Below are 72,089 nucleotides of genomic sequence, written 5' to 3' on the forward strand. Positions count from 1 at the left end.
ACATGAAGAGCCCAACTTGTGTCAGAGAGGTACAACAACTCAACGGGAGATTGGCAACCGTATCCAGATTCTTAGTGGGATCAGCGATAAGATCTCTCCCCTTCTATGCCACTTTAAGGAAAGGAAAGAAGTTCGAATGGACAATAGAATGCGAGCAAGCCTTCCAGGATTTCAAAAATTTCCTGGGACGACCACCTATCCTAACTCGACCACGTGAGGAAGAACCACTCGTATTGTACCTTACGGTAGGAAGTCAGGCAGTAGTCTCAGTACTGGTTCGAGAGGACGACAAAGGGAAACAACCTGTATACTTCATTAGTAAAGTGCTGCAGGGATCCGAGTTGAACTACCAAAAAATAGAAAAGTTCGCCTATACTCTCATACTGACATCTCGATGACTTTGCCCGTACTTCTAGGCTCACACCATTAAGGTTCGGACCGACCAGCCCATAAAAGGGATACTGCAGAAAACAGATCTAGCAGGCAGAATTTTACAATGGGTAGTCGAGTTATCCGAGTTTGACCTCCAATATGAAGCTCGGATAGCCATCAAATCAAAATACTTGGCCGACTTTATTGCAGAATTCACAAATACCCTAGAAACTCCCATAGAATGGAATCTCTACGTGGACGGGTCTTCGAATAAGACTGGAAGCGGCGTAGGTGTGATAATAGAAAGCAACCAAGGAACCCAAGTTGAGCTTTCCCTCAAATTTGGGTTCCCGGCCTCAAACAACCAGGCAGAATATGAAGCGTTACTAGCTGATTTGAAGCTGGCTAAGGAGGTTGGAGCTAAAAAACTCAACATCTTCAGCGATTTACAAGTAGTCACCTCACAAATAACAGGGAGCTACCAAGCCAAAGATCCCACCATGAAAAAGTATTTGGATAAAACCAAGAAACAGCTCGGACAACTCGGGGAATATAAGATCTGCCACATACCCCGCGAACAAAATGCCCGAGCTGATGCACTCTCAAAACTAGCCAGCACCAAACCAGGGGGCAACAATAGAAGCCTCATCCAGGAAATGCTGCAGAACCCGTCAATCTCGGAAGAGAAAAAAGTCCTAGCCATAACAAGTCAGGATCAAGGATGGATGACCCCCATAATTAATTACCTCAAAACAGAAACACTCCCCACAAATGAGGAGGCAAAGAGGTTAAAACGGGAGGTTCAGTACTACACTATCATAAACAACACCCTATATAAAAGAGAGATTTCAATACCACTATTAAAATGTGTGCCGACCTACAACATAAGGGAAGTTTTAGAGGAAGTACACAGTGGCATTTGTGGTAATCATCTTGGAGCACAAGCTCTCACCAAAAAAGTACTCCGGGCGGGATTTTATTGGCCAACTCTACAAAAGGAAGCTTGATAAACCATTATTTCATGGTTTATCTCATGCTCATTTGGGTGGTTTTTATCAGCTTTTCACCCACTTATTCATATGATTTGCATGGTTTTACACTTGCCTTCCTAATTATGTGCTTTGATTGAAAACATGCTTCTTTGGCCTTAAGTTCCCTATGTTTAAATCCTCTCTTATTACTATTAGATGCCTTGATATGTATGTTAAGTGATTTCAGAGATTACAGGACAGGAATGACTCAGAGGATAGAAAGGAAGCATGCAAAAGTGGAAGGAATACAAGAAGTTGGAGAAATTGCTAAGCTGTCCAGCCTAACCTCTTCTCACTCAAACGGCTATAACTTTAGCTACAGAGGTCCAAACGATGCGCTTCCAGTTGCGTTGGAAATCTAACGTCCGGGGCTTCGATTTGATATATAATATGCCATAGTTGCCCTGACACTAGGTGACGCGACCGCGTGCTCCATGCGGCCGCGTCGCAGTGACGGAAATCAGCGTGTTTGAGTTCTTCTCCAGCGATTTCTGGGCTGTTTTCGACCCAGTTTGCAGCCCAGAAAACACAGATTAGAGGCTATAAAGTGGGGAATCCATTCATTCATAAACAGGCTCTCATAATTCACAATTTTAGGAGTAGATATAGTTTTTAGAGAGAGAGGTTCTCTCCTCTCTCTTAGGATTAGGATTTAGGACTTCTCTTAGTTTTAGGAGTAACTCTCAATCCCAGGTTCTTTATTTTTATTTATTTTCCCAATTTAGTTTATGAACTCTTCCATGTTACATATAATTTTCTTAATTAATGTTATTTGAGGTATTTCAGTTTATGATTGCTTTCTTTTATTTACATGATTATTGCTTCCAATCTGAAGGCATTTTTATTCCAGTAGATTTACTTTTCCCCTTTTGGTTTTGGTTAAGAAATCAGTAACTCAGGAGTTATCCAATTCAACAACATAATTGATAATTGCTATCTTGCCAATTGAGTTGAACTTCAATAATCCCAATCTTTTTCTTAGGAAATAAATAGGATTCGAAGATCAAACCAATTTGTCCCTTGACTTTCCTTTGCTTTAGTAAAGGTCAACTAAGTGGAATTAAGATTCAACTTTCATTATTATTGATAAGGATAACTAAGTCTGGACTTCCAATTTCTTATACCTTGCCAAGAGATTTTATTATTATTATTTTATTTTACTTGTCATATAACATATTCTCTCCTTACTTCCAAAACCCCCAATTTACAATCTTCATAACCAATAATAAGAACATACTTCCCTGCAATTCCTTGAGAAGACGACCCGAGCTTTGAATACTCGGTTATCAATTTCAAAGGGGTTTTTTACTTGTGACAACCAAAACATTTGTACGAAGGGATTTCTGTCAGTTTAGAGACTATATCTACAACGCGACTGTTTTTATGAAATTCTTTACTGGCAAAAATCCTAACGTCAAAGCTACAGAGTTTGTAAGGACATGCCCACCATGCCAGAAACATGCCAACTTTCACATCGCCCCACCAGAAGAGCTCATCAGTGTAACCTCGCCTTGGCCATTTGCAAAATGGGGACTCGATCTTCTCGGACCCTTTCCCCAGGGATCAGGACAAGTTAAATTCCTCATAGTCGAGGTAGACTACCTCACAAAGTGGATCGAGGCAGAGCCCCTAGCCAACACCACTGCTCAAAAGAGCCAGAAATTCCTATATAGGAATATTGTCACAAGGTTTGGGGTTCCATACTCCATCACTACAGACAATGGCACCCAATTCACAGACGCGGGCTTCAGAAAGTTAGTAGCCGACTTAAACATAAAACACCAGTTCACCTCCGTTGAACATCCCCAAGCCAATGGACAAGCCGAAATGGCCAACAAAGTCATATTGGCTGGGCTGAAATGGAGACTGCAAGATGCAAAGGGAGCCTGGACCGAAGAACTTCCACAAGTCCTATGGGCATATCGAACAACGCCACATTCCACCACAAATGAATCACCATTTCGACTAGCATACAGAGTGGAGGCAATGATCCCAGTAGAGGTCGAGGAAAGTTCGCCTAGAGTGGTTCATTACAATGAGGAAGCCAACTCCCAACTTCAAAGGGAAGAGCTCGACCTACTTCCTGAAACCTAAGAAAAAGCTCGGATCAGGGAAGAAGCAGTAAAACGTCGAATGGCTTCCAGATATAATCAAAAGGTAGTGCCGAGAGGTTTCCCTGAGAATGATCTCATCCTAATCTGAAATGATATTGGAACAACTCGACCCAGAGAAGGAAAGCTGGCAGCAAAGTGGAAAGGACCATACTGAGTCATAGAAGTACTTGGGAAGGGCTACTACAAACTGTCCGAACTCGAGGGACGAGAGCTTCCCAGATCATGGCATGCCTGCAACCTAAGAAGGTACTATAGCTAGGAAAAGTAAAAGATCTCATCATAGGATGCACTCTTTTTCCTGAAAAAGGTTTTTTAATGAGGCACCAAGTTGATATTCAAAAATTAGCCGACTTAAAGGGATAAAAAACTCCCACATGTATATAGTTGCATTTTCTTTTAAAAAAAGCATATTTTAAATATGCTACAAATTCTCAAGACGCATTAATCTGAAGTATTCATCGTCTGATTATAAAGCAACAGATCGGCAGAAAAGTGAAAAACAGATTCACTGCACGATCACGATAAAGACCAATAGAGATGAAAAGGCGATTCATCTAAAGGTCGGCCAAACAAAGATAGAAACCACCTTCTACAAATCGGCAAAGATGAACACAGAATAATGCAGGAAGTTATCGAAAGTGATCCGGAAAAAGAACCTGACGAGGTCTTATGGATTGCTAAATAATAACTTAAAGACTGGCCGACATTAAAAAGTCAGACCAACTCAACCCAAGTTATCAGCAAATCCCTGGAAAGAGGTCTGGCCAACCCTATAAAAGTGGAATTGCTATAACTTAGAAGAGATCGACATGACGAAGTTGGTCTCCTACGAAAAACAAGTTATAAAAGTAATCCCTGAAAGAGACATGACAAAGGTCTAAGAAAGAGAATTACAAAATAACTTAGAAGAGATCGACATAAAGAAGTCGGTATCCTATAACGGACAAGTTATAAAAGTAATCCCTGAAAGAGACATGACAAAGGTCCAAGAAAGAGGATTACAAAAATAACTTAGAAGAGATTGACATAAAGAAGTCGGTCTCCTACAAACGAACAAGTTATAAAAGTAATCCCTGAAAGAGACCTGACAAAGGTCCAAGAAAGAGGATTACAAAAATAACTTAGAAGAGATTGACATAAAGAAGTCGGTCTCCTACAAACGAACAAGTTATAAAAGTAATCCCTGAAAGAGACCTGACAAAGGTCCAAGAAAGAGGATTACAAAAATAACTTAGAAGAGATCGACATAAAGAAGTCGGTCTCCTACAAACGAACAAGTTATAAAAGTAATCCCTGAAAGAGACCTGACAAAGGTCCAAGAAAGAGGATTACAAAATAACTTATAAGAAATTGACATAAAAAGTTCGGTCTCCTGCAACAAACAAGTTATAAAAGTAGTCCCTGAAAGAGACCTGACAAAGGTCCAAAAAAGAGGACTACAAAAATAACTGGAAAGAGGACCAACATAAAGAAATCGGTTATAGATGGCCAGAAATAAATACAAGTAAGAGCCGGAAAACTGAAATACAAGTTAGATCCACACATCCACAACCTCAAAGGATCCAAGCTACAAGCAATAGGTACAAAGCAATCCAAAGAGGCCGAGCAGCAAGGCTTCAGCATTCTCAAAACCCAAAAAGGTGCCAAGACAAGTGCAAACAAGCATCATATGAAATACAATATTATAAACAAGCTTCAAGATCAGGCCCAAAGCTTGAAAGCTACTTGTTGTTTCTTCAAAACGAAAATTTGCTAAACAAGCAACCAGAAGGAGTATCAACAGTCAGCAAAATATTCAAATTACAAAATAAAGAGTTTAAAAGCCCACAAGTCGGGCCATCTACACAAACATCCAAGAAAAATCATTTAATATCGGGAGCCTTCTCGGCAGCATCAGTACGGGGAGAAGGAGGGCGAGTCTGAATAGGCACCGCATCCACGGTACTATCATCCCGGTTCAAGATCTGACAGTCCGGATCAGAAACGAAATGACCGACCTCACCTGGAGGAACAACAGAAGTTGACACTTTGACAGAAGGCACAGGGGGAGGCTCGATATCGTCATCATCCTGGTGATTAGGGACAATCTTACCATCCCTCACAACATTATCCAGGCTAAAAAGAGTAAAGTCAGCCTCGGGAGCAATAATTCGAACCTGCTCCTTTAGGTTCTCGTAAGCAGCATTCACGCTGCCAACAAGATGACCCTGAAGCTCAGAATAATCAGCTCGGGCGTTCTCTAACTCCCGCTTCAAATGCATTCCCTCCCGATAGGACGTAACGTAGTTGTCTTTATGCCTTAACGTTGTGTCCTCGGCCATCCGCACAGAAGGTGCCAGAGCATGGGAACTCGCCTTCTCATTCTCCAGATCCTTCTCCAGTTTGGCCACCTTCCCCTCAAGCTCCTCTTTCAAGCCCTTCATCTGATCGAATTCCTGGTTTGCCTCCTCCATGAAGGCTTTGGTGGCATGAAGAGGAAGATTTTGAGCTATTCGGTACACGGCAGCTCCCATATGTGCCATTTTTACACTACTCCGAGTTATAAAGTCCAAATGACAAAGGAGTGATACATCATCCATAGGGAGGACACCGTATGGACCGATCTGCTGATCTACTCCGAGTTACTCAATTGTTTTTTGTTTCTTGTTGGGAGGAGCACCAGAAGTAGCAACGGAAGACTGCGGAGGCTCGGCCAGGCGAACCCTAGGAGTGGGAATTACCTTCCTCGGGCCAGGAGAACTCGGCACGGGCGGCTTCACCGGAACTTGAGAAGATCCCTCTACCGTCACCATGGCTGAGATATTTTGAGCAGCTGCAGCCTTCTTTGCTTTCTTGTAGGCCTTCATGGAATCCAGGGCTTTCCAGCAATATATAATAGTCCATACTTTGATCAAGGATAAACGACGTAAACTGGCGTTCAACGCCAGTTCCATGTTGCATTCTGGCGTTAAATGCCAGAAACAGGTTGCAAGTTGGAGTTAAACGCCAGAAACAGGTTACAACCTGGCGTTTAACTCTAGAAATAGTCTAGGCACGTGTAAAGCTCAAGTCTCAGCCCCAACACACACCAAGTGGGCCCCAGATGTGGATTTCTGCACTATCTATCTTAGTTTACTCATTTTCTGTAAACCTAGGTTACTAGTTTAGTATTTAAACAACTTTTAGAAATTTATTCTAGACCGAATGACATTTTTAGATCTGAACTTTGTACTCTTTGACGGCATGAGTCTCTAAACTCCATTGTTGGGGGTGAGGAGCTCTGCTGTGTCTCGATGAATTAATGCAATTATTTCTGTTTTCTATTCAAACACGCTTGTTTCTATCTAAGATGTTCATTCGCACTTCAATATGATGAATGTGATGATCCGTGACACTCATCACCATTCTCAATCTATGAACGCGTACCTGACAACCACTCCCGTTCTACCTTCGATTGAATGAGTATCTCTTGGATTCCTTAATCAGAATCTTCGTGGTATAAGCTAGAATCCATTGGCAGCATTCTTGAGAATCCGGAAAGTCTAAACCTTGTCTGTGGTATTCCGAGTAGGATTCAGGGATTGAATGATTGTGACGAGCTTCAAAGTCACAAGGGACAGACGCAAAAGAATCAATGGATCCTATTCCAGCATGAGTAAGAACCGACAGATGATTAGCCATGCGGTGACAGCGCACCTGGACCATTTTCACTGAGAGGACGGATGGTAGCCATTGACAACGGTGATCCACCAACACACAGCTTGCCATAGGAGGAACCTTGCGTGCGTGAAGAAGAAGACAGGGGGAAAGCAGAGATTCAGAAGACAAAGCATCTCCAAAACTCCAACATATTCTCCATTACTGCATAACAAGTATTTATTTCATGCTCTTTTATTTTTCGCAATTCAAACTGATAATCATAATTAATCTCCTGACTAAGATTTACAAGGAAACCATAGATTGCTTCAAGCCAACAATCTCTATGGGATCGACCCTTACTCACGTAAGGTATTACTTGGACGACCAAGTGCACTTGCTGGTTAGTTGTGCGGAGTTGTGAAAAGTGTGAATCATAATTTCTGCGCACCAAGTTTTTGGCGCCGTTGCCGGGGATTGTTTGAGTTTGGACAACTGACGGTTTATTTTGTTGGTTTATGGTCTTCTATCATTGTTTTTGGTTGAATTTTTTTTAATTCTTATTTTCTCTTTTTAATTTTTTTTTCGAAAACTTTTTACAAACTAATAATTGAGTTTTCCTGTTTGAGTTTAGTTTCATATTTTAAGTTTGGTGTCAATTGCATGTTTTTATTTTCTTTTAAATTGTCAAATTTATATTCATTGTTCTTTCTTAATCTTCAGGTTGTTCATGTTTATTTTCCTTGTTTGATCTTTAGTTTTTCTTGTTTTGTGATTTTTCTTATTTTTCTTGTGCTTTTTCAAAATATCAGTTTTCAAAAAAAAATTTATACATTAAATACCTTATTAAAACACTTTAAATTTATAACTCAATTGGCTAGAGCGTTGTGTTTATGTTCTTAGTAATTAGGAATTTTTCTTTTAAAACTTTTTCAAAAATAATTTTTCTTTGATTAAATCTGGTGCCAAACTTTTAAGTTTGGTGTTCTCTTTTTATTTTTCTTTAATTTTCGAAAAGTTATTCTTAGTTTCCTAAAAGTTTTAAGTTTGGTGTTCCCTTTTATGTTCTTGAATCTTTGAATCTTGTTCTTGTTGTTCTTGTGAGTCTTCAAGATGTTCTTGAGTCTTCTTTGTATTTTGATCTTAAAATTTTTAAGTTTGGTGTTCCTTGGTGTTTTTCCTCCAAAATTTTCGAAAATAAGGAGCATTGGATCTAAAAATTTTAAGTTTTGTGTCTTTTTATTGTTTTTCTCTTTCCTCATTGAATTAAAAAATATCTTTTCCCTTTATTTTAACTGATTTTTCGAAAATTACCTTTAAAAATTCAGATTTTTATTTTAAAAATCAAATCTTTTCAAAATTCAAAATCTTATTCAAAAATCATATTCAAAAATTTTCAAATCTTTTCAATTAATTAGTCAATTCAACATTCAAATTTCTTTTTATTTTCTTTTTTCTTTTAATTTTCGAAATCTATATTTTATTTTCTAATTATTTTACTTCATTTTTTTCGGTTATTTTTAATTAAATAAAACAAAAAAAATTAAAAATATATTTTACTTGCAATTCACTTCATCTCCCTTTCTCCGTCATGGATCTAAGTGGAAATGAACAGTCCAGAAAGACTCTGGGGTCATATGCTAACCCCACTACTGCTGCATATGAGAGTAGTATCTGTATACCCTCCATCAAAGCAGGTAGTTTTGAGCTAAATCCTCAGCTTATTGTCATAGTGCAGCAAAACTGCCACTATTCCGGTCTTTCACAGGAAGAACCTACTGATTTTCTGGCACAATTCTTGCAAATTGCTGACACAGTACGTGACAAAGAGGTAGATCAAGATGTATACAGACTGTTACTATTTCCGTTTGCTGTAAAAGATCAAGCTAAAAGGTGGTTAAATAACTAACCCACAGCAAGCATAAGGACATGGAAACAGTTATCAGACAAATTCCTGAATCAATATTTCCCTCCAAAAAGGATGACACAGCTAAGGCTGGATATCCAAGGCTTTAAACAAGAGGATGATGAATCCCTTTATAATTCCTGGGAAAGGTACAGAGGGATGCTAAGGAAATGTCCCTCTGAAATATTTTCAGAGTGGGTGCAGTTAGACATCTTCTACTATGGGCTTACAGAAAGAGCTCAGATGTCCCTAGACCACTCAGCTGGTGGATCTATACACATGAGGAAAACTATTGAAAAGGCTCAAGATCTTATTGATATAGTTGCCAGAAACCAGCATCTGTACATAAGTAATGGGTCCTCCATAAAAGAAGAAGCCAAAGCAGTATCTACTGAACTTGGTCCACCAGAACAAGTTGCTGAACTCAATCAACAATTGTGCTTTCTAACAAAACAGCTAGCAGAATTCAAGGAGATGCTACAAGACACTAAAAATGCTAATAAAAATATGGAGGCACAATTGAATCAAACAAAACAGCAGTTATCAAAGCAAATAACAGAAGAGTGCCAGGCAGTTCAATTAAGAAGTGGGAAAACATTAAATACCTTGCTTCAGAGCAGCAGAAAGCCAAGGAAAGAACAACTGACAGAAGATGAGCAAAATATCATCCAAAATCCCTCTGAGGATAGTAAGAGCCCAGAGAAGAATGATTCTGGCGCTCAAATGCCACAAACAAGTAAGGAGTTGGCATTAAACGCCCAAAGGAAGCTCAGTTCTGGCTTTCAAACGCCAGGAACAGGTAAGGAGTTGGCGTCCAACACCAATCCAGCTTCCACCCCTGGCATTCAAACGCCATTGAGGGATCAGACACACACAAGTGCTGATAACAACCCCTCTAAAAAGGCTTCTCCAACCACCTCTGTAGGAAATAAACCTACAGCAACCAAGGTTGAAAAATACAAAGCCAAAATACCTTATCCTGAAAAACTCTGCCAAGAGGAGCAGGATAGGCAATTTGCTCGCTTTGCAGACTATCTCAGGACTCTTGAAATAAAGATTCCGTTTGCAGAGGCACTTGAGCAGATACCTTCTTATGCCAAGTTCATGAAAGAGATCTTGAGTCATAAGAAGGATTGGAGAGAAACTGAAAGAGTTCTTCTCACTGAAGAATGCAGTGCAATCATTCTGAAAAGCTTCCCAGAAAAGCTTAAAGATCCCAGGAGCTTCATGATACCATGCACATTAGAGGGTAATTGCACCAACACAGCTTTATGTGATCTTGGGGGCAAGTATCAATCTAATACGTGCATCCACTATCAGAAAACTTGGTTTAACTGAAGAAGTCAAACCAACCCGGATATGTCTCCAACTTGTTGATGGCTCCATTAAATACCCATCAAGCGTGATTGAGAGACATGATTGTCAGGGTTGGGCCATTCGCCTTCCCCACTGACTTTGTAGTGCTAGAAATGGAGGAGCACAAGAGTGCTACTCTCATTCTAGGAAGACCTTTCCTAGCAACTGGACGAACTCTCATTGATGTCCAAAAGCGGGAAGTAACCCTGAGAGTCAATGAGGATGAGTTTAAGTTCAATGCTGTCAAAGCCATGCAGCATCCAGACACACCAAAAGACTGCATGAAAGTTGATCTTATTGACTCTTTAGTAGAGGAGATTAACATGGCTGAGAGTCTCGAATCAGAGCTGGAAGACATCTTTAAAGATGTTCATCCTGATCTGTAGGATTCAGAGGAACTGAAAGAGCCCCTGAAACTTCCTCAGGAAGAGGAAAAACCTCCTAAACCAGAGCTCAAACCATTACCACCATCCCTGAAATATGCATTTCTGGGAGAAGGTGACACTTTTCCAGTGATCATAAGCTCTGCTTTGAATCCACAGGAAGAGGAAGCACTACTTCAAGTGCTAAGGATACACAAGACAGCTCTTGGGTGGTCCATAAGTGACCTTAAGGGCATAAGCCCAGCTAGATGCATGCACAAGATCCTATTGGAGGATGATGCTAAGCCAGTAGTTCAACCACAGAGGCGGCTAAATCCAATCATGAAGGAAGTGGTGCAGAAAGAGGTCACCAAGTTACTGGAGGCTGGGATTATTTATCCTATTTCTGATAGCCCCTGGGTGAGCCCTGTCCAAGTTGTCCCCAAAAAGGGAGGCATGACAGTGGTTCATAATGAAAAAAAATGAACTGGTTCCTACAAGAACAGTTACAGGGTGGCACATGTGTATTGACTATAGAAGGCTCAATACAGCCACCAGAAAGGGTCATTTTCCTTTACCATTCATAGACCAGATGCTAGAGAGACTAGCAGGTCATGATTATTACTGCTTTTTGAATGGCTATTCAGGGTACAACCAAATTGCAGTAGATCCCCTGGATCAAGAGAAAACTGTATTTACATGTCCATCTGGAGTATTTGCCTATAGAAGGATGCCATTTGGGCTGTGTAATGCACCTGCAACCTTTCAGAGATGCATGCTCTCTATTTTCTCTGATATGGTGGAAAAATTTCTGGAAGTCTTCATGGATGACTTCTCAGTATATGGAGACTCATTTAGCTCCTGTCTTGACCACCTGACACTAGTTCTGAAAAGATGCCAAGAGACTAACCTGGTTTTAAACTGGGAAAAATGTCACTTTATGGTGACTGAAGGGATTGTCCTTAGGCATAAAATTTCAAACAAGGGGATAGAGGTGGATCAAGCTAAAGTGGAAGTAATTGAAAAATTACCACCACTTGCCAATGTTAAGACAATCAGAAGCTTTTTGGGGCATGCAGGATTCTACAGGAGGTTTATAAAGGATTTTTCAAAAATTACAAAACCTCTGAGCAATCTGCTAGCTGCTGACACACCATTTGTGTTTGACACAGAATGTCTGCAGGCGTTTAAAACTCTGAAAGCTAAGCTGGTCACAGCACCAGTTATTTCTGTACCAGACTAGACATTGCCATTCGAATTGATGTGTGATGCCGGTGATCATGCCATTGGTGCAGTATTGGGGCAGAAGCATGACAAGCTTCTGCATGTCATTTATTATGCTAGCCATGTTTTAAATGACGCCCAGAAAAATTACACAACCATAGAAAAAGAATTGCTTGCAGTGGTTTATGCCATTGACAAGTTTAGATCATACTTAGTAGGATCAAAAGTGATTGTGTACACTGACCATGCTGCTCTTAAATATCTACTTACAAAGCAGGATTCAAAACCCAGGCTCATAAGATGGGTGTTGCTTCTGCAAGAGTTTGATATAGAAATAAGAGACAGAAAAGGGACGAAAAACCAAGTGGCTGATCACCTATCCCGAATAGAACCAGTAGAAGGGGCGTTCTTCCCCTTTATTGAGATCTCTGAAACCTTTCCGGATGAGCATTTGTTTGCCATTCAGGAAACACCATGGTTTGCAGACATTGCAAACTATAAAGCTGCAAGGTTCATACCCAAGGAGTACAGCAGGCAACAAAAGAAAAAATTAATTACTGATGCAAAGTACTACTTGTGGGATGAACCCTATCTCTTTAAGAGATGTGAAGACGGAATAATCAGAAGGTGTGTGCCTAGAGAAGAAGCACAGAAGATCTTATGGCATTGCCATGGGTCACAATATGGTGGACATTTCGGAGGTGAGCAAACAGCCACCAAGGTCCTCCAATGTGGCTTCTACTGGCCTACCCTCTATAGAGATTCCCAAGAGTTTGTACGTAACTGTGATAGTTGCCAGAGAGCTGGTAATCTACCTCATGGTTATGCCATGCCTCAACAAGGAATCTTGGAGATAGAGTTGTTTGATGTATGGGGTATTGACTTCATGGGGCCTTTCTCACCATTATACTCAAACACTTATATTCTGGTTGCAGTCGACTATGTATCTAAATGGGTAGAGGCCATTGCCACACCCACTAATGATACTAAGACAGTGCTGAAGTTCCTCCAGAAACATATCTTCAGCAGGTTTGGTGTCCCTAGAGTACTAATCAGTGATGGGGGCATTCACTTCTGCAACAAACAGCTTTACTCTGCCATGGTCCGGTATAGAATTAGCCACAAAGTGGCAACTCCATATCATCCACAGACAAATAGGCAAGCTGAAGTCTCTAACAGAGAACTAAAAAGAATCCTGGAACAGACTGTAAGTACCCGTAGAAAGTATTGGGCAAGAAGCTTGGATGATGCTCTGTGGGCTTACAGAACAGCATTCAAGACTCTTATAGGGACCTCTCCATACCAGCTTGTGTATGGTAAGGCCTGTTATCTGCCCGTGGAACTGGAATACAAAGCCTACTGTGCAACCAGATTCCTGAACTTTGATGCCAAATTAGCTGGAGAAAAAAGATTGCTCCAGCTGAATGAGCTAGAGGAATTCAGACTCACTACTTTCGAAAATGCCAAGCTTTACAAAGAGAAAGCAAAAAGATGGCATGACAGAAAGCTGTCATCTAGAGTCTTTGAACCAGGACAGAAGGTTCTGCTGTTTAACTCTATGCTCAGGCTATTCCCCGGGAAACTGAAATCCCGATGGAGGGGACCATATGTGATTACAAGTGTGTCACCATATGGCTATGTGGAGCTTCAAGACATTGATTCTAACAAGAAGTTCATTGTTAATGGACAGAGAATCAAACATTATCTTGAAGGCAATGTTGAGCAAGAATGCTCAAGGCTGAGGCTAGATTAAAAAGCTTAGCAAGGTCCAGCTAAAGACAATAAAGAAGCGCTTGCTGGAAGGCAACCCAGCCATTAGCAAACCTCTTTTTGTTATTTTATTTTATTCTATTCTTCATTTTATTTATTTTGAAAGCATATAAGTTCAATATTAATAAGGTAAAGAATCAATTGCATAAATTCACAGGGTTACAGAAGGATTCAGAGCACAAAACAGGAAAAAGGAGCTCATTGGCAAGAAAACGCCAGTAAGAGGTACAATTGGGCGTTAAACGCCCAAAAGGAGCATCTACTGGGCGTTAAACGCCAGAAAGAAACAGCTTCTGGGCGTTTAACGCCAGATTTACAGCATCCTGGGCGTTCAGAAAAAGCCCAGTGACAAAGGAGTTTCTGGCGTTTAACGCCAGTTGGAAGCAACAGCTGGGCGTTAAATGCCCAGACCAAGCATCAGTTGGGCGTTAAACGCCCAAAACATGCAGCAGTTGGGTGTTTAACGCCAGGATTGTGGGGAGTAGGTTATTTCGTTTTCAATTCAAATTTTTTCCATTTTTCATGTTTCAATTCATGATTTCTTGCATAAACATGTTACAAATCCTAATTTTTCAAATCCTTTTTCAAAAGATATCAAATGTATCTTAATTCATAAACCCTTTTCTTTTAATCCTCTTCAAATTATTTTCAAATCCTTTTTAAAACAAATCTATTTCTTTTCCTTCTAAAATCTTTTCAACTCATCAATATCTTTTTCAAATCTTCACAACAACTTTTTCGAAACAAAGCTATCTTTTTCAAATATCTTTCATATCTTTTCAATTTTAAATTACAACTTTTCCTATCATACTTATCTTTTTCAAATCACTTTTTCTATCATATTTTTTTCAAACAATTTTCGAAACCCACCCCCCTTCCCTTTAAATGTTGGTTCGGCCTCTCCCCCTCTCCTCCACAATTCGAACTTGGGTCTCCCTATATCCCTCTCCTTTCTTTTCTTTTGCTTGAGGACAAGCAAACCTCTAAGTTTGGTGTGTTTATCCATGATCACTAAGCCAATACCTACTAAGATCATGGCTCCTAAGGGAAAACAAACCAACTCAAGAGGCAAGAAAGAGAATATTCCAAAACCACTATGGAATCAAGGGAAGTTCTTAACCAAAGAACATTCAGACCATTACTACAAAATAATGGGTCTAAGGTTAGTGATCCCGGAAGTTAAATTCGATCTGAAAGAAGATGAATATCCGGAGATCCAAGAGCAAATTTGAAACAGGAGCTGTGAAGTCCTAGCTAATCCTGAAACAAAGGTGGGAAAAAACATAGTTCAGGAATTCTACACAAATCTGTGGCAGACGGACAGGCAGAGAATAGCGGAAACCGCATTCTATGACTATAGAACTCTGGTCAGAGGGAAGATTGTTCACACCCACCCTGACAAAATAAGGGAGATCTTCAAGCTGCCTCAACTGCAAGATGACCCAGACTCCTTTAATAGGAGAATGATGAGATCAAACCTGAGCTTGGACAAAATCCTAGAGGACATATGTCTCCCTGGAGCCAAATGGACAACCAACACAAAGGGTGCCCCAAACCAACTCAAAAGAGGAGATCTCAAACCAGTCGCCAGAGGTTGGCTGGACTTCATTGGGCGCTCTATACTGCCCACTAGCAACTGCTCTGAGGTCACCATCACAAGAGCAGTAATAATTCATTGCATTATGCTGGAAAAAGAAGTGGAAGTTCATCAGCTGATTGCTTGTGAGCTTTACAAAATTGCAAACAAGAACTCCAAAGATGCCAGATTGGCTTACCCAAGCTTGGTCTCTCTGTTATGTACAGATGCTGGGATAAAAATGGGAGTAGATTAGTACATCCCGGTTGAGCTACCAATCACCAAAAAATCTATGGAAGAACAACAAGTGCAGGACGACCCCATCAAGAGGAGAGCACAGGAGTTCCTCTCGGAAATCCCACAAATTGAATACTGCGAGAACCTAGAAGCATCTGTCACCAAGTTGCAAGAAGCTGTGGAACAACTGAAGGAAGAACAGCAAAATCAAAACAGCATGCTCTGCAAACTGCTTAGAGAACAAGAAGAGCAAGGGTGTGAACTGAAGGAACTGAAGCGCCAAAAGCTATCTCTTGAAGGGCCAAGCACTCCACAGACTAAAGAGGCATCCACTCCCAAATTCAAGGTTGTTGAGTTCTAATCTTAGCCTTAACTCTGTGATGATTGTTCTTCTTAGAAATTTACCTTAGAAGTTATATATGAGTAGTAGTAATTAGTGTCTCTATTTTGATTTTTTTTGCCAATTAAGCTATAATTTATTTTTCTCATCATCATCAAACATGAATAAAATAGCAAATTTTTAGAATAAGGAGGCAATATTTTTTCGAGTTCTTAATAAGAAAAATTCTAATTATTTATATGTGGTGGCAATGCCTTTTGTCTTCTGAATGAATGCCTGAACAGTGCATGTTTTTGATATTGAATTTTATGAATGTTAAAAAAATTGTTGGCTCCTGAAAGAATGATAAGAAAGAGAAATGTTATTGATGATATGAAAAATCATGAAATTGATTCTTGAAGCAAGAAAAAGCAGCAAAAAAAAAAGAGAGAGAGAGAGAGAAGGAGCAGTAGAAAAAGCCAATAGCCCTTAAAACCAAAAGGCAAGGGTAAAGGATCCAAGGCTTTGAGTATCAGTGGATAGGAGGGCCTAAAAGGAATAAAATCCTAGCCTAAGCGGCTAAACTAAGCTATCCCTAACCATGTGCTTGTGGCGTGAAGGTGTGCTTAAGAACTCTGGACACTTCTAATTGGGGACTTCAGCAAAGCTAAGTCACAACCTAAAAAGGTTCACCCAGTTATGTGCCTGTGGCATTTATGTATCCGGTGGTAATACTGGAAAACAAAGTGCTTAGGGCTATGGCCAAGACTCATAAAATAACTGTGTTCAAGAATTAACATACTAAACTAGGAGAATCAATAATACTATATGAATTCTGAGTTCCTATGGATGCCAATTATTCTGAATTTCAAAGGATAAAGTGAGATGCCAAAACTGTTCGGAAGCAAAAAGCTACTAGTCCCGCTCATCTGATTAGAATCTGAGCTTCACTTAAAACTCTGAGACATTATTACTTCTTGATTTCTTTTCATCCTATTTTATTTGTCTAGTTGCTTGGGGACAAGTAACAGTTTAAGTTTGGTGTTGTGATGAGCGGATATTTTATACGCTTTTTTAGGGTAATTTCATGTAGTTTTTAGTATGTTTTAGTTAGTTTTTAGTATATTTTTATTAGTTTCTAGGCAAAATTCATATTTCTGGACTTTACTATGAATTTGTTTATTTTTCTGTGATTTCAGGTATTTTTTGGCTAAAATTGAGGGAGCTAAGCAAAAATCTGATTCAGGCTGAAAAAGAACTGCAGATGCTGTTGGATTCTGACCTCCCTGCACTCGAAATGGATTTTCTGGAGCTACAGGAGTCCAAATAGCGCGCTCTCAATTGTGTTGGAAAGTAGACATCTAGGGCTTTCCAGCAATATATAATAGTCTATACTTTGCACAAGGATAAACGATGTAAACTGGCGTTCAATGCCATTTCCATGTTGCATTCTGGCGTTAAACGCCAGAAACAGGTTACAACTTGGCGTTTAACTCTGGAAACAGCCTAGGCACGTGTAAAGCTAAAGTCTCAGCCCCAGCACACACCAAGTGGGCCCCAGAAGTGGATTTCAGTACTATCTATCTTAGTTTACTCATTTTCTGTAAACCTAGGTTACTAGTTTAGTATTTAAACAACTTTTAGAAATTTATTCTAGACCAGATGACATTTTTAGATCTGAACTTTGTACTCTTTGACGGTATGAGTCTCTAAACTCCATTGTTGGGGGTGAGGAGCTCTGCTGTGTCTCGATGAATTAATGCAATTATTTCTGTTTTCTATTCAAATACGCTTGTTTCTATCTAAGATGTTCATTCGCACTTCAATATGATGAATGTGATGATCCGTGACACTCATCACCATTCTCAATCTATGAACACATGCCTGACAACCACTCCCAATCTACCTTCGATTGAATGAGTACCTCTTGGATTCCTTAATCAGAATCTTCGTGGTATAAGCTAGAATCCATTGGCAGCATTCTTGAGAATCCAGAAAGTCTAAACCTTGTCTGTGGTATTCCGAGTAGGATTCAGGGATTGAATGACTGTGATGAGCTTCAAACTCACAAGGGTTGGGCATAATGACAAATGCAAAAGGATCAATGGATCCTATTCCAGCATGAGTGAGAACCGACATATGATTAGCCGTACGGTGACAGCACACCTAGACCATTTTCACTAAGAGGACGGATGGTAACCATTGACAACGGTGATCCACCAACACACAGCTTGCCATAGGAGGAACCTTGCGTGCGTGAAGAAGAAGACAGGGGGAAAGCAGAGATTCAGAAGACAAAGCATCTCCAAAACTCCAACATATTCTCCATTACTGCATAACAAGTATTTATTTCATGCTCTTTTATTTTTCGCAATTCAAACTGATAATCATAATTAATCTCCTGACTAAGATTTACAAGGTAACTATAGATTGCTTCAAGCCAACAATCTCCGTGGGATCGACCCTTACTCACGGAAGGTATTACTTGGACGACCAAGTGCACTTGCTGTTAGTTGTGCGGAGTTGTGAAAAGTGTGAATCATAATTTCTGCGCACCAGGCACCTAAGGCCGGAGAAACCTCTAGAAAGAGAAAAGGAAAGGCAATTGCTTCCACCTTCGAGTCATGGGAGCTAGAGAGATTCATCTCAAAGGTCCATCAAGACCACTTCTATGAAGTTGTGGCCAAGACTCCTCATTGAAGAGGACAAGCCCATCACTAAGAAAACGATGGAGCAAACAAGAGAGCCCACTCATGGACCTCAATAAGAGCATGAGGAAAATCCTCATCATGAAATCCCTGAGATGCCTCAAGGGATGCATTTTCCTCCACAAAACTATTGGGAGCAAATCAACACCTCCCTAGGAGAATTAAGTTCCAACATGAGACAACTAAGGGTGGAGCACCAAGAGCATTCTATCCTCCTCCATGAAATTATAGAAGACCAAAAAGTCATGAGGAAGGAGCAACAAAGGCAAGGAAGAGACATTGAGGAGCTCAAGCACTCCATAAGATCTTCAAGAGGAAGAACAAGCCGCCATCACTAAGGTGGACCCGTTCTTTAATCTCCTTGCTCTTATTTTTCTGTTTTTTGAAAATTATGCTTTATGTTTATCTATGTTTGTATCTTTATTGCATGATCATTAGTGTCTTAGTGTCTATGAATCCATCACCTTTCTTAAAAGAAAAAGGTTTTAATCACAAAATAACAAGAAGTACATGATTTCGAATTCATCCTTGAAACTAGTTTAATTATTTTGATGTGGTGACAATACTTTTTTTCCTGAATGAATGCTTGAAGAGTGCATATTTTTTTTTGAATTTGTTGTTTATGAATGTCAAAATTGTTGGCTCTTGAAAGAATAATGAAAAAGGAGAAATGTTATTGATAATCTGAAAAATCATAAAAATGATTCTTGAAGCAAGAAAAAGCAGTAAAAAAATGGCGAAAAAAAAGAAAAGAAAAAGAAAGAAAAAGAAAAAGCAAGCAGAAAAAGCCAACAGCCCTTTAAACCAAAAGGCAAGGGTAAAATAAAAAGGATCCAAGGCTTTGAGCATCAGTGGATAGGAGGGCCCACAGGAATAAAATCCTGGCCTAAGCGGCTAAACCAAGCTGTCGCTAACCATGTGCTTGTGGCGTGAAGGTGTCAAGTGAAGAGCTTGAGACTGAGCGGTTAAAGTCGTGGTCCAAAGCAAAAAGAGTGTGCTTAAGAGCTCTGAAAACCTCTAATTGGGGACTCTAACAAAGCTGAATCACAATCTAAAAAGGTTCACCCAGTTATGTGTCTGTGGCATTTATGTATTCTGTGGTAATACTGGAAAACAAAATGCTTAGGGTCACGGCCAAGACTCATAAAGTAACTGTGTTCAAGAATCAACAATACTGAACTAGGAGAATAAATAACACTATCTGAATTTTGAGTTCCTATAGATGCCAATCATTCTGAACTTCAAAGGATAAAGTGAGATGCCAAAACTGTTCAGAGGCAAAAAGCTACTAGTCCCGCTCATCTAATTGGAGCTAAGTTTCATTGATATTTTGGAATTTATAGTATATTCTCTTCTTTTTATCCTATTTGATTTTCAGTTGCTTGGGGACAAGCAACAATTTAAGTTTGGTGTTGTGATGAGCAGATAATTTATACGCTTTTTGCCATTGTTTTTAGTATGTTTTTAGTATGTTTTAGTTAGTTTTTATTATATTTTTATTAGTTTTTAAATAAAAATTACATTTCTGGACTTTACTATGAGTTTGTATATTTTTCTGTGATTTCAGATATTTTCTGGCTGAAATTGAGGGACCTGAGCAAAAATTTGATTCAGAGGCTGAAAAAGGACTGCAGATGCTGTTGGATTCTGACCTCTGTGCACTCGAAGTAGATTTTCTGGAGTTACAGAAGCCCAATTGGCACGCTCTTAATTGCGTTGGAAAGTAGACATCCTGGGCTTTCCAGAAATATATAATAGTTCAACTTTTCTCGAGATTTGATGGCCCAAACCGGCGTTCCAAGTCAGCATAGAAACTCTAGCGTCAAAACGCCAGAACTGGCATGAAAGCTGGAGTTAAACGCCCAAACTGGCACAAAAGCTGGCGTTTAACTCCAAGAAAAGTCTCTACATGCGAAAGCTTTAATGCTCATCGCAAGCACACACCAAGTGGGCCCGGAAGAAGATTTCTGCATTAATTACTTATTTCTGTAACCCTAGGCTACTAGTTCTCTATAAATAGGACCTTTTGCTATTGTATTTTCATCCATCTTTGGATCATTTTTAGATCTTTGGAACATTTTTCCTTAGACGTTTAGGGGGCTGGCCATTCGGCCATGCCTGGACCTTGTTCTTATGTATTTTCAACCGTAGAATTTCTACACACCATAGATTAAGGTGTGGAGCTCTTCTGTTCCTCATGAATTAATGCAAAGTACTATTGTTTTTCTATTCAATTCAAGCCTATTTCTTCTCTAAGATATTCATTTACACACAAGAACATGATGAATGTGATGATTATGTGACGTTCATCACCATTCTTACTTATGAACGCGTGCCTGACAAACACTTCTGTTCTACATGAAAGCAAGCTTGAATGCATATCTCTTAACCTCCTGATTTACGATCAGAGTCTTCGTGGTATAGGCTAGAATTATTGGCAGCCATTCTTGAGATCCAGAAGTCTAAACCTTGTCTGTGGTATTCCGAGTAGGATCTGGGAAGGGATGGCTGTGATGAGCTTCAAACTCGCGAGTACTGGGCGTAGTGACAGATGCAAAAGTATTACTGAATCCTATTCCAGTATGATCGAGAACCGACAGATGATTAGCCGTGCGGTGACAGTGCATTTTGGACCATTTTCACTGAGAGGACGGGATGTAGCCATTGACAAAAGTGATGCCCAATACACAGCTTGCCATGGAAAGGAGTATGAAGGATTGGATGGAAAGGAGTATGAAGGATTGGATGAAGGTAGTAGAAAAACAGAGATTCAGAAGGAACTAAGCATCTCCATACGCTTATCTGAAATTCTCACCAATGAATTACATAAGTATCTCTATCCTATCTTACATTTTATTTATATTTTAATTATTAAAACTCTATAACCATTTGAATCCGCATGACTGAGATTTACAAAGTGACCATAGCTTGCTTCAAGCCGACAATCTCCGTGGGATCGACCTTTACTCACGTAAGGTTTATTACTTGGACGACCCAGTGCACTTGCTGGTTAGTTGTGTGAAGTTGTGAAGAAGAACTAAGATTATGAACGTGCGTATTAAGTTTTCAGCGCCGTTACCAAGGAATGAGCAATCACGATTTCTTGCACCAGAAGGCTTTACACCGAACGGCTTCTGAGGCGTCAGTGAGGTACATTCTGCTTCTGAAATTGCTGAGATGATGGCTTGGATCCGAGGTACCGTCGTATGAATTCATGTCGAGGGCTTTAAAATCTTTTGGGACTTTAGCTTTCATGATCTCTTTGGTGAAGGGATCTTGGTCTTTGTGGGAGTTATCTTCATGGTTGGGATGAGCAGTTCTGGGCTTAAGATCTGCTTTGAGTTTTGCGAGCTTGTCCTCTAGCTCTCGGCGACGTCTAGCTTCTCTTCGGATGTTTCTTTCAGCCTCCCGCTAATGTTCAGCCTCCTGCTCGAGCTGTTTAAGACGATCCTGTTATTCTTGGATAGTTTTCAAAATTTATGTGTTGGAGGGTTGTTTATCCCCCTTGTTTTGAGGTGTATCTTTTGACGTGACCTCCGTATTTTTAAGCGAAGTTCTTTTTTCCAAACCGGAGATGTGATCGTTGTCAAGGTTGTCCGCTATAAGGATGGGATGACTTCCAGGTCCCCGGCAACGGCACCAATGTTTTGAGGGTTACTTGAAACTGTAGGTCGATCTCGGTCGAGATCTGCGGTGGTGGCCGGAGCTGACGTGTCTGGCTTGTTGGACTTTGGTGGTGCTGCTGATCCTTCGTCACCGAAGGGTGGTGGTACCTGCAAGAGACTCCGATGCTTAAGTTAGCATGGGCTTTAAGCAAGTTTATGTGTAGAATCAAAGTATGAGTTACACCTGGGTGCTCCAGTGTATTTATAGTAGTGTGGGCTTGACTTTCTTGGATAAGATAAGTTAGTTATCTTTATCTTATCTTTAAGTGAAGTCATCTTATCTTTAAGGGGGACTGTCTTTTATCTTTCTAGGCTTTAGCTGCCTTTAGATTGGGCTATGTCCCTTTTTCTGGGCCTGCTTGGGCTTCTTGTGGTGATTTGGCCGAACTCTTTAAAGAAGAGGTCGGCGGACCTGACCTGAAGAGGTCGGTCACTTTGTCTTCAATCATCCTGAGTCGGATAGCTCGACCCAGGGTGTGAACAGGTATCAATTTGACCAACAAGGGTTCTCAAAGCACCAATTCAATTAGACCCAATGACTCAAGGTCACCCAATTCCCTTAGCATAGGCCAAGAGTATAGAGAACTACTCCATAATCAAAGGAAACATTTCATCAAACACATGGTATGCACTAAATAAAAACATATTTAAATTGCAAAACTAATTGGAAATTACAAGTACCCACTAACAATTATCAATAGAGAACAACTAAAATAACACAATCAATTATAGACAAGATCAATGCACTAATAGAAATTCAAAATCCACAAAGATCATAAGATGAGAAGAAAAGGGGAAAAATGACAAGAAAACACAAATTCAACACAAGATCTAAACAAAATTATAACTAGAGAACTCAAATTAAGTAATTGAAACTAGAATTAACAAGATCCAATTCAGAAATTCAACAAAGGAAGATCAAAACAAACTAAATCTAGAGAGAAGTAAGAGTTTTCCTCTCTAGAAAAACAAGAACCCAAAATTAGCTAAAATTATGTGTTTTGTGTGAATGATTGGTTCCCCCCTTTTCTCCTTAGTTCCTTGGGTCTTTTCCATGCAGAATTCAGCTCAGATTGGGCCTAGAGCCTCTCAGAAATCCCTAGCCACATTTTCCATTAATGAGGTCACGTGCTGGACCAATCATGTCTTAAGGAAGAAATTCGAAGCAGAGAATTCCAATGCGAAACATACCAAATCACATGACCTAAATAAAGATTACACTATAAAACAGAATTAACTCGTGAAACATAACCTCTAATGTTCCTCAAACCACGTGATATGTGCTACCTATTACTTCTATTTCGCCTATGATAACCCGTTAACTTTCCCGTACACATAAACCATCAACATTAAGTTGGCCAGACTTAACATCAGCAGTTATGTAACGGTAAGCTAACAGTGTTAATCAATAGACAGTCATGTGCATAAAGCTCTAATCCTTGTCATCTGGATAAGACATATAACATGACAGACACTCAGTGTATGCAATGAAGCATAGTCAGTCTATTTCCAAGGCTCTAATCAGGATAAACTACTCTGATACCATAATGTAACGACCCAACTTCCAGTACGTCATGATCATACCAAAAGTAAGGCGTTACTAACCTGCTTTCCTTATTAACTATTTATTATTGAGCCTTTAGTTCGATATCGCATTTTAATCTTTAATAAAATGCCAGAAAATTTTGTTTAAAAACATACTTTGTAAAGTCGTAAAGAAATTCCTTTAGTTTATAAATCAGTAAGGTGAAAAGTTTAAAGAGATGAAAAAGACAAAAGACGTGCCAAAGAACTTTCTACCCACTAACTTACTTCGCTCATTCCTATCCAACTAATATATAAATTAGAATAATAAGGCAATACTTAGTCCATCCTACCTCAACCTCCATCACCACAGATCAGAAACCCTCCTCATCATGCCTCCACCACAGAGGGTCTCTCAGATAAACATACACATACACATAAAAATCAAACAAAGAAATCACAGATAGGATACAGATACAGCAAGTAGAGCAAGTAGCAAATAGACACGGTTAATCATTTAGGCAAACCAAGATAATACACACTCAAGTAAAACATACAAATGTATATGATGCATGCCTGTCCTATGACTGTTGAGTCTCATCTATCGGTTATACAGCCAACCCGACATGTCCTGGTAGCTAACCATTGGACAATCCCACTGTACGCGCATCCCCAAGCTCAAAAATAATATCCATGGAGTCAAACTCCAAGCTCAATAATATTTCAAGGAGTCAAACTCCAAGCTCAATAAAATAATATTTCATATATTTACGCATGCCCATGGGGGAACTTGGGGAGTTAAAGTGCCCGGTCATATCTTACGATAGAGGATCAATAGAGTATCGAGTCTCAACCTGGAGCAAGTGGTGGCAAGCCACTGCGTCTACCCAAGGAAACTCGTATCTCAGATAATTCAAATAAATAAGTCATATGAATATTTCAATCATAATTCATCAGTATCCACATCATTCTCAATCATGTCTCATTCATCACAAATCTTGTCATCGATAACTTAACCATTATCATCAATTATAGTCATCACCCTACATCACTATAATTAATCAGAATATCTCTATACCTCAATCATACTTAATCATTATCCTCTCGCAACCTCGAAATCATTATCAGACCTTAACCAAAAATAGTTATCACTAAATCACATCTCAATTTCAAGTATAACCTTCAAATAACTCACTAAACTTACCTCTAAATCAACACCACACTTTTCTCACCATACTCCTTGAAATAACTTTCTTCCTCTTAACTCTTATGTTCAATTTCATTAAAAACCTTAAACTCACTTTCCTATTCCCAAACCCTTGAATCTATTCTCAATTTACTATTTAAAAGCCTTTAGCTAGTTAATCAAATCTCTTCTCATTATTAGAAACTAAATGAGTTTAAAACCACAAGTTAACAAAATCATAAAAATTCGATTTTCTTTAATAATCTTTAAAAGCATTCAAAACATACGTCTTTTGTTAAAGTTACTCAAATCAAATTCAATTTTGAATTCACAACTCCTCCCCTAAAAATTGGAGTTTGCCACCTATCACGGGTCTCCTCTTTACAATCTCAACTCAACAAAACTAACATTTCAAATTAACATTTCCAAATCCATCATTCAGAATCAATAAGAACCAATTTTAATGAAAAGTTCAAAATCAACTGGTGCACGAATCCCCACACTTCGTATAGCTATACCAGCAAGTGCACTGGGTCGTCCAAGTAATACTTGAGTAAGTCAAGTTCGATCCCACGAGGATTGTAGTTTGAAGCAAGCTATGGTTATCTTACAGGTCTTAGTCAAGCAGATAGAAGAGTTGGCTATTCGTAATTTGTATTTGTGAATTGGAATCAGTAATAGGACTATGGTTAAGGATTGGAGTTGCTTTGTCTTTCTGAATTAACTCTGGTAATACTGTCCTCTTTGCTTGTGAATGACTTCTTCTATGGCAGGCTGTAAGTGATCAATGCCATGGGCCGTGGTCGTCAATCTCCTCTGCTCCAGATCAAACGTCATTGGCCGTGGTCATCCAATCTGACGGAGGGTAAAGCTCTAGCAGTTCATTCTCCTGGCGATCCTACTCAAAATGCCACAGACAATGTCGAATCTTCCAGATCAAAGAATGCTGCTTCTTTTTGTTCTAGCCTCTACCACAGAGACCCTAATCTCCCCAGAAATCGACTGAACTGGTGTCTTGAAAAGTCCCCAACGAAGTCGTGGATTAGCCGTTTGAGAGATGTATAATCAAGCTGGTGGTTCGCACTTTCCAGTCACGTATTCACACGAACCCAAGTAGACACAGGTGCTTGTCAGGCACATGGTCCTAGAATGATGAACAGAGCTGATTGTCACTGGTCATCCTATTCACCATGTTGAAGAATGAGTATACATCTTTGAAATAAATCAAACACGGATCGAAGAGAAACAGTAATACTTTTATTAATTCATAGGGCTCAGCAATGCTCCTCCCCTCAACCTAGGAGGTTTAGAAACTCATACTAAAAGGAAAATACAATGGTAAAAGTGACGATATTCATAAAAAACTCCTGAATAACATAAATCTAATCCCTTAAATACTAAACAAATGACTAATAAGGGTAAAATAGTCTTTTTAGTGCTAAAATCCACTTCTGGGACCCACTTGGTGAGTGTTTGGACTGAGATTTGATGAGATCCACATGCTATGAGGTCTCTAGGGTGTTGAACACTGGCTAGGGGGTCCTCTCGGGGCATTTGGATGCTGGTCTCTACTCTGTGGGCGCTGGACACTTGGAAGGGGGCAGGAGGCTGGCGTTGGATGCCCGTTTTGGACCTTCTAATCTGAAGCAAAGTATGAACTATTATACATTGATGGAAAGCTCCAGAAGTTAGCTTTCCATAGCCATTAAGAAGGCTCCATTTGGACTTCTGTAGCTCCAGAGAAGCTCTTTCGAATGCAAGGAAGTCAGATCCAGACAGCATCTGCAGTGCTTTCTCTATCTTTAAATCAGACTTTTGCTCCAGCTCCTCAATTTCAGCCAGAAAATACCTAAAATTATACAAAACTCAAAGTAGAATCCAAAAATATGAATTTATCACTAAAACCTATAAAAACTTAATAAAAACTTAACAAAACATACTAAAAACTATATGAAAATGATGCCAAAAAGCGTATAAAATATCCGCTCATCACAACACCAAAGTTAAATTGTTGCTTGTCCCGAAGCAACTAAAAACACAGTAGGATAAAAGAAAATTAAGACACGATAAATTTTTAATTTTCCAATGAAGCTCTGTTGCAATTAGATGAGCAGGACTTATTAGCTTTTTGCTTCTGAATAGTTTTGGCATCTCACTATCCATTGAAACTTAGAATGGTTGGCATCTTTAGGAACTTAGAATCCAGATAATATTATTGACTCTCCTAGTTCAATTCTTTTTTATTCTTGAACACAGCTTTCAGAGTCTTGGCCATGACCCTAAGCACTTTGTTTTCCAGTATTACCACCAGATACATAAATGCTACAGACACTTTACCTGGGTGAACCTTTTCAGATTGTGATTCAGCTTTGCTAGAATCTCCAGATAGAGGTGTCCAGAGTTCTTAAGCACACTCTTTTTGCTTTGGATCATGACTTTAACCGCTCAGTCTCAAGCTTTTCACTTAACACCTTCACGCCACAAGCACATGGTTAGGGACAACTTGTTTAAGCTGCTTAGCCCAGGATTTTTTTTCCTTTAGGCCCTCTTATCCACTGATGCTCAAAGCCTTTGATCCTTTTTACCCTTGCCTTTTGGTTTAAAGGTTTATTGGCTTTCTGCTCTAGCCTTTTGGTTTAAAGAGTTATTGGCTTTTTCTGCTTGCTTTTTTCTCTTTTTTTTCTATTTATTTTTTTGCCACTTTTTTTTTTTGCATGCAAGCTTTTTCTTTTTCTTTTTGCTGCTTTTTCTTGCTTCAAGAATTAATTTATTTAGATTTTTCAGATAACCAATAATACTTTTCCTTTTTCCTTATTCTTTCAGGAGCCAACATTCTAAAATTCTAACTTCAAATATGCACTGTTCATTCATACATTCAAAAAACAAAAGCAATGCCACCACATCAACATAATTAAACTATTCTTATTATAAACTTAAAATTCATGTATCTCTCAATTCTTTTCAATTAAAATTTTCTTTTAAGCAAGGCGAGAGATATATGAAATATTTTACATCTTTAAGGCATAAATGCAAATGACCATGCAACAAGAACAAGAGAACAGATAAAACATAACAGAAAACAAAAATAATAAAAGGAAAGGAAGTAAAAGAGAACGAATCCACCTTTAATGGTGGCGACTAGTACTCCTCCTTGAGGATCCAATGTGATGCTTGATCTCTTCAATGTCATTCCTTTGCCTTTGTTGTTCTTCCATCATAGCCCTTTGGTCTTCCTTTATGGCTCTTTGATCTTCTCTTATTTCATTGAGGGTGGTGGAATGCTCTTGATGCTCCACCCTCAATTGCTCCATGTTAGTGCTTAGTTCTCCAAGAGAAGTCTGCCATTGATCCCAATAGCTTTGGGGAGGAAAATACATCCCTTGAGGCATCTCAGGGATCTCATGCTGAGGCGGTTGCACAGGCTCTTGTGCATACTTTCTAGTTTGCTCCATCCTCTTCTTAGTGATGGGCTTGTCCTCCCCAATGGAGATATCTCCTTTTATGATAATTCTAACTAAATTTCATAGATGATAGATGAGGTGTGAGAATGCCAACCTTGCATTGGTGGAAGGCTTCTCAGCTATCTTGTACAGTTCTTGAGGAATCACATCATGTACTTCCACCTCACTTCCAATCATGATGCAATGGATTATGATGGCTCTGTCCATAGTCACTTCTGACCGGTTGCTAGTGAGGATGATAGAACATTGGATGAATTCCAACCATCCTCTAGCTATGGGCTTTAGGTCAAGCCTTCTTAGTTGTAGGGGCTTGCCTTGGGAATCCCTTTTCCACTATGCTCCTTCCACACAGATGTCTGAGAGCACTTGATCCAATCTCTAATCAAAGTTGACTCTCCTAGTGTAAGAATGTGGGTCTCCTTGCATCAGAGGCAAGTTGAATGCCAATCTCACACTTTCTGGGCTGCAATCTAAGATTCTCCCTCGGACCATGGTGATCCAATTACTTGGATTGGGGTTCACATTAGAGTCATGGTTTTTAGTAACCCATGCATTAGCATAGAACTCTTGCACCATTAGAATCCCAACATCTTGAATGGGATTGGTTAGGACTTCCTAACCTCTTCTCCGGATCTCCGGATACTCATTCTTCTTGAGCTTGAAAGAGACCTCAGGGATCACTTTCTTTTCTGCCACTACTTCATAGAAGTGGTCTTGATGATCTTTGGTGATGAATCTCTCCATCTTCCAAGATTCAGAGGAGGTGGCTACTGCCTTTCCTTTCCTCTTTCTAGAGGGTTCTCCAACCTTGGGTGCCATGAATGGTAATAGAAAGAAAAAAGCTATACTTTTCCAACACTAAACTTAAAACTTTGCTCGTCCTCGAGCAAAAATAAAGAAAAGAGAAGAATGAAGTAGAGGAAGAAGAAAATAGAAGAAGTTAGAGGGAGAGAGAAGGCTCGGCCTTGTGGGTTGTATGAGTGTATGAGAGGTGTGTGTATGAAGGGTTATGAAGAGGGGTATTTATAGGAGTGGGGAAGAGTTAGGTTCGGCCATGGATGGGGTTTTGGGTGGAAAATTTGATTTTAAAGTGGGTGGGGGTTGGTTGGAATTATGATGGTTTTGCAAAAGTGATATGGATGTGATTGGGCTAGGGTTTGTAGGGAAGTATGTATGGGAAAGTGTGAAAGTAAGTAGGGTAGGTGAAGATACTGTGGGACCTACTGGTCCTAAGAGGCTTAGGGAATTCAGATTCCCTGCTCTCTGCACTGGCGTTTGAATGCCCACGGTCTGCCCCCTAGTTAGCGTTCAACGCCAGCAATGCTGTTGATGAGCGGATATTTTATACGCTTTTGGGTGTTAGTTTCATATAGTTTTTACCATGTTTTATTTAGTTTTTATTAAGTTTTTATAGGTTTTAGTGATAAATTTATATTTTTGGATTCCACTTTGATTTTGTATGTTTTTGTACAATTTCAGGTATTTTCTGGCCGAAATTGAGGAGCTGGAGCAAAAGTCTGATTCAGAGACAGAAAAAGCACTGCAAATGCTGTCTAGATCTGATCTCCTTGCACTTGGAAGAGATTTTATGGAGCTACAGAAGTCTAAATAGAGTGCTCTCAATGGCTATGGAAAGTTGACTTCTAGAACTTTCAAGTAATGTATAATAGTCTATACTTTGTATCGGACTAGAAGGCCAAAAACTGGAGTCCAACGCTAGCTTTCTGCCCCTTTTCTGGTGTCCAACGCCCAAAGAGCAGAGCCTGGCATCCAAACGCCCAGTGAGAACCTCTATCTAGTGTTCCACGCCCAAAAGACCTCATAGCATATGGATCTCATCAAAGCTCATCCCAAAAACTCACCAAGTGGGCTCTAGAAGTTGATTTTAGCACCAAAAAGACTATTTTACCCTTAATAGTCATTAGCTTAGTATTTAAAGGATTTTATTCATGTTATTCAAACAACTTTACATTACTTTTACCATCATACACATTTTACTATTAGCATGAGTTTCTAAACCTCCTAGGTTGAGGGGAGGAGTGATGCGTAGGATTCATACCGGTCTAGAATTTCAAAAAATGATTTCGTTAATAGTATAGTCCAAACCGATAATTAGTCCTCGAATCAAATTTTAAGGGTTTTAGTTGTCACAAGTTCAACCCCAATAAAAGTAACCGAAGTATTCAAACCTCGGGTCGTCTCACAAGGAATTGGCAAACATGTGCATCGACATAGGTTAGAATTCCGGGGTTGGTAATCTTGGCAAGGAAATTAAACTAATACACTTAACAAGCAAGAAATCTTAAAGTGCAAGAAACTAAATCAAGTAACAAAATCAAGAGAACATATAATCTACTTCTACTCTAGAATTAAGCAATTAACAAAAACGAGAACTAAACAAGTAAGAATTTTGGTTTTCAAATGTGACTAATAAAAGGAACTCTTGGCTAGGTGTGGGAATTGGGATCACCATCCTTGTCTAATAACCATATCTTGACAATTATGAGGAACCAAGCTCATTAAGTTTACTTCTATACTTGAAGTACATCAAATGGCTTGATCAACATCAATCCATAAGCCCCAACCTAGCTACTAATTGACTTAGTAGTAGGCTAGTGTCAATGGTTATCAAATTGACCACTAAGGGTTCTCAAATCATCAAATCTATTAGACCCAATGACTCAAGCTTATCCAATTCCCTTAGCCTAGGCCAAGAGTAAAGAAAACTACTCCATAATCAAAGGAAACATTTCATCAAACACATGGTATGCATTAACAAAAGACATATTCAAATTGCAATTAACTTGGAAATTATAAGGACCCACTAACAATGATCCGTAAAGAACAACTCAATTAACACTAATAATCATAGAAAACTTCAATGTACTTATAGAATTCAAGATCCATAATATTCATAACATGAGAGGGAAATTGGAAAATAACAAGATAACATAACTCAACACAAGATCTAAGCAAAATTATACTAGAGAATTCAAATTAAGTAATCAAAACTAGCAATTAACAAAATCCAATTCAGAAATTCAACAATGGGAGATCAAAATCAAACTAGATCTAGAGAGGAATAAGGGTTTCTCTCTCTAGAAGAACAAAAAAACCAAAACTAGCAAAAATTGTGTCTAAGTGTGTAATGAGTGAACCCTCCTTTTCCCCTAGAGTTCCTGGGTCTTTTCCATGCAAATTCAGCTTGAATTTGGGCCTATCCAGCTTCAGAAATCGTCAGGCACGATTTCTTTTAATGAGGTCACGCGCAGCTCATCATGCGTACGCGTCATGTACGCATGCGCGTTGCTTGAATTTCGCGATCCACGCGTGCGCGTCATGCACGCATGCGCGTCGATGGAGATTTTACCAATCCACGCGGATGCGTCATTCTTCGCGTGCCACACTCAACTCCTTGCATCCACGCGTGCGCGTGATGTGCATGGGCGCGTCGAAGCTTATTTCTCCAAAGCCCAATTCTTCATGTTCCTTCCACTTATGCATGCTTTCTTTCTCTCTTCTAAACCATTCTTGCCCTACAAACTCTGAAATCACTCAACAAACATATCACGGCATCGAATGGCAATAGAAGAGGATCAAAATATGGCATTTTTAAGGCAAAAGAAGCATGTTTTCTACCATGAAGCAATATTAGGAAGAGAACACAAAACCATGCAATTTTGGTGAATAAATGTGGAAAATATTGACAAAACTCCCTAAATTCTACATAATATAAACCACAAATTTGGGGTTTATGAAACCTCCCCATACTTAAACTGAGCATATCCTCATGCTAAAGATAAAAGACCAAAGATATGGGAGAAAAAAGTTCTTTGAAGTATAAACTACCTAAATGAATGCATGCAACTAATATAAATGTGTCTATTCACTTGGTCAAGAGCAAATCTATCCTCCAAGAATACATATGAGCGTATAGGGCTAAGGTGACATGCAGTCCATGAATCCTACTAATTGAACATTACAATGAAGTGCATATAACTTGCGAGACGAACACTTGTGAAAGCCGGGAACAAGGATTTGAGCATCGAACCCTCACCGAAAGTGTATCCGCTCTAGTCGCTCAAGTGTATAGGGTTCGTCACTCAATCCTCCCCTAATCGTGCTTTCCAAGATTTGTCTTTCATCTAACAATCAACAATTACTCAATGCATGCATACAAGTATCATGAAGTCCTTTTCATAGGTTATAATGGGGCTAGGGTGAAGGTAAGGATGCATATGGTCAAGTGAGCCTTAAAATTGGATCTTTGATTAATCTAAGCTCTCACCAAATACATATAGCAACCTATACAATTCTAATACAATGCCTAGCTACCCATGATTCCCACTTTTTCACATACTCATGCATTCTTTTTTGTTTACATCCCATATGCATTGTTATTATTGCTCTACCTTGGGGCAATTTTATCCCCTTTCTATTGCTTTTCTTTTTCTATATATATATATATATATATATATATATATATATATATATATATATATATATATATATATATATATATATATATATATATATATATAAGCAATTAAATATATATACAATTTTTTCAATGCATATGGTTTTACATAGTCAATGCATAAGCATGTACCTAATCCCATGATTTCCTACAAAAGCACAAAGTACACTTTTATCTCAACCAATGTCCTAAGTTTCCCATACCCAAATGATACACACCCTCACTAGTCCAAGCTAATCAAAGATCCAAATTGAGAGATATTCATTATTTTTCACTTAGGGATAATGATGTGCTAATATTAAGAACAAAAGGGATTAAATGGCTCAAAATTGGCTAACAATGGTTGATAAAAGGTAGGCTATTTGGGTAAGTGAGCAAAATAAAATGATGGCCTCAATCCTATAAATACATGTATACATGGAATAATGGATGTAAAGAATCAGACAAATCAAAGATCACAGTCATAGCAAGAGAATAATGCACACAAGAATGGGAATAAGTGGTTAGAAGATATAACCACATAATAAGGCTCAAAACTTACATGCTTGTGTTCTTAGCTCAAAAATCATGTTCCGAAATACATTCTTCAAGCAAGTTTATTGCAAAAAAATTTTTCAAAATTGGTAGGGTGCCCTGAAAACACATTTTCTTGGAAAAGAAGTCATCACTCTAACCAAGTAGTCCTAACAAGAAAACTAACTAAACATGCAAGATGTCCTAACTAACAAAACAAAAGAGAATTAAAGTCCATAGATGTTCAAGGGAGGAGATTATTACCCACGAAGATCGGTCGGACGACCTCCCCACACTTATGAATTAGCACGGTCCTCCGTGCTACTCAGTGAGACGCAAGGCCGATCGGGACCGGAACCTCCATTATCCTCTTCATGATTGCTACTATCACTTGGGGTCGAGGTGGATGTGGATATATCGGATTCCTCCGTTGGTTGGGTAACAAGACTCAAAAGCTTCTTTAGGTAAGCAAATCGGCGTTGATTTCGCCATTCATATCTATCTATCTTCTTGTGTAAATCCTCAAGTCGTTGGTGGGTAGATCTTTGTGGTGGTGCAGATGAGGTGGTAGGAACAGTGGACGGAGGGGCTATGTCAAGGCTTGGGGTGTCTACGGGAGGCTGTAAGTATTTTCTGCTTGGGACTACATCGCCCTTTGCCGGAATTGTAGCTTTCATGTCCGTGGTCTCCCAAGCAACACCCGCAGCAGCAACCAATTCAGATACCAATGCTAGAAATGGTAGATTATCCTGGGCATGGACTTGACTCATTACTTGTTGGATGAGGAGAGGGATGTTCACCAGCTTCTCCGTGAGAATACACCAAACAAGGAGAGTGAGATCTGCCGTAAAGGACGACTTGTGGGTGCTAGGTAGCACATAGTGAGATAGGATCTAGGCCCAAGCTCTCGCCTCCACAGTGAGGTAGCGTGCATCAATGCACTTGGGTCGCATCCGGAGTCGTCCTTGGGTCCAAAATGTCTCAGTCTCAGCAATGACTGGAAGAATCAAGTCCCAATCAAACCCATACTCAATTCGCCGACGTAAGACCTCTTGGTAGCCATCTATTTCCTCTGGTACCAGTAACACATTAAGCACTTGCTGAATAGCCTCTTCGGTAACTGGAACTTGCTTACGGCGCACGTATACTGAATGGAAGGAAGGGAGGTGGTAATTAGTGTAAAATTCTACCACCCACGAGAGATTGGCCTCTTGTGGTTTCCTCAGGAGAAACTCCCACCCTCGCCGCTCAATGCGGGGTAGCACATGATGAGCAATATGATCCGGAGGGGCAAGTAGGTGCTCAGCATGATAGCTCCTCTCAACCATGGCAGGAAACACTAGTTCAAAAAAGCGGTTGGGAAACCTTGAATAGTCCCTTGCCGGATCGCTCTTCTCTTTTTCATCAATAGGAGCGACTGTTTTTGCCTTCTTAGAAAGGGGTTTAGCTCCTAGTGTGGGATGCGCCTTGGAGCTTGACTTTTGGGGTTGACGCGTTGTAGCTGGTTTTCTTGATGCCTTCTCCTTGCCTTTCTTGGTGGCCATCCTGAGAAAGGAGGGAAAAGGGGAAACATTAAACCCAAAGAGTCAACTCATGAAAATTTTATGCAAGTAAAAAGTAGTGCCCAAAAAGAATTTATGTGTTTTGAGCACAAGACAGCTGCACATGTGATCAAAACAACTATAGAATCATGGGCATAACACTTAGCATGGGGTGCAAGAGTTAGTAATGCATGCAATAAGGCATGAGAAGGATAAACTCAAGCATCCATAATAGAGAAGCAAGCCATGGTAAATAAGCGTAAAGTTGGTAAACATAAAGTAAAGCAAGCTCAATGTACTTAGAATAGAGCAAGTGTGTGAAGAAGAAACACCAAATTGAGAGCATAAGATCAAAATGAATCAAAAGGGTATAAGCGCATTTCCTCTAAGCAAATGAGAAGAACTCAATCAAATAGAGCCCCAAATGAAATGCCAAACAATAACACAATACCACATAAGTACAAAAGACATCAAGAGATAACAAAAGGATCTATCAAAGCAAGGTAAGATTCCAAATTCATCATCCATGGAAAAGTAGAAGAAAAGAGAGAACAAATAAGCAAGAACCAAATAAAAAAATCATGCAACTATATGGAAAATTAAGAAAGTAACAAAAAGAAAACATGTAACTAAATGCAAATAGAAGAAGGAAATTTAAAAGAAAGCAAAAGATGAGAGGTAGTAGAAATAGAACCTTGATAAGGGGAGAGGGCAAGGTGGAGTGTTGGTAGAAAAAGTGAGGAGGGAAAGAAATTTTAGAGTCACCAGAGGTGGTGGCAGTCGCCGGTAAGTAGCCGGAGACAAGAGTAGTGGGAGATGGAAGAAGAGGAAGAAAGGTGATGGAAGAAAGAAGGTAGAAGAATGAAGTCATGTAAAGAAAGAAAGAAGGGCGTGCAAGCTTAAAATTTGCGTCACACGATCGACGCGTTGATGATCAGATTATTGATGGTTTAGAATTCACAAATGAATTCTCGTTGCAAGTATAGTTTCTAAACCAAACAATAATCTTTTCATACAAACATTTGTTTGTCACAAGTACAAACCCCTAAAATTATAAACCGAAGTATTTAAACCTCGGGTCGTTCTCCCTAGGAATTGCAATAAAGTGTTCTTATTATTGGTTATGGAGTATGTTTGGGGTTTTTGAGATTTTAGACAAGAAATATAAATGGCAATGAAAATAAACTAACAACTAACAAAGCTCTTGGCAAGATATGAGAACTAGAAGTCCTATCCTAGTTATCCTTCTCAATTGTGACCATAAATTGTCCATTGCTACCACTTAGTTAACCTCTAACCATGGAGGAAAGTCAAGTAGATGAACTAACTTGATTCCACAAGTCCTAGCCAACTCCCAAGGGAAAGACTAGCTTTAGTGGTATCCAAATCAATTAGCAACTTCTAATTATCAATCATCAAAGGCATTCGATAACTCAAGCATCACTAATTACTCTACCAAAGTCAAGAGGAACGAAATCTACCTCATATCTAGAAGAGGCATTTCAACAAACACATAAAAGGCAATAAAGGCAAACATTATTAATTGCAAGAATTAAAGGAATCTATAACTACAAAAGCAAGAGATCAACAATAGAAAGGCAAAACAATTATGAAACAACAAAGAACTTACCAATTGCATTGAAGAAGAAGTGTAGATCTATAAAAGAAAGTTCATAAACTACAACTAACAATACAAATGAATTACAAGAGAAGAAGAATTCTACAACTACAAGAGAAAAATTAAGGAAGAAAAAGGAAAATTAGAAGAAAGAAGAAGAACTAGATCTAGATCTAAAACTTAATCCTAATCCTAGAGAGAAGTGAGAGCTTCTCTCTCTAAAACTAACTTTAAACTAATCTTAATGTGTGTTAATGAACAATAGAATGAAAAGTTGTTAATTCCCTTCAATCCTTGGTCTTTTAAAGCACTTCTGGCACCAAAATTGGTTGCAACTAGGCCCCACAGCTTCTCAGAAATCACTGGGAACGTTTTCTATCTAAAAATCACATGCGGAGACCAGCGCATACGTGTACCATGCACGTGCGCGTCCCTGATGATTTCGCGATCCACGCGTGCGCGTACCGTGCGCGTGCGAGTGGATGTTGTTTCTCAAATCTTTGGCTTTTTCCATGTGTTCTCCATTTTGCATGCTTTTCTCTTCACTCCCTTGATCCATTTCTAGCCTTTTCAACCTGAAATCACTTAACAAACAAATCAAGGCATCTAGTGGAATCAAAGGTGAATTAAATTTAGCTAATTAAGGACCTAGAAAGCATGTTTTCACACTTAAGGACAAATTGGGAGACAATCATGAAACCATGCTATTTCATTGAATAAATGTGGGTAAAAGGTCATAAAATTACCTAAATTAAGCACAAGATAAACCCTACAAAGGGGTTTATCAATCTCCCCACACTTAAACCAAGCATGTCCTCATGCTTAAACCAAGAGAGAACAAAGAGCATCAACATTTATTCAATGAAATCTAACTAAATGTAATACACCTATATGCAACTATCTACATGAATGCAATTGCTTGGTCTAAATAAATCAATTCCCATGAAGCATATATGCACAAGGGCTAAGGACTCGCAAGTCTAGTCCACAATTGAAATGAGTTATTAAATATTTTTACAAACTTGCATGAAGAATGATGATCATAGGTGAAAACATGTAATTGAGCATCAAACCCTCACCGGATGTGTTTGCACTCTATTCACTCAAGTGTTTGGGGTTGATTCACTCAATTCTCTCCTAATCATGCTTTCTAAGATTTGTTTTCTTCTAACAATCAACATATATTTCATGCATGCATACATATATCATGAGGTCTTTTCATTGGTTGTAATGAGGCTAGGGTCACGGTAGGATGCATATTTGGTTAAGTGAGTTTGAAATTTGAATCTTTGATGAGCTTAAACTTCCCACCTAACCTATGACATACAATTAAGTTCTAACCTAACTACCCATTTTTCACTTTTCCACATACTCATGCACTCTTTTTCATTTCACAACACTGATGCATTGATTTTATTGAGCTTTGCTTTGCTTTGGAGAATTTTGTCCCCTTTTTATTTCTTTTTCTTATTATTTTTTTCTTTTCTTTTCCATACTATTTTTCTTTTTCTTTTCTTTTTTTCTTTTGTTTTTTCTCATTTTTTTTTCTTTTTGCTTTACAATATATACAAAAACATCAATGCATAAAGTTTTACATTTGATTACCACATGAGCATGTACCCAATTCCCAATATTTACAACAAAAATACAAACTACCCTTTTTATTCACCCAATGTCCCAAGTTTCCCACACTTGAATGGTACACACACACTAGCCTAAGCCAATCAAAGATCCAAATTAAGAACTTTTATTGTTTTTTGCTTTACGGCTTGTAATGTGCGAAAATTAGAACAAAGTGGGTTAAGCGTAGGCTCAAATTTGGCTAACAATGGAAGATAGAAGGTAAGGCTATTTGGGTAAGTGAGCTACATGAAATGATGGCATCAATCATATAAATGGATGAATATACAAAATAATGGACATAAAGAATCAAACAAATCAAAGATTACAATCATAGAAAGAGAATAAGTGGTTATAAGATGTAACCACACCATTAGGCTCAAGTCGCACAAGCTCGTGTTCTTAGCTCAAAAACATGATCCACAATATATATATATATATATATATATATATATATATATATATATATATATATATATATATATATATATATATATATAATTTAAGCAAGTTTTATGAAGAGTTTTCACTCAAATCAATTGGTGCCCTATAGATAAAATTCTTGAAGAATTAATCTCATTATTTTGACTAAGCTTATTGTGTATATATATGCAAAAATAAGAAAATGAAACAAAAATCCTAAAAGACCTAAAAAAATGAATTGCAAAAGTATTGAGATTGGAAATTTGTCACCCAAAATCGCCGACCAGTTGGATGACCTCCCCACACTTAAAAGTTTGCACCGTCCTCGGTGCACTCAAAGATGAGCAAGGGGGTACAGTGACTCTTCGGATTGCCACCTTCAGCTGGTAGGTCAACCGGTTGCTGCATGTTCTTTCTTCCGTTTTCATTTTCGCTTGCGGTGCATCATTCATGAAAAACAAAAATATAACACCATAAGATGAGAAAACAAAAGCAAGGAAGCATACATTGTTGGAATGAGGTACTAATCACTAAAATTGAGTGAGTGAATTAGTGTGACATTAATGACAAATAAGTGTGTGAATTCCAAATTGCGCGTGGTTTAGAACACACATTAGCATAAAAGCTATGTCACTAAAGAAGCATGCACTTTACTCATTCTAGTATGGGTGAGATGCTTTAAGTAAGCTTGTAAGGTAAAACAAGCATTAAAGAAGCATGAAGGCATTCAAGCTATAAGCATATGGATGCATATGATCGTGAAATACAATGCATTAAGGTAAATGCACACCATCTAATGTCAAGAGATTGCCTAATCAAAAAATAGGGTTCAAATCACATGGTGGCCAAATCATGCAATTCAAGAAGAGTTACAAGCTCGAAGGCAATTCTATTCTTAAAAGGTAAGCATGAAAAACTCAAAACCAAGTAGTAAAATATAACCTCAATAATAGAATCCAACAAAGATTATAAACATAATGATGTTAAGATAACATCCCTTTTTAATACTCAGCAGTAATTAATGGTAAACAAGAATAACAATCCAACACTTACAATGAAAAAGAGAAAATGAAATGAAAACTAACTAAAACTAACTAATCAACTAACTAACTAACTAATTAGTTAACTAAAATAAATGGTTATCAATGGTGTTTGGGAGTGTTGGATGAGGGATAGAAGAAGGGAAGAAGAAAGGAGAAGGAAAGAAATGGAAAGAGGAGAAGAAAAGAGATGTGTTGAAGGAAGGACATCCATGCATATGCGCGCATGGCGCGCGCGCGGATGGTGGTGCAATGGACGCGACGCGTACGTGTACATGGCGCATCCGCGTTGATGGCTTATTTCGAGAGTGACGCGTACGCCTCATGTACGCGTACGCGTGAGTGGTTTTTTTTTGTGCCAAAGGCACAATGCCCGCGCAATGTTCGCACAACTCTCGGATTTTTGACTTGGGGGTGGAATTTCTCAATCCACGCATACGCGTACATGGCGCGTCCGCGTGGGTAGGCGAAAATGCTTGATGCATGCGTACGCGCGCAGTGCGCGTACTCGCGGATGGTGCCTTATTTTTCAAATTTTTTTCTATATTTTTGCACCAATCCAAGCATTCCAAACCTCCAAACAGCTACCAAAATACCATAAAACTTTATTTAACATACTAAACTACCAATTAGACTCAACAAACTCAACAAAACATGAAATTAAGCTAATTCTATTAGTATGTACAAAAGAGAAAAAATGAAAAGAATTTACCATGGTGGGGTGTCTCCCACCTAGCACTTTTGTTTATTGTCCTTAAGTTCGACTTATGGGGAGCTCCTCTCAAGGCGGCTTGTGCTTAAACTCTTCTTGGAACTCCCACCAATGCTTGGTTCTCCATTGTGCTTCAATATTTCTCATGAGTTGCACCAAGTCTTGATGGATTTCTTCACAAGCTTGGGACTCCCAGAATTGATTCTCCTTGTGCGATCCGGGATGCCACACTTTATTTTCACATTCATCTTGAAGTTGATCATTATTATTAGTTCATCCGGGTGGTGTGACCTTAAAATTCTCATTTAAGTGGCCAAACATGTTCCTAGACCCAAGCGATTTAGCTCTATACCAACCCTTACAATGCCAACCACTAACCATCTCCCTTTTAGTTTTAAAGCCACAAATATTTCTAAGTTGACCATCCGTCTTAAGAAAACCATATTCAAGTGGAATTATAAAGCTTAAGTATAAAGAATTTACCCGCTTGAATGAAAGAATGGATGGTGATGGCTTGGGGAGAGGTATCTCCAATGCCCTTGCAAGCTCTACTCCTTTGTATTCTTCCTTGACCACTTCCACTTCTTCACAAACTACTTTAACTTCAATCCTTTGTTCATCAATTTCATCTAACTCTTCTCCATCACTCAAATCATAAATGGGAGGAAGGGAAAAATCTACCTCCACGTTACTTTCCATCTCATTGGGAGAAGATTCTTCAAATTCAAAGGATTCATCACCAAGAGGCTTGGATGCATGATCTTCATCACCAAGGGAACTCAATTTTTACTCCATTCCCTCCAAGTCTTCATTTAAAAATTGTTTTGGAGGTTGTGCACTCTCCTCCTCAACATCCAATTCAATTGCCTTGGAGAGGTTCTCTTCGACTCTAGGTTCCCAAGGGGGTTCCGCATCTCCTAAGTCTTCAACCACTTCTTCCTCTTCTTCAATGATCATAGGTTCCTCCAATTGCTCTAATACAAAATAACATCCCTCATTTTTCACCGGAGTTTCCAATCTCTCCTTATGCTTCTCAATTAATTCTCTACATGTGACCATGGGAGTTCTTTGAGTGCTCAAGCATTGGGAGGCTAACTGGCATACTACCTCGGTCAAGGAAGCCACAAATTCTAGTGTCTCCCTTTGCATTTCTCCTTGTCCTTGAAGTATGAGGCTAAGGGTTTCATCCATTGAGGATTGGGGTGGATAGGAGGGTTCATTATCTTGGAGGAAGGATTCATGATAGGAAGGTGGTTCTTCTTGGTAAAGTGGTGGTGTATATTGAGGTGGTTCTCGGGAGTATTGATATTGGCATGGTGGTTCCATGTATGGCTCATGTGGTTCAAAAGGTGGTTGGTATGGTGGATATGGATCAAAGTCATATGGAGGTGTTTGGTGAAAATAGACTTATGAATGTGGTTGAGGTTCATGTTGAAGATATGACTCATAGGCATATGGTGGTGGTTCTTGAAAGTCACAAGGAGATTCACCATAGCCATTGGATTGGTATGCATCATAGAATGGCTCTTCTTCATAGTGCATTGGTGGAGGTTGTTGCCATGAAGATTGATCATATGCATATGGCTCCTCCCACCTTTGGATATCCCATCCTTGATACGTATCCTCATTGAAGCTCTCATTTCCTACAACATAAGTAGAACCAAACTCATAGCCAAAGTGAGAATTCATGATAGCAAGAGAAAAGGAAAATAAACTCAAATAAGAAATAAAGAAAACCAAATCCTAAAACTAACAAGAGCTAACAAAAGCAAACATATTCATACTATTCACATATATACAATAACCAATAACACAACACCATTGCAAATCCCCGGTAATGACGCCATTTTGATGATCGGATTATTGATGGTTTAGAATTCACAAATGAATTCTCGTTGCAAGTATAGTTTCTAAACCAAACAATAATCCTTTCATACAAACATTTGTTTGTCACAAGTGCAAACCCCTAAAATTATAAACCGAAGTATTTAAACCTCGGGTCGTTCTCCCTAGGAATTGCAATAAAGTGTTCTTGTTATTAGTTATGGAGTATGTTTGGGATTTTTGAGATTTTAGACAAGAAATATAAATGGCAATAAAAATAAACTAACAACTAACAAAGCTCTTGGCAAGATATGAGAACTAGAAGTCCTATCCTAGTTATCCTTCTCAATTGTGACCACAAATTGTCCATTGCTACCACTTAGTTAACCTCTAACCATGGAGGAAAGTCAAGTAGATGAACTAACTTGATTCCACAAGTCCTAGAGAACTCCCAAGGGAAAGACTAGCTTTAGTGGTATCCAAATCAATTAGCAACTTCTAATTATCAATCATCAAAGGCATTAGATAACTCAAGCGTCACTAATTACTCTACCAAAGCCAAGAGGAACAAAATCTAACTCATATCTAGAAGAGGCATTTCAACAAACACATAGAAGGCAATAAAGGCAAACATTATTAATTGCAAGAATTAAAGGAATCTATAACTACAAAAGCAAGAGATTAACAATAGAAAGGAAAAACAATTATGAAACAACAAAGAACTTACCAATTGTATTGAAGAAGAAATGTAGATCTACAAAAGAAATTTCATAAACTACAACTAACAATACAAATGAATTACAAGGGAAGAAGAATTCTACAACTACAAGAGAACAATTAAGGAAGGAAAAGGAAAATTAGAAGAGAGAAGAAGAACTAGATCTAGATCTAAAACCTAATCCTAATCCTAGAGAGAAGTGAGAGCTTCTCTCTCTAAAACTAACTTTAAACTAATCCTAATGTGTGTTAATGAACAATAGAATGAAAATTTGTTAATTCCCTTCAATCCTTGGTCTTTTAAAATACTTCTGGTGCCAAAGTTTGTTACAACTGGGCCCCACAGCTTCTCAGAAATCACTGGGCATGTTTTCTATCTAAAAATCACGTGCGGAGACCGGCGCATACGCGTACCGTGCGCATGCGCGTCCCTGAAGATTTCGCGATCTACGCATGCGCGTACCATGCGCGTGCGCGTGGATGATGTTTCTCAAATCTTTGGCTTTTTCCATGTGTTCTCCATTTTGCAAGCTTTTCTCTTCACTCCTTTGATCCATTCCTAGCCTTTTCAACATGAAATCACTTAACAAATAAATCAAGGCATCTAGTGGAATCAAAGGTGAATTAAATTTAGCTAATTAAGGACCCAGAAAGTATGTTTTCACACTTAAGCACAAATTGGGAGACAATAATGAAACCATGCTATTTCATTGAATAAATGTGGATAAAAGGTCATAAAATTACCTAAATTAAGCACAAGATAAACCCTACAAAGGTGTTTATCACGCGCACGCGCACTGCACGCTTACGCGTGCATGTGTAGAGAGAGGAGGGACGCGTACGCGTCAAGGGCGCGTACGCGTGAGGTGAGTTGTGCCTAGGGCACAGAGTTGGCACAAGGTAGGCCTAACTCTCAGGTTTTTGTACCACTAATGGCGTGTAGCGCAGGCGACGCGTACGCGTGGATGTTGGAAGTGGCGACCGACGCATACGCGTCAGGCACGCTTACGCGTGGGTCGCCTGGCACAAAGTAGGCACGAACTGGGCCCAACTCTCTGGTTTTTGTACCAGAGTGTTCAGAATACACAACCGACGCGTGCGCGCATGGCACGCTTGCGCGTGGATGAGCGAGACAGCAATGGACGCGTAGGCATCAAGCATGCTTACGCGTGGGTTGCCTCAGTGCTTTTGGCACAAAATAGGCACAAACTGGGCACAACTCTCTGGTTTTTGTACCAGGAGCTCTATGACCAGGTCGACGCGCGCGCGCACTGTATGCTTGCGCATGGTGCCCCCCTTTTTTTTACAACATAGAAAAATGCAATTCAACACAATCTTGACATTTACTCAGCTAGATAAGTTAGGAAAACACTCACAAAATCATACATTACTTAAGATGAAGTATTTTCCTCAACACAACCAATACAACAAAATTTTCCAAGATTGATAGAATCCAAATCAATACTACAACAATCTAACAAAGTCAATAAAATCTAGCATATCAAGACAAACACAACAACATCAAGAAGCACAAAATGCACAAGGAATTTAAAGCTAAAAGCAAGGAAGTATATACAAGGAAGATCTTACCACGGTGTGGTGTCTCCCACTAAGCACTTTTTTTTAACGTCCTTAAGTTGGACGGTCAGTCACTTAAACTTCTTCCCCTCTTGGTGCATCCATGAGTAGGAACACCTCTAACTCCTTTGGTGACTTGTAGCCATGGTACTTCTTCACTCTATGTCCATTTACCTTGAAAGTTGCATCGCTTCGAGGGTTAAACAATTCCACCACTCCATAAGGCTTTACCTTCTTCACCTTGAATGGTCCTTCCCATCTTGAACGGAGCTTCCCAGGCATGAATCTGAGCCTCGAGTTATAGAGGAGAACCTCGTCACCTTCGTGAAAATCCTTCTTCCGGATATGGTGATCATAAAATGCCATAGTCTTTTCCTTGTAGATTCGAGCATTCTCATATGCATCGTTCCTAAGACACTCAAGCTCCTCCAGTTGCAATTTTCTGGCTACGCCCGCCTTGGTGAAATCCATGTTATACTGCTTAACCGCCCAATAGGCCTTATGCTCAATTTCCACTGGAAGGTGGCATGCCTTGCCATAGACGATCCGAAAGGGACTCATCCCCAACGGGGTCTTATAGGTTGTTCTATATGCCCAAAGTGCATCTCCCAACCAAGAGCTCCAGTCCTTCCTTTATGGATTCACCACTTTCTCCAAAATTTGTTTAATCTCCCAGTTGGACACCTCTGCTTGTCCGTTGGTTTGGGGGTGATAAGCAGTTGCAACTTTGTGCAATACCCCATAGCGCTTGAGTAGTGCGTCTACTTTTCTGTTACAAAAGTGGGAATCTTGGTCGCTCACGATTGCTCGTGGTGACCCATAGCGGCACACAATATTATTTCTAATGAAAGAAATCACAGTAGTGGCGTCATCAAGGTGGGTATGTATCGCTTCCACCCACTTTGATACGTAGTCAACTGCCAACGGAATATATAGATACCCACTTGAGCTGGAAAATGGCCCCATAAAGTCTATGCCCCATACATCAAAGATTTCACAAAATAACATCGGTTGTTGGGGCATTTCATCCATTTGGGATGCATTTCCCAACTTCTGACATTGGTGACACGACACATAGAATTGGTTAGCATCCTTGAATAAGGTTGGCAACTAGAATCCACAATCCAAAACCTTTTTAGCCGTCCGTTGTGTGTCAAAGTGGCCGCCACACTCGGATGAATGGCAAGCTTCAAGAATGGGTTGGATTTTGGATTCCGGGACACATCTTCGAATTACTTGATCTACTCCCCTTTTCCACAAGTGAGGGTCATCCCAAATGTAGTATTGGGAATCACTCCTCAACTTATCCCTTTGATGTTTAGAAAAGTTGGGAGGGAAGATCTTAGCAACCAAGTAGTTCGTCATTGGTGCAAACCAAGGAAAGCTATCCGAAACAGCATGCAAACTATCCAAAGGGAGTGAGTCATCAATCGGAAATGGGTCATATTTAAGATTTTCAAGGCGGCTTAGACGATCCGCAACCAAATTTTGAGACCCACTTCGATCCCTAATCTTAATGTCGAACTCTTGCAAGAGCAAGATCCAACGTATGAGCCTAGGTTTCGACTCATTCTTTGGCAACCGATACTTTAAGGCTACATGATCTGTGTATACCACTATCTTAGAGCCTAGCAAGTAAGATTGAAACTTATCCAATGCATGAACAATGGCTAAAAGCTCTTTCTTTGTAGTGGTATAGTTGGATTGTGCCGCATCCAATGTCTTGGAGGAGTAAGCAATGATATAAGGGAGCTTACCATCGCGCTGTGCAAGCGCGGCACCTACGGCATGATTTGACGCGTCGCACATTATCTCGAATGGCTGCATCCAGTTAGGGCCTCTCACAATTGGTGCCCTGGTAAGAGCTTTTCTTAACTCCTCAAATGCATCCGCACAAGCACTATAAACACAAAGTCCATGTCCTTTTGGAGTAAGCGCGAAAATGGCAATGCAATCTTGCTAAAATCCTTGATAAAGCGCCTATAGAATCCTGCATGCCCCAAAAAGGAACGGACCTCCCTCACAGATGAAGGATGAGGTAAACTGGTGATAACATCAACCTTGGCCGGGTCCACAAAAATGCTCTTATCAGAAACTATGTGTCCTAACACTATACCTTGTCTCACCATGAAGTGACATTTTTTAAAATTTAGGACAAGGCTAGTGTTGACACATCTTTCCAAGACCTTGGCCAAGTTCTCCAAAAAACTATCAAAAGATGCACCATATACGCTAAAATCATCCATAAAGACTTCCAGACAAGTCTCCATAAGATCAAAAAAGACACTAGTCATAACCGCTGAAAAGTAGAAGGTGCATTGCATAGCCCAAATGGCATCCTTTTGTAAGCAAAGGTGCCGAAGGGACAAGTAAATGTGGTCTTTTTCTGATCTTCAGGAGCAATATGTATCTGGAAGTAACGAGTGAATCCATTAAGAAAGCAATAATGGGATTTACCTACCAGTCGGTCCAACATCTGGTCAATGAAGGGCAAAGGGTTGTGATCCTTTCTTGTTGCGGCATTCAACCTCCTATAATCGATGCACACCCGTCAAGCATTTTTCACTCTCTTAGTGACCACTTCACTATCATCCTTCTTAATCGCAATGATGCCCAATTTCTTTGGAACAACCTGGACCGGGCTCACCCACTCACTGTCAGAAATCGGGTATATGATACCTGCATCAAGTAGCCTTGTGACTTCTTTCATCACCACATCTAGGATAGTTGGGTTGATCCTTCTTTGGGGTTGTCTCACCGGCCGAGCTCTCTCTTGGAGAAAAATATGATGCATACATGTGCGGGGGTCAATCCCCATAATATCGGCCAAGCTCCAACCGATTACTTTCTTGTGCTTCCTTAGGACATCTAGGAGCTTCTCTTCTTCTTGGCTAGAAAGCTCACTAGAAATAATGACCGGAAACCTTTGGTTGTCCTCTAAGAAAGCATATTTCAAATGAGATGGAAGAGGCTTTAATTCACTTTTTGCCTCAAGTTGAGGTACCTTTTCATCAAGCTCCTAGAGTTCACTCTCAACAACTTTCTCTTGTTCACCCTCTTGGTCATCCGTCTCTTCAACAATTGGGTAGCATAACTTATTGTGATCTTCTCCTCGTACCTCCGTTACCACCTCATCAATTACATCACATCGGAGAATGGAATGCTCTTTGGGAGGGTGTTTCATGGCTTCATCCAAGTTGAACTTGATTGTCTTGCCTCCGACCTCAAAGGAGTATGTACTGGTGAAGGCATCCAATTTGAACTTTGAAGTCTTTAAGAAGGGTCTACCAAGTAGAATGGAGGAAGAACTTCTATTCTCTGTTGGGAGCATCTCAAGGATATAAAAATTGACCGAAAATACCAAGTCCTTAATTGTCACAAGCACATCTTCGGCTATCCCCATCACGGTGATCACACTCTTGTCGGCTAAGGAGAACTTGGCGGCTGACCTTTTCAATGGAGCTAGTTTCAACCTTGCAAATATGGAGAGTGGCATGTGATAACCCCGTTTTCAAGGTTTATCTTGTGATGAATTTAGAGTATTTTATCAACCTTTTCTCAGATTTATTCAATGAAATAGCATGGTTTTGTGATTCTCCCTTGATTTGTGCATAAATGTGAAAACATGCTTTTAGAGCTTTAATTTGATAATTTTAATTCACCTTTGATTCCACTAGATGTCTTGATGTGTTTGCTAGTAATTCCAGGTTGAAAAGGCTAGGAAGGGATCAAAGGATTGAAGAGAAAAGCATGCAAAATGGAGAACACATAGAAAAGCCAAAGAATTGGATGAGCTCATGGACGCGCACACGCAATGTACGCGCACGCGTGGATCGCGAAAACTCAAGGGACGCGCACGCATGTTGTACCCGTATGCGTCAGTGGCGGCACGTGATTTTTAAGAGGAAAACGTGCCCAGCAAATTCTGAGAAGCTGTGGGGCCCAATTTGCAACCAACTTTGGCGCCAAAATGCTTTAAAGGACCAAGGATTGAAGAGCAAAGGGGGAATCCATCATTCTCCACACATGAGGATTAGTTTTAGTTAGTTTTAGAAAGAGAAGCTCTCACTTCTCTCTAGGAATTAGGATTAGGTTTAGTTCAATAATCTTAGATCTAGGTTTTAATTCATGCTCTCTTCTACTTCTACTTCTCAATTCCTTGTTGTTACATTCATCATTCTTTTATTCTTTTGTTGTAATTTCTTCTACATTGTTTCCATACTTGTTGTTGATCTACTCTTGTTTCTTATATTTTCTTTCAATTCAATTTGAGGTAATTCATGTCAATAATGTTCTTTTTTATTGTTGTTATTAATTCCTTGCAATAATTGTTGTTATATTTCATTATTGTTATCAATTTACTATGCTTTTCTTTTATACCTTCTAAGCGTTTGTCAAAAATACAAAACTAGAGAGAAGAGAAATAGAGGAAGAAGAATTGATAAAGGAAAAGTAAATCAAAGCATGAAATTAACCTAGATCTAAGAATTCCTAATCTAGATCTAACCTAATCCTAATCCTAGAGAGAAGTGAGAGCTTCTCTCTCTAAAACTAACTTTCCCTCCAAACACTAATCTAAAATAAACTAATAATGACTAGATGTGTAAGTGTGTCATATCTCTTCATATCCTTGGGTTAAATAGCATTAGAAATGAGTTGGATTGGGCCCAAAATGCACCAGAAATCGCTGGCCACGAGTTGCACTTAAGTGAATCACGTGCAACATCGGCGTGTACGCGTATAGTGCGTGTTCCCGCCCTTAAACGGGATAAAACTATGGCAAATTTTATATCATTTTGAATCCCCAGATGTTAGCTTTCCAACGCAACTGGAACCGCCTCATTTGGACCTCTGTAGCTCAAGTTATGATCGATTAAGTGCGAAGAGGTCGGGCTTGACAGCTTTGCGATTCCTTCATTTCTTTATGAGTTCTCCATTTCTACATGCTTTTTCTTCATTCCCTCAATCCAATCTTTTCCTCTTAACCTGAAATCACTTAACAAACATATCAAGCATATAATGGAATCAAGGTGATTTAAATTTAGCTATTCTAAGACCTAAAAAGCATGTTTTCACTCTTAAGCACAATTAAAGGAGAATTTACAAAACCATGCTATTTCATTGGATACATGGGAGAAAAGTTGACAAAACCCTCTAAATTCAACACAAGATAAACCCTAAAAATGAGGTTTATCAACCTCTCAACACTTAAACAATAGCATGTCCTCATGCTAAACCAAGAAGGATAAGAGAAGGGTATGGACATTTATTCAATGCAGATAACCTAAATGCATCTATCTATATGAATGCAACTAAATGCAAAATGATTCTACCTACTTGGTTAAAAATAAATCAATCTCCACGACATACATGCACAAGTAGGGCCAAGATCATATAACGATTCATGAATCCTACCAATTCAAGTATAAAAATGAAGTTCAAGTAGACTTGCAAGAAGAACGCTCATGAAAGCCGGGAATCAAGGAATTGAGCATCGAACCCTCACCGGAAGTGTTTGCACTCTATTCGCTCAAGTGTGTAGGGTCGATTCTTTCAATTCTCTCCTAATCATGCTTTCCAAGATTTTTTTTTCATCTAACAATCAACATTTATTTCATGCATGCATACAACTATCATGAGGACTTTTCAGGTTGTAACGGGGCTAGGGTCAAGGTAAAGATGCATATTTGGTCAAGTGGACTTGAAATTTGAATCTTTGATTACCTTAAACTTCCCACCTAACCTATATAGCAACCTATACAATTCTAAACAAACCTAACTACCCATTCTTCACTTTTTCACATACTCATACATTCTTTTTCCATTTCACAACACTTATGCATTGACTCTTATTGGACTTCACTTTTGGGCATTTTGTCCCCTTTTTTTTATTATTTTTCTTCTCTTTCTTTCTTTTTCTATTTTTTTCTTTTTTTCTTTTCTTTTCTTTTTCACATTTATTATTATTTTTTCTTTTTCTTTTATTTTTCTCATCATTTTTTTTCTTTCTTTCAAGCTACATACAAGGACATCAATGCATAAGGTCTATACATTTAATCAATATAAGATGTATGCACCCAATTCCTAATATTTTCAACAAAAATACAAAACTACCCTTTTATTCACCCAATGTCCCAAGTTTTCCCACACTTGAATGATACACACACACACTAGCCTAAGCTAATCAAAGATCCAAATAAGGACATTTATTGTTTTCCGCTTTAGGGCTTGTAAAGTGCTAAATTAAGAACAAGTGGGTTAATCGTAGGCTCAAAATTGGCTAACAATGGAAGATAAAAGGTAGGCTATTTGGGTAAGTGAGCTACATGAAATGATGGCCTCAATCATATAAGTGCATGAATACACAAAATAATGGACATAAAGAATCAAACAAATCAAAGATCACAATCATAGGAAGAGAATAATGCACACAAGAAGGGAAAATAAGTGGTTATAAGGTGTAACCACACAATTAGGCTCAAATCTCATAAGCTTGTGTTCTTAGCTCAAAAACCATGTTCCAAAATAAATTCTTTCAAGCAAGTTCAACAAAAGTTTTTTTCAAATTGGTAGGTGCCCTAAAACAGTTTCTTGGAAAGGAAATCATCACTCTAACCAAGTAGTCCTAATAAGAAAGAAGTGGTAAAAATATGTACAAATTCTAACTAACATGCAACATATCATGCAATGCAACAATTAGCTAACATTGGTGTTGAAAAAGAAAGTTGTTACCCCCGGAGATCGGTTGGACGACCTCCCCACAGTTGAAGATTACACCGTCCTCGATGATGCAAGGAAGAGCAAGGTGGACGGGTTGCTACAACTGATGAGATTCTTCAAAAGGTTGTGCGGATGACTTTTCCTTTTTCCCTTTTTTTTTTGGTGGCCAACCTAAAAGGAGAGAAAAAGAAAGAAAATTAAGCCTATAACAAAGATATGAAAGCAAATATAACATAGGCGGGGGCTAATGCCAACTAAAAGTAGTGTTCTCACTACATGTTAGCTACGCATGTAAGTGAGAAAGTAATATAGGTAAAGGGCATATCAACTAATACTTGATGCAAGAGTAAAGTCAAAGCATGAAGAGCATATTGAGCATCAAGATCAAATAAGAATTGACACAAACAAGATTTTAGTGATAAGCATGAGAGCAATTGGTCCCATCCTAACTCAATGATGATGAAGCATAAAAACAAAGGATAATGAATTAGGACGGACTAAGACAGTAATCTTGCATGTGGAACAGATATTACAATTAATGCAACCAGTCATGAAGCACCAAAACAATGCAAGAAATTCTCAACAATTGAGTAAGAGAATTCAACACCATTATTAAAATGAGAAACTTAGAAAAAAATGAAAACAGGCTATAGAAAACAAAATTGAAATGCAAAGAATAAAAGTATGCAAATGCAATAAACAAAAGAAAATGGAAGATGAGAAAAAAACACTTTTTTTTTTACCGACGCGGACGCGTCATGCACGCTTATGCGCCGATGCACAGATTGGCAGAAGGACGCGTACGCGCCAGGTGCGCGCACGTGTGGGTGGGATTAGGCACAGGCCACAGCGTCAGCTCAAGGTTGGCCCAACTCTCTGGAAAATGTACCAGGAAGGCAGGTGGCGCTATCGATGCACGCGCGTACAGCGTGCATACGCGTACATTGCGCAATTAGAATCAAGGATACGTACGCACCAGGTGCGCGTACGCGCGGGTTGGTTTGTGCCTTAGGCCCAATGTTCGCACAGTGCATGCCTAACTCTCGAGTTTTTTGGCTGGGGATGGAATTTTTTCATCCACGCGTACGCGCCATGTACGCGTGCGCGCGGATGGTCGAAAATTCTTGGGCACGCGTACGCGCCAGGTGCGCGCGCGCGTGGGTTATTGCTCTATTTTTCAAAATTTTTCCAAGTTCTTGCATCAAACCAAGCCTTCCAAACCTCCGAACAACTACCAAAACACCTTAAAACCTTATTTAACATATTATACTACCAAATATACTCAACTAACTAAACTAAACATGAAATTAAACTACTTTTACCAATATATAAAAAAGGAAAAAATGAAAAAAATTTACCATGGTGGGGTGTCTCCCACCTAGCACTTTTGTTTATTGTCCTTAAGTTGGACTTATGGGGAGCTCCTCATCAAGGTGGCTTGTGCTTGAAGCTATCTTTGAACATCCACCAATGCTTGAATCTCCAATAAACTCCATTCTTCAAATTTAATATCTTCAAGCCTTGATGGAGTTCTGCACAAGCTATGAACGCCCAAGGGTGATCCTCATATATTTCCGGATCCCATATCTTGTTTCCACACCCATCCTTGAATTGATCATCATTGGTCCATCCGGATGGCAAGTAAGGTGAATTCTCAATAAAGTGACTAACAATCCTCCTAGACCCATCTAGTTGAGCACTACTCCAACCTTTGTATTTCATGTTTGATTCATCAACCCTAATGAGCCTTGATTTGCAACGCCAACCACAAAACCTTTTTCGCTTACGCTTCATCCCACAAAGTTCCCTAAGTTGGCCATCTGTTTCAAGCAAACCATATTCAAGTGGGATAATGAAGCTAATAGAAATAAATTTTACCCACTCAAATGAAGGAGTAGATGGCAACCTAGGCAAAGGCGATTCCAAGGGTCTTGGCAAAGCATATCCAACTCCCGTCCTTCTCCTTCTAAGGACTTCCACCTCTTCACAAGTTTTCTCAAATGTAATCCTTTGTTCAACAATATTATCTAAGCCTTTTCCCTTACTCAAGTCATAATTGGGAGGGTGAGAAAAATTTACCTCCACAACGCTTTCAAATCCAACGGGAGAAAGTTCTTCATGCTCAAAGGATTCTTCACCACTAAGACTTGATGCTTGATCTTTATCACCAAGGGAACTCAATTCTTGCTCTATCACATCCAATTCTTCATATGGAATATGTTTCGGAAGATGTGCACTTTCCTCCTTAGCATCAAATTCAATCTTCTTGGAGGGGTTTCATTCAACTCTATCTTCCCATGGAGGCTCCGCATCTCCTAAGTCTTCAACCACTTCTTCCTTGTCTTCAACAATTATAGCTTCCTCCAATTGTTCCAATACAAAGCAACTTCCCTCATTTCTTACCGGAGTATCCAACCTCTCCTTCTTGCTATGCTCTTCTTTGGGTTCTTCACATGTAGCCATGGGAGTTCCTTGAGTATTCAAGCATTGTGATGATAATTGGCTTACCACCTCGTCCAAGGCGGCCGTGAATTGTTGCAGATCGCTTTTCATCTCCTCTTGTCCTTGAACAAGAACATCAAGGATGTCATCCATTGGAGGTTGGGGTGAATGGAAGGGTTCATCCATTTAGGCGAAGGGTTCATAGTAGGAAAGTAGTTCTTCTTGGTCGAGTTGTGGTGGTTCAATAGTTTCCACTCTTTCCACTTATTGCACAACACGCTCCATGGTTGCTTGAAGTTGATCCAATATTTCTTTGAGACGATCCCTTGACTCTTATTCCTCTTGGATAATATGATTAGGATCATATGGCTCTTGTATCGATGGACATGAGCATTCTTCCATGGGAGGTTGTGGTGGAAAGTAGTATTCATCTTGTGGTTGAAAATTTTCATACATTAGAGGTGGTTCATCTTGGTAATAGTATGGAGGAGGTAGCTCTTGAAAATGTTGATGTTGGAATGGTGGTTGCTCTATATGTGGTTCATATGGCTCATATGGTTGTTGTAATGGTGGATATGGGTTAGGGTCATATGAAGGTGTTTGGTGCAAAGGGGCTTGGGAGTATGGTTGATGGCTATGTTGAGGATATGGCTCATAGGTGTATGGCGGTGGTTCTTAGAAGTCACAAGGAGATTCACCATAGCCATTGGATTGATATGCATCATAGAATGGCTCTTGTTCATAGTGTATTGGTGGAGGTTGTTGCCCTGAAGATTGATCATATGCATATGGCTCCTCCCACCTTTGATTGTCCCATCCTTGATACACATCCTCATTGTAGCCCTCATTTCCTACAACATAGTTAGAACCAAACTCATAGCCAAAGTGAGAATTCATGATAGCAAGAGAAAAGGAAAACAAAATCAAATAAGAAGCAAGAAAATTAAATCTTAAAACTAGCAAGAACTAAGAAAGAAGCAAAAGGCAAATCTATTTATAATATTCACATATACAATAACCAATAACACAACACCATTGCGATTCCCCGGGAACGGTGCCATTTTGAGGAATGGATTTTTTGTGGTTTAGAATTCACAAATGAATTCTCGTTACAAGTATAGTTTCTAAACCAAACAATGATCCTTTCATACAAAAGATTGTTTGTCACCAGTACAAACCCCTAAATTTATAAACCGAAGTATTGGAACCTCGGGTCGTTCTCCCTAGGAATTGCGATAAAGTGTCTTGTTATTGGTTATAGAGCATGTTTTGGGGTTTTTCATAAGAGACATGAAAGATAAATGGCAAGGAAGTAGACTAATAGCTACAAAGGTCTTGGCAAGGGTTGGTGGTCATGGATCTCTATCCTAATCACTAACCACAACATGAGAATTGGCAAGGATCAATCCCATTAAGTCATCCTCTAACTAGGTAAAGGAAAGTCAAATGAGCTATATCAATCCAAGTCCTTAAGTCCTAGCTCTCCACCAATTCAATTAGTGAGACCTAGAATTAATGGCTCCCAATCATCAATCACTTGGACATTAGTAACTCAAGAGTTCCTAAGTTACCTTCCCATGCCAAGAGCATAAAATTCTACTCTAACATCCTTCCAAGCATTTCATCAAACACTTGGAAGGCATAAAAGGAAAGCGTAGTAAAATTACAAGGAAAGTAAATCTACACTACTCAATTGGAATGAATTAAACAACAACAAATCAAATCAACAATAAATGAACATGAATCATAAATTGCATTAAAGGAAAATGGAAGAACAAAAGTGCATCAACATGAAAGTAGAGAATTACAAGAATTGAAATACAAAACTAGAGAGAAGAGAAGTAGAGGAAGAAGAATTGATAAAGGAAAAGTAAATCAAAGCATGAAATTAACCTAGATCTAGGAATTCCTAATCTAGATCTAACCTAATCCTAATCCTAGAGAGAAGTGAGAGCTTCTCTCTCTAAAACTAACTTTCCCTCCAAAAACTAATCTAAACTAAACTAATAATGACTAGATGTGTAAGTGTGTCATCCCTCTTCATATCCTTGGGTTAAATAGCATCAGAAATGAGTTGGATTGGGCCCAAAATGCACCAGAAATTGCTGGCCACGAGTTGCACTTAAGTGAATCACGTGTAACATCGGCGCGTACACGTACACTGCATGTGCGTGCCCTTAAACGGGATTGGTGCGCAGAAATCGTGACAGTTCCATTCCTTGGTAACGGCGCTGAAAACTTTATACGCACGTTCATAATCTTAATTCTTTGTCACAACTTCACACAACTGACCAGCAAGTGCACTGGGTCGTCCAAGTAATAAACCTTACGTGAGTAAGGGTCGATCCCACGGAGATTGTCGGCTTGAAGCAAGCTACGGTCACCTTGTAAATCTCAGTCAGGCGGATTCAAATGGTTATAGAGTTTTAATAATTAAATAGATAATTAAAATATGAACTAGGATAGAGATACTTATGTAATTCATTGGTGAGAATTTCAGATAAGAGTATAGAGATGCTTTCGTTCCTCTAAACCTCTGCTTTCCTGCTGTCTTCATCCAACCATTCCTACTCCTTTCCATGGCAAGCTTTTTGTAGGGCATCACCGTTGTCAATGGCTACATCCCATCCTCTCTGTGAAAATGGTCCAATGCGCTGTCACTGCATGGCTAATCATCTTTCGGTTCTCGATCATACTAGAATAGGATTTACTATCCTTTTGCGTCTGTCACTATGCCCAGCACTCGCGAGTTTGAAGCTCGTCACAGCCATCCCTTCCCAGATCCTACTCGGAATACCACAGACAAGGTTTAGACTTTTTGGATCTCAAGAATGGCCATCCATGGGTTCTAACTTATACCACAAAGATTCTAATAGCTCGGACTCGGTCCTCTGTATTAGATATCTAAGAGATATTCATTCTAGCTTGTTTGCATGTAGAACGGAAGTGTTTGTCAGGCACGCGTTCATAGGTGAGAATGATGATGAGCGTCAGATAATCATCACATTCATCATGTTCTTGGGTGCGAATGGATATCTTAGGATAGGAATAAGCTTGAATTGAATAGAAAAATAGTAGTACTTTGTATTAATTCATGAGGAACAGCAGAGCTCCACACCTTAATCTATGGTGTGTAGAAACTCTACCATTTGAAAATACATAAGTGATAATGGTCCAGGCATGGCCGAATGGCCAGCCCCTATGAAAGTCTAAGATAGCATAAAACTGATCATAGATCTCTACAAAGATAGTAAAAAGTCCTATTTATACTAAACTAGTTACTAGGGTTTACAGAAATGAGTAAATGATGTAAAAATCCACTTCTGGGGCCCACTTGGTGTGTGCTTGGGCTGAGCATTGAGCTTTACACGTGTAGAGGTCTTTCTTGGAGTTGAACGCCAGTTTGTAACCTGTTTCTGGCGTTTAACTCCACTTTGCAACCTATTTCTGGCGTTTGACTCAAGAATGCAGCATGGAACTGGCGTTCAACGCCTGTTTACGTCATCTATCCTTAATCAAAGGATGGACTATTATATATTGCTGGAAATCCCTGGATGTATACTTTTCAAAGCAATTGAGAGCGCGCCATTTGGAGTTCTGTAGCTCCAGAAAATCCACTTTGAGTGCAGGGAGGTCAGAATCCAACAGCATCTGCAGTCCTTCTTCAACCTCTGAATCTGATTTTTGCTCAAGTTCCTCAATTTCAGCCAGAAAATACCTGAAATCACAGAAAAACACACAAACTCATAGTAAAGTCCAGAAATGTGAATTTTAATTGAAAACTAATAAAAATATACTAAAACTAACTAAATCATACTGAAAACTATGTAAAAATAATGCCAAAAAGCATATAAATTATCCACTCATCAGGGATGCAACTATGGCAAATTTTATATCATTTTGAATCCCCAGATGTTAGCTTTCCAACCCAACTGGATCCGCCTCATTTGGACCTCTGTAACTCAAGTTATGATCGATTAAGTGCGAAGAGGTCGAACTTAACAGCTTTGCGATTCCTTCATTTCTTCATGAATTCTCCATTTCTACATGCTTTTTCTTCATTCCCTCAATCCAATCTTTGCCTCTTAAACTTGAAATCACTTAACAAATATATCAAGCATCTAATGGAATCAAGGTGAATTAAATTTAGCTATTCTAAGACCTAAAATACATGTTTTCACTCTTAAGCACAATTAAAGGAGAATTTACAAAACCATGCTATTTCATTGGATACATGGGAGAAAAGTTGACAAAACCCTCTAAATTCAACACAAGATAAACCCTAAAAATGGGGTTTATCAACCTCCCCACACTTAAATAATAACATGTCCTCATGCTAAACCAAGAAGAATAAAAGAAGGGGTATGGACATTTATTCAATGCAAATAACCTAAATGCATCTATCTATATGAATGCAACTAAATGCAAAATGATTCTACCTACTTGGTTAAAAATAAATCAATCTCTAAGACATACATGCACAAGTAGGGCCAAGATCATATAACGATTCATGAATCCTACCAATTCAAGTATAAAAATGAAGTTCAAGTAGACTTGCAAGAAGAACGCTCATGAAAGCCGGGAATCAAGGAATTGAGCATCAAACCCTCACCAGAAGTGTTTGCACTCTATTCGCTCAAGTGTGTAGGGTTGATTCTCTCAATTCTCTCCTAATCATGCTTTCCAAGATTTATTTTTCATCTAACAATCAACATTTATTTAATGCATGCATACAACTATCGTGAGGACTTTTCAGGTTGTAATGGGGCTAGGGTCAAGGTAAGGATGCATATTTGGTCAACTGGACTTGAAATTTGAATCTTTGATTACCTTAAACGTCCCACCTAACCTATATAGCAACCTATACAATTCTAAACAAACCTAACTACCCATTCTTCACTTTTTCACATACTCATGCATTCTTTTTCCATTTCACAACACTTATGCATTGACTCTTATTGGACTTCACTTTGGAGTATTTTGTCCCCTTTTTATTGTTTTTCTTCTTTTTCTTTCTTTTTCTATTTTTTTCTTTTTTTTCTTTTCTTTTTTTTTCACATTTATTATTATTTTTTTTCTTTTTCTTTTGTTTTTCTCATCATTTTTTTTCTTTCTTTCAAGCTACATACAAGGACATCAATGCATAAGGTCTATACATTTAATCAATACATGAGTATGCACCCAATTCCCAATATTTTTAACAAAAATACAAAACTACCCTTTTATTCACCCAATGTCCCAAGTTTTCTCTCGCTTGAATGATACACATACACTAACCTAAGCTAATCAAAGATCCAAATAAGGACATTTATTGTTTTTTGCTTTAAGACTTATAATGTGCTAAATTAAGAACAAGTGGGTTAATTGTAGGCTCAAAATTGGCTAACAATAGAAGATAAAAGGTAGGCTATTTGGGTAAGTGAGCTACATGAAATGATGGCCTCAATCATATAAGTGCATGAATACACAAAATAATGGACATAAAGAATCAAACAAATCAAAGATCACAATCATAGAAAGAGAATAATGCACACAAGAAGGGAAAATAAGTGGTTATAAGATGTAACCATACAATTAGGCTCAAATCTCACAAGCTTGTGTTCTTAGCTCAAAAACCATGTTCTAAAATAAATTCTTTCAAGCAAGTTCAACAAAAGTTTTTTTCAAATTGGAAGGTGCCCTAAAACAGTTTCTTGGAAAGGAAATCATCACTCTAACCAAGTAGTCCTAATAAGAAAGAAGTGGTAAAAATATGTACAAATTCTAACTAACATGCGACCTATCATGTAATGCAACAACTAGCTAACATTAGTGTTGAAAAAGAAAATTGTTACCCCCGGAGATCGGTCGGACGACCTAACCACACTTGAAGATTGCACCGTCCTCGGTGCTTGCAAAGAAGAGCAAGGTAGACGGGTTGCTACAACTGATGAGCTCCTTCAAAAGGTTGTGCGGATGACTTGTTTGTTGCCCCCATTTTGAGACTTTTCCTTTTTCCCTTTTTTTGGTGGCCAACCTAAAAGGAGATAAAAAGAAAGAAAACTAAGCCTATAACAAAGATATGAAAGCAAATATAACATAGACGGGGGCTAAAACCAAATAAAAGTAGTGTTTTCACTACATGTTAGCTACGCATGTAAGTGAGAAAGCAATATAGGAAAAGGGCATATCAACTAATACCTGATGCAAGAGTAAAGTCAAAGCATGAAGAGCATATTGAGCATCAAGATCAAATAAGAATTGACACAAACAAGATTAGTGATAAGCATGAGAGCAATTGGTCCCATCCTAACTCAATGATGATGAAGCATAAAAACAAAGGATAATGAATTAGGACGGACTAAGGCACTAATCTTGCGTGTGGAACAGATATTACAATTAATGCAACAAGTCATGAAGCACCAAAACAATGCAAGAAATTATCAACAATTGAGTAAGAGAATTCAACACAATTATTAAAATGAGAAACTTAGAAAAAAATGAAAACAGGCTATAAAAAACAAAATTAAAATGCGAAGAATAAAAGTATGCAAATACAATAAACAAAAGAAAATGGAAGATGAGAAAAAAACTCTTTTTTTTTTACCGACGTGGACGCAGATTGGCAGAAGGACGCGTACGCGTCAGGTGCGCGCACGCGTGGGTGGGATTAGGCACAGGCCACAGCGTCAGCCCAAGGATGGCCCAACTCTCTGGAAAATGTACCAGGAGGGCAGGTGGCGCTATTGACACACGCGCGTACAGCGTGCGTACGCGTACATTGCGCAATTAGAATCAAGGACACGTATGCACCAGGTGCGCGTACGCGCGGGTTGGTTTGTGCCTTAGGCCCAATGTTCGCACAGTGCAGGCCTAACTCCTTAGTTTTTTTGCTGGGGATGGAATTCTTGCATCCACGCGTATGCGCCATGTACGCGTGTGCGCGGATGGTGAAAAATGCTTGGGCACACGTACGCGCCAGGTGCGCACGCGCGTGGGTTGGTGCTCTGTTTTTCAAAATTTTTCCAAGTTCTTGCACCAAACCAAGCCTTCCAACCTCCGAACAGCTACCAAAACACCCTAAAACCTTATTTAACATATTATACTACCAAATATACTCAACTAACTAAACTAAACATGAAATTAAACTACATTTATCAATATGTACAAAAGGGAAAAATGAAAAAAATTTACCATGGTGGGGTGTCTCCCACCTAGCACTTTTGTTTATTGTCCTTAAGTTGGACTTACGGGGAGCTCCTCATCAAGGTGGCTTGTGCTTGAAGCTATCTTTGAACATCCACCAATGCTTGAATCTCCAATAAACTTCATTCTACAAATTTAATATGTTCAAGCCTTGATGGAGTTCCACACAAGGGATGAGCACCCAAAGGTGATCTTCATGTATTTCCGGATCCCATATCTTGTTTCCACACCCATCCTTGAATTGATCATCATTGGTCCATCCGGGTGGCAAGTAAGGTGAATTCTCAATAAAGTGACCAACAATCCTCCTAGACCCATCCAGTTGAGCACTACTCCAACCTTTGTATTTCATGTTTGATTCATCAACCCTAATGAGCCTTGATTTGCAACGCCAACCACAAAACCTTTTTCGCTTACGCTTCATCCCACAAAGTTCCCTAAGTTGGCCATCCGTTTCAAGTAAACCATATTCAAGTGGGATAATGAAGCTAATAGAAATGAATTTTACCCACTCAAATGAAGGTAGATGGCAACCTAGGCAAAGGCGATTCCAAGGGTCTTGGCAAAGCGTATCCAATTCCCGTCCTTCTCCTTCTAAGGACTTCCACCTCGTCACAATTTTTCTCAAATGTAATCCTTTGTTCAACAATTTTATCTAGGCCTTTTCCCGTACTCAAGTCATAATTGGGAGGGTGAGAAAAATTTACCTCCACAACGCTTTCAAATCCAACGGGAGAAGGTTCTTCATGCTCAAAGGATTCTTCACCACTAAGACTTGATGCTTGATCTTCATCACCAAGGGAACTCAATTCTTGCTCTATCCCATCCAATTCTTCATATAGAATATGCTTCGGAAGATGTGCACTTTCCTCCTTAGCATCAAATTCAATCTTCTTGGAGGGGTTTTCTTCAACTCTATGTTCCCATGGAGGCTCCGCATCTCCTAAGTCTTCAACCACTTCTTCCTTGTCTTCAACAATTATAGCTTCCTCCAATTGTTCCAATACAAAGCAACTTCCCTCATTTCTTACTGGAGTATCCAACCTCTCCTTCTTGCTATGCTCTCTTTTGGGTTCTTCACATGTAGCCATGTGAGTTCCTTGAGTATTCAAGCATTGGGATGCTAACTGGCTTACCACCTCGTCCAAGGCGGCCGTGAATTGTTGCACATCCCTTTTCATCTCCTCTTGTCCTTGAACAAGAACATCAAGGATGTCATCCATTGGAGGTTGGGGTGAATGGAAGGGTTCATCCATTTGGGGGAAGGGTTCATAGTAGGAAGGTGGTTCTTCTTGGTAGAGTTGTGGTGGTTCAATAGTTTCCACTCTTTCCACTTGTTGCACAACACGCTCCATGGTTGTTTGAAGTTGATCCAATGTTTCCTTGAGACGATCTCTTGACTCTTATTTCTCTTGGATAATATGATTAGGATCATATGTCTCTTGGATCGATCGACATGAGCGTTCTTCCATGGGAGGTTGATGTAAAGTAGTATTCATCTTGTGGTTGAAAATTTTCATACATTAGAGGTGGTTCATCTTGGTAATAGTATGGAGGAGGTAGCTCTTGAAAATATTGATGTTGGAATGGTAGTGGCTCTATATGTGGTTCATATGGCTCATATGGTTGTTGTAATTGTGGATATGGGTTAGGGTCATATGAGGGTGTTTGGTGCAAAGGGGCTTGTGAGTATAGTTGATGGCTATGTTGATGATATGGCGCATAGGTGTATGGTGGTGGTTCTTGGAAGTCACAAGGAGATTCACCATAGACATTGGATTGATATGCATCATAGAATGGCTCTTGTTCATAGTGTATTGGTGGAGGTTGTTGCGATGAAGACTGATCATATGCATCCTCATTGTAGCTGTAACAACCCTGGTTTTCGAGTATACGAGATCTTTTCCGAAGGCACGGAATCCTCCGGAAGATCAGTAAGGGGAGAACCTCTTCTATATCATCAAGAATTTTAATTCTCATTGTCATTATGTCATCTTTAAGGTAGAACCCCTTTTGAGGCAAGCTTAATAACGCAGTCACGTAGAACCTAGTTTTTGAACCGTATCGGTTAGGAGTTTTTATTCTAGTTTTCGTAAATAGTCTCAGTTTGTCGAACCGGACTCGATTCTTGAGAGAATAGAGATAATAGTATAATATTAGTATTATATTAGTATTAGAAGATGCTTGAATGATATTATAAGGTTACCTGGTCTGTTTTAGTTAAAAACAGGAAATCGGTTTAACCAGGTTCACAGTTTACTCGTGCAGCTTAGCACCAACACTCTCTGATGACTTTAGCAATGCTAAGGCCTCATTATGCATGTTTTATTTTCATAATAAATATGTTACTAGTGTTATTTATGCTAGTAGCTCAGAAAATAATTTTTAGAGATATTTTTACAAGTGTTCTGATACATCTAGTTTTAGTAGTTATACACCTGAGATATTTTAATATTATTTTAACCCACCTCCAAGCCAACCAATCACAACTTACCCTACACCCCCAAGACACTCCAAGGCTGTCTCATTTCTTCATTTTGGCCGAAAATAACAAGAGAGAAAAGAGAGAAAGTTTCATGAACACTTAATCTTCAAAGCTTGATTTCTTCTGAACTAAAACTCAAATCAAAATTTGATTTCACCAAAATGATCCTTTCTTCTTCCTCTACATAACCATATAACATATCAAGGGTGGAAATAAGGTGAGATGGCTGTCTCCCTCCTTCTTCAATTCGGTTTTCAAGGAAACATGCTTAAATAAGTGTTTTCTTGATATTCTTCCTTAGATCTCTTGCTTAGCTTGACTTGTGGGCCAAGGATCTTTGATTTCCTGCACATTTAAGGTGAGGATAACCTTCCTAAGATGCTACTGAAGTTCGTTTAGTTGATGGTTTAGAGTTTTAAAGTTGTTCTTGATGTGTTTTAGGAAGAAAAAGTGCTTTAAGAACACTTCAAAGAGTGACCGGATTTGGAGCAGCAAATCAAGGTAGGGTTTGAAGAATTTAATCTTGATTGATTGTGTTTGAGATGTGTGATTATGATATGGTTTGGTTATTCTTGAAATTGATTGCTTATATGAGTTATTCTTGGTGAAAGTTTGTTGAAATTTTGATGAAATTTGATGATATTTAAGCTATGAATGTTGTTCTTGAGAGCTGCTGGAAAAACGAACCCTAGAGCTGAAATTGGGGTTCAGTTTGTGTTAAAATCATGTAGAAAAGATGGGGTTTTAGTGGCTGCTAATTTATTATGAATTTTGGTAAAAATCCGTTGCTGAAAAGACTGAAAAACGGGTAAAAACGGAGAAAGAATCTGAAGAATTTACGAAGAACATGAAGAACACTTTGAGTGTGGTGAAGAACAATGAAGAACACTTTTTAGATCTTAAAAAGGGCAAGGTTGTAATTATTTTGGTGTTTGAGGGGTTATTTTGTAATTTTTTAAAGTTAGGGTGGTTAAAGTAGAAATATTAAAAGTTACGGGTGGTAAAAAAAAGTGAATTTTAAAGGTTAAAAGTTAAAGTGGGGTAATTTTCGAAAATTTAATGATAAAATAATAAATAATAAAAAAATATTAAATAATAATATTTAAATAAAAATAATATTTTAATAAAAATAATAAAATAATGCCGAAAAGGCAGTTTTTTATAAAAACTTTAGAAAGACAACTTTAAGTGCAGAATCTCATAATTACCTTCATAAAACACTTAGGGAGTGGTAAGAACATATTAGTGAGGCAAAGATAAAGGAAAGATAAGAAGTTAAAGAAAAGATAAAAATCAAGGAAAAGTCTGTAAAGTTCTAATGACAGAAAAACAGACAGAGATTAGTGAACGAACTAGGGCAACATAGTTAGTCCTTGAGTTGCGACTAGGGTTAGGTATAATATGAAAAGTTAAACTGTTTCAGTATAGACTTAATGAACCTATACTTGGAACAGACTAACTATTCATACCGAAATTTACATGAGCTTTAAATACATATGTTAAGCAGAGAAATCAGAGCAGAGTAGAGAAACACAGAGAACAGAGTAACCAGAGAAGAATAAAGGGATACAGAGAAAATAGTAATCTGATAAAGAGAAATGGTTTGAGTTAAGATGTTGTAAAAGTAAAAGCTGTAAAGTTTGTATAGTATGATTGAACAGAGAAAGAAAGAAGTACTGCATAAGAATGTGAAAGTGATGATGAATAATGAGAATGATAATGAATGATGATAAAGAGAAAAGAGTAATATAACAAATAGAATAGAGGAGAAGAGTATAAAAATAAAGAGTTAAGCCTTGTGGCATGATATTCTATTATATGTTCATCTGATGCTTTTCTATTGGCCCTAGAGGTCCTGTAGGCCCAAGTTCACCTACAGTGAGTTGTTATTCCTGTAGGCCGAAGTTCACCTACAGAGAGTTGTAATACCTGTAAGCCGAAGTTCACTTACAGAGGTGCCATTTCTATAGGCCGAAGTTCACCTATAGAAAGTTGTTATGTTGTGATTGAACTATTCCTGTAAGCCGAAGTTCACTTATGGGAGTGCTGTTTCTGTAGGCCGAAGTTCACCTACAGAGATAAAGCCATATCTAGGACTAGTTCCTAGGTAATTTCGGGATGCAGGGTGTAAACCGACCCGTGAGCTCATGGCCTGCATAGGACAGACATGCATCATTCTTGGTTGCGCATTACCTCTGTTATGATTGTTGTTTGAATGTATGCCTTTTTTGTTTTCATTCTATTCTCTGTGTCTATGTTTTATTTTCTTGTATTCTTTTGTTTGTGTTTTGCATTTTATTTTCTCTATTTTCTCTATTTATCTGTTTCTTCTGTCTACTGCTTCTCGGTATTCTGCTATTTATCTGCTAAACAACACGGACTTAATGAACGTAACTAATAACCCCGGCCCTACTAAGAACTCCCCAGTTCTTACCCCTTCTCTCTCCCTTCCCCCTTCAGATGGAACCCTTCCGTAGTTTGCTGATGACTGTTCTACAAAGAGGATTCTGCTCTAGGTAGTCTTCTGAGTCTAGAGTGAACTCCGTTACCTGTTTATATGTATATACTGTGAGGCCAGCCAACGTCTGCACCCTGCTTATCTACAAACTTTAACCTAAGTTCTCTGTATGATGTTGCTGTTATGTGGCCACTCGATGAAGTACTTGAGAGACGCTCTTTGATGACATATGATCGTGCAGAGGATTAGTAGATGACCTTCCACCTTTTGATGACGATCCACCTGACTTGAGTTTTGAAGACCTAGAACGTACTTTCCCTTGCTTTAGTAGTTTAGAGGGACTAGGTGAGTATAGAGTCTAGGCTAGCCTGGGCACCAGCTTAGGGACTTCTTGAACAGGTCAGGACTTGGGATGTTGTATGTATATATATGTATATAGTTATTATCTAGCTATGTCTAGGGGTGTTCTAACTAAAAGTCTATACTCTAATAAAGGATGGATCACCGAATATTGTCAACTGCTTGTGATGTATTTATGTGTGGTTGTTTATAATTGTTTTATATATTATCAGTTGTGAATTGATTATGAATGATACTGTTTGTTAATCCAAACCTTTTCAAAAAAAAGTACCTCGTAAAATAACTACGCTTTTAACAACGAATCAGGCTCATATAATAAATAGATAATAATTAGGTAGACAAGTTTGTAGCGCTCAGTTTCTAGTATGATCATGACGTACCAGAAATTGGGTCGTTACAGTAGCCCTCATTTCTTACAACATAGTTAGAACCAAACTCATAGCCAAAGTGAGAATTCATGATAGCAAGAGAAAATGAAAACAAAATCAAATAAGAAGCAAGAAAATTAAATCCTAAAACTAGCAAAAACTAATAAAGAAGCAAAAGGCAAACCTATTTACAATATTCACATATATACAATAACCAATAACACAACACCATTGCAATTCCCCGGCAACGGCGCCATTTTGTTGAATGGATTTTTGGTGGTTTAGAATTAACAAATGAATTCTCGTTGCAAGTATTGTTTCTAAACCAAACAACGATCCTTTCATACAAAGGATTGTTTGTCACAGGTACAAACCCCAAAATTTATAAACCGAAGTATTGGAACCTCGGGTCGTTCTCCCTAGGAATTGCGATAAAGTGTCTTGTTATTGGTTATGGAGCATGTTTTGGGGTTTTTGATAAGAGACATGAAAGATAAATGGCAAGGAAGTAGACTAATAGCTACAAAGGTCTTGGCAAGGGTCGGTGGTCAAGGATCTCTATCCTAATCACTAACCACAACATGAGAATTGGCAAGGATTAATCCTATTAAGTCATCCTCTAAATAGGTAAAGGAAAGTCAAATGAGCTATATCAATCTAAGTCCTTAAGTCCTAGCTCTCCACCAATTCAATTAGTGAGACCTAGAGTTAATGGCTCCCAATCATTAATCACTTGGACATTAGTAACTCAAGAGTTCCTAAGTTACCTTCCCAAGCCAAAAGCGTAAAATTCTACTCTAACATCCTTCCAAGCATTTCATCAAACACTTGGAAGGCATAAAAAGAAAGCGTAGTAAAATTACAAGGAAAGTAAATCTACACTACTCAATTGCAAGGAATTAAACAACAACAAATCAAATCAACAATAAAGGAACATGAATCATAAATTGCATTAAAGGAAAATGGAAGAACAAAAGTGCATCAACATGAAAGTAGAGAATTACAAGAATTGAAAAACAAAACTAGAGAGAAGAGAAGTAGAGGAAGAAGAATTGATAAAGGAAAAGTAAATCAAAGCATGAAATTAACCTAGATCTAAGAATTCCTAATCTAGATCTAACCCAATCCTAATCCTAGAGAGAAGTGAGAGCTTCTCTCTCTAAAACTAACTTTCCCTCCAAAAACTAATCTAAACTAAACTAATAATGACTAGATGTGTAAGTGTGTCATCCCTTTTTATATCCTTGGGTTAAATAGCATTAGAAATGAGTTGGATTGGACCCAAAATGCACCAGAAATCGCTGGCCACGAGTTGCACTTAAGTGAATCACGTGCAACATCGGCGCGTATGAGTAGAGTGTGCATGCGCCCTTAAACGCGATGTAACTATGGGAAATTTTATATCATTTTGAAGCCCTGAATGTTAGCTTTCCAATGCAAATAAAACCACCTCATTTAGATCTTTGTAGCTCAAGTTATGATCAATTAAGTGCAAAGAGATCGGGCTTGACAGCTTTGCGATTCCTTCATTTCTTCATGAGTTCTCCATTTCTACATGCTTTTTCTTCATTCCCTCAATACAATCTTTGCCTCCTAAACCTGAAATCACTTAACAAACATGTCAAGGTATCTAATGGAATCAAGGTGAATTAAATTTAGCTATTCTAAGACCTAAAAAGCATGTTTTCACTCTTAAGCACAATTAAAGGAGAATTTACAAAACCATGCTATTTCATTGGATACATGGGAGAAAAGTTGACAAAACCCTCTAAATTCAACACAAGATAAACCTAAAAATGGGGTTTATCAACGACCCGAGGTTTGAATACTTCGGTTTATAATTTTAGGGGTTTGTACTTGTGACAAACAAATGTTTGTATGAAAGGTTTATTGTTGGTTTAGAAACTATACTTCGACGAGAATTCATTTGTGAAATTCTAAACCGTCGAAAAAACCATTCATTAAAATGGCGTCGTTTCCAGGGAATTGCAATGGTGTTATGTTATTGGTTATTGTATATATGTGAATATTGTAAATACGTCTCTCTCTTTCACTTGTTTCTTAGACGTAATTATTTTGCTTTTTTTTTTCATTATGAATTCTCATTTTGGCTACGAGTTTGGTTCTAATTGTGTTGTAGGAAACGAGAACTTCAATGACCACGTGTGCCAAGGATAGAACCAACAAAGATGGGAGGAGTCTCAAGGAATTGATCACTCCTATTGGCCACAACCTCCGGATACTTACAGGTATAATCACCATCCTAATGCATGTCAATTCAATGGCTATGGTGAATCTTTTTGTGAAAATCAATTACCATCATCATATGCCTATCAGCCATATCCTCAACATGAGCCTCAACCATACTCACAAGCCTCGCTTTACCAAGCACCTTCCTACGACCCATATCCCTCATATGACCAATCGCCCATACCATTTCCTTGTGACTATTATGAGCAAGAACCTTTAGAACCACCACAACCCTATCATGATTACTACCAAAAACTACCTCAATATACACCATCTTCATACCCTTCTCAAGAAGAACCACCTTCCTATTATGAACCCTTGCTCCAAAATAATGAACTTTCTTATCCACCCCAAGCTCCAATAGATGATTCTCTCACCTTGCTACTTCAAGGACAAGTGGATATGCAAAGGAACACCTTAGAGTTTGTGACCAATTTGACTAAGGTAGTGCATACCTTAGCCTACCAATGCTTGAACACTCAAGGCACTTCTATAGCCGCATGTGAAGAATCCAAAGAAGAGCAACGCACGGAAAAGAGATTTAAAAGTCCGGTGGAGAAGGAGGAGTTAGGTTTTGTATTGGAATAATTGGAGGAACCTACAATTATTGAAGAAAAGGGAGACGTGGTTGAAAATTTATGAGATGTGGAACCATCATGGGAGCCTCAACAACCTCTGGAGCATATCCAAATTGAAGAATATGAAGAGGTTGATCAAGAGATGGATTCAATCATCAATGAGTTTTTATCCAAAATTGAATCACCTCCCATGGAACAAAAAATTGAAGTCATTGAAGATGACTCCAAGCCAAGTAACATTGGTGAACTTGTTGAAGACCCTTCCATTGAATGTGAAGTTGATAATGAATTGGACTTCACACAACCTCCAAAGCTTGATTCGATCGATGATGAGTAGGAATTGGAAGAAGTTGACAAGCAAAAAGAACTTGAAAGAAGTTGTCAAGAGGTGGAAAAAACTAAGGAAGAACCTAAGGGAAGAAACCTCGCATTGTCCAAGTGTCGGGAAGTACCCCTCCCCAAGCCACCCTCCAACACAACTCCCAAGTGGGTGAAATTCTTACCTTTAAGCTTCACTTTCTCACTTGAATATGGCTTAATTGAAACGAATGCGCAACTTAGAGCTCTTTGCAGAATTAATAATAAGAAAGAGTTATGTAGTAGTTAAGTTTGGAATTACGTTCATTAGGGTCAAAGCTCTAAAGCATAGGAACCATGATTAGAAGAATGCAAATTTGTGTGAGTATAGGAAGAGATTTTGGTGTGCTAAAGAGAATTATATGTGTCAACCACTCGGATGGAAGAATCATGACAATCAACTTGAAGACGGGTGCGAAAATAAGATATGGGACCCCGGATCATACTTTGAAGGCTAACCTTAGGACCTCATATCTTGGGTAGAACCTCACCCGAGCTTGGTGAAAACGGTTGGAATTTCTGTCAACCATTTGAGGAGCAAAGATCCTTGGAGATTCAAGGATGAGTACAAACACAAGCCACCTTGATAAAGAGCTTCCCAAATGTCCAACTTAAGGACTTAAAATAAAAGTGCTAGGTGGGAGACACCCCACCATGGTAAACTCTTTCCACTCTCTTGTAGTTTGCTTAATAAGTGATTTGAGTTGCCATTGTAGGTAGTTTTCCTCTTCATTGCAATCTTCTCTTAATGTTTTGATTGTAATTGCTTAGGGTGCAAGTTATGTTTGGTTGCTTTTGGAAATTTTTATCAATTTTGATTTTTGGTTGATTTAGAGTTGAAGGTAATGTTAGGGAGATTTTTTAGCTATTTTTAGTATTTCTCAAAAAAAAATAGCAGGGACGCGTACGCACGCTGTACGCATACGCACGCAATATACGTACGCGCCGATGAGGGATTACAGATCTATACATGGATCCAGAGAGATAGGCGAGCACAACGCGAACATTGAGCGTGGGGCACAAGGGAATGCACGCGTACGCGTATAGCACGCGTACGCGTGGATGGGTCAACACAGTTCGGATACATATGACCCGGGAGTTGCGCAAACACTGTGCAAACAATGCGTGAAACGCGCAAATGTCGACCCACGCGGACGTGCACTCTACGTGTATGCGTCAACGCACACTCCCTCCATCCGCGCTTAAGCGCACCTGCCGCTTGCGTGTCCATCCCTTTTTCACCCACCCACGTGGACGCGTACAGAATGCGTACGCGTGGTTTCAAAAATTATAACCACATCCACGCGAGGAGCCCTAGCATAGTCGCGCACTTCACCCATGTTCTCTCTAACGTTCCCTCTTCACCTCCCCTCAACCACCTTCTTCGCCCTATCATCGGCCACACTCCGGTGTTCATCGCCGCCGCCGTCCAACCACTCTCTGCTTCCCTCGTCTCTTTCTTCTTCTTCTTCTTCTTCTTCTTCTTCTTCTTCTTCTTCTTCTTCTTCTTCTTCTTCTTCTTCTTTTCTCCCCTCCCACTGCCCGTTCTCCTTCCACCTCCGCCCAATCACCGCCGCGGCTACTCCAGCGCCGCAGGCGACCCCTACAACCTCCCACATCATCCTTGTCTCTCCTCTCTTCCCATTCCATACCCTTCCTTTACTGCTCATCACCAATGTTCTGCTCTGCCTCTGCTCTGTTTTCCTGTTTTCCTGCCACCCCCTGCGCCACCGCAAACTGCCAGGCCGCCACCATCTTTGGGTGGCATTATTGACCCACTCTCTCTTTCTCCGATTTCCATTTCCAACTCTGCTTCTGCCCTACCCTCCAGGTCCCCTGCCTCATCCCTGCTCCATTACTTTTATTAATTTTATTATCCATTTTAGTTAGATTAGTATGTAATTCTGCTTGTTAGATTAGATAGAGATGTATGCTGTTAGGTAGATAGGATGTGGTTAGAGGATTCTAGGCCTGATAAGTGCTCCGTTCTTGTTTACTTTCTGAATGCTGCTTGTTTGTTGAATGATGCTGGTATGGTGTTTTCTGTGAATCATGGTGCTTTTATGCTAATTTTTATTGCTGCCTGGTTGCACTTTACTTGTGAGATTGAGCTTGCTGCTGCCTGATATATCATATGTGTTAATTCACTGCTTCTTGCTATCTGGGAATTCCCATTTACTACCAGAATGCTGCCCAATTTTCTAGAAATTGTTTTGTTTTTAGACTCACTACCAAGACTTGAACTTGATACTTTTTCAACTGAGCCTTACTTGACTTACACCAAGTTCAATTCTTAGGTTGAGTTGGTTGGCAATTTCGTATTTATTTTGTTTCCCGAGATATGCATTGATTAAGTTGATGTGTGAACCTTCATGTGCTTTCATTTTCAGGTTAAAT

This window comes from Arachis hypogaea, chromosome 18 (genome assembly GCF_003086295.3).
Source record: "Arachis hypogaea cultivar Tifrunner chromosome 18, arahy.Tifrunner.gnm2.J5K5, whole genome shotgun sequence".
Classification (NCBI taxonomy): domain Eukaryota; kingdom Viridiplantae; phylum Streptophyta; class Magnoliopsida; order Fabales; family Fabaceae; genus Arachis; species Arachis hypogaea.